The sequence below is a fragment of the Hordeum vulgare genome, chromosome 5H (assembly GCF_904849725.1).
Source record: "Hordeum vulgare subsp. vulgare chromosome 5H, MorexV3_pseudomolecules_assembly, whole genome shotgun sequence".
In the NCBI taxonomy this organism is placed as follows: domain Eukaryota; kingdom Viridiplantae; phylum Streptophyta; class Magnoliopsida; order Poales; family Poaceae; genus Hordeum; species Hordeum vulgare.
In genome coordinates this window covers 408,311,794-408,383,882 of record NC_058522.1, presented here as the reverse complement: position 1 = coordinate 408,383,882, position 72,089 = coordinate 408,311,794, and positions in this window count along the sequence as shown.

The window sequence follows — 72,089 nt, the reverse complement described above, 5'->3', positions numbered from 1 at the left end:
TTATAAAGCATGTGTACACTTATAAACACATTAGTTACTTAACCTATAAGTCTTCAAACCACAAAAATCACTAAGGGCGCTAGATGCACTTACACCACTCCAACACTAGAGCTGCGGAGGAGGTCGTCTTATCCTTCCATCACCTTGGCCATGTTTAAAGAATAAAGGAAATCATATAATTCATAGAGACATTTGTGATTATTACTATTTTGATTGAAATGTCGGCTTACCCACCATTAGTGGTGAAGTCGCCATTGGCACCTGAAGCACCAGATGAAGGCGATGACGTTGTAGGAAACAGGTCTAAAGGGCTATGGGGAGCTCTCGTTTGCCCACACAAAGGGCAGGAACCAAAAGGGGCTAGTATTTTCTCATCGGTGAGCCTGGCATGGAGACGACTCGAAAGAGATCCCTTCGTGGAAATCCTTTGAGTCGAAACTCCGGGTTTTCCTTTTAATGCCCTCGGTGTGATGTAGTATCTTCAAAGATAAGTGGGGATCCAAGTAAGCGGATGCATGTGAAAATGGTACATTTCAAACATCAAGCCGGGTCCTCCTCATGTCCAGAGTCTCACAATTGGCTCAATAGATTGATAAAAAAGGATAACTTTTAGGTGGTTGTACTACCTACAATCATTTCATCTTATGTTCTCCACTAGATATGAACTTTAGAGTGATTTTGTATCGCACGTTAAGGGATGATCATATGATTCTATTATGTTAGCATTCTAGTATGAACCCTAGGCCTTATTCCCAAACATTGCAGTACCGTTTATGCTCACTTTTACTACTTGTTTTCTTACTGTTTTTTTATTTTTTTAGATTACAAAAACTTATATCTACTATCCATAGTGCACTTGTATCACCATTTCATCATCGAACTAGTGCACCTATATAGTTTACCATTATATTGGGCGTGTTGGGGACACAGGAGATTTCTTGTATTTGATTGTAGCGTTGTTTTGGAGGGACCATCTTCATCCTATACTTCTCATAGATTGATAAACCTTAGGCCATCCACTTGAGGGAAAATTGCTGCTGCCCTACAAAACTCTGTACTTGGAGGCCCAACAAAACCTACAAATATAATGTTGTGTAGTAGACATCTGACCACTATGATCCTTGCCCGAAGATCCATCTTCATGACCATACTAGACACCTATTCCTCCACCAAATTTCGTTTGCCGCAAAGCAAGTCTCCTCAACCATGCCCACCATATGGTGCGGGTCTCTTTGCCCCCGCAGTCACAATTGTCTCGTCCTCACCTCCATCCTTTGTGTCTCCAATCCCAACTAAGAGCATCTACAGCTGGACTTGCAAATCGAACTCTTCAAACGCCCGCGGACGTGCCCGCGCGCGTCCGCGGACACTGACCGGGCATTCCCTAAATTTGTGCCTCCACACCCGCGTATCTCATATCCGGCATCCTATATCCATACAAATCCATGCAACCTAGTACGTAGATCACTCATAGATCAAAATTGACAGGAAACGAACATACAAACTGATACCACATGGGCAGAATTCACATAAACATCATCAAAAGGGCATAATTCACACAGTTCAATGACCCCACACATTCTAATTGCATACTAATACTAGATTATGTAAGAGGAGTGGACGGGCTTCACCACTTCATCGCTGGTCCTTTGCCCTTCTGGTAGCCGCCAATGCTATATTCGTTTGCAACAGTAGGTGGGTCGACGTCGAAGCCGTCGGAGTTAGCCCCTTTGGAGCAGGAGTAAACGAAAATGATGGTGTAACATTGGCAGCATCGGACGATGCGGTCTTACTTGCGCTTGAGCTTGGCCACCCTTGCCCCCTCCGCCGCCTCTCGCTCGGACTGCTCAATGCCGAGTCAGAGATGTTTAGCGCTGATCCTGTGGAGTCGTCGGGCGTCCGTCTCCGCCGTGGATAGTGACCGACGGTGCACCCACCGGAGAAGACACTCCTCGTCGGGAACCGGCATCACGCGGTAGTGGGGGCTTATTGTGAAGTCTCGTCGGACCCCCACCCTCACCCTTGCCCTCTGCCTCTTGCATCAGGCGGCGCGTGGCTCCGACTCCGAAATCTGCATCCGTGGTGCCGGTGGAGCGGGCACTAGAACCCGCCCACGCGGAGCAATGACCGGAGGTGGAGGAGGTCGTCGAGCGGGCGGAGTAGGTTGTGCACGCCTCGCAGATCCGCACAGGGAGGGAAGGGCTGGCGTCCGTGTTTTACCGACGGGCTATATGAGACGTCGCACCAGAGCCGGAGTTGCCGCCTGTATCAACCTGCGAGCGCTCGAGCGTGATATGGAGAGCTAACTCCTCCTCGTCTTCGGAGCTGCCATCGAAGTGGCTGCCGGTGCTGGACATGCTAGCCGGCACTACAAATTGGATGGATTGGGGAAGGGGGACGGGAAGTCGGGGAGCGAAACGGAGCGAAGTAAATTGAGCTATGGTATGCTTCGGTGGGGGTTTTGTGGGGTCGGGGTGAGCCAATGGTGGGCTGGGCTGACGTAACGAACGTGCTCGGACTGTCTCATATCCGCCTGTATTTGGATTGGATATGAGGGATGCAGCTCAGCCTAGACGTTTGCTCGCGGTTTGAAAGCTCCAGTTAGGTTTTTTGTTTTGACCGGTTAGTGACCGGACGACCTGCCATGATGTTTGAGATGGATACGAGAAGTCTGATTGTAAATGCTCTAAAACTGTAGACTCTGGCTCCTCCAACCACAAATCCCCAAGCAGAGTTTGCACCGAACCGAGCGGCATAGGCATCTTGTGGCGAGAGGCTACCAACACATCCATTAGCATTGTCGCTTGGCGATTTTCTTCCATTTTTAGCATCAGCTCAGTACCTCATGGATGCAAGAATTGCGTACTTGAACAAGAGTAATACAGTAGTAAATTGTTTTCTTTAGTGGAAAAGGTAAAACCTTTAGGATATCAGTAAAGCCTAGTCTGACTACTAACTGGTCGGTTAGATTTGGGTTCCACGTAATCTCCAGCAAGAAAGGGAAACACGGTAAACATGCGGAGCGAATCTGTGCATCCGTTAGCCGTTACGCCATGGAAAGGTACTAGAATATATGGTCTGGTTGGCGAAGGGAACCTGATGCAGCAGGATCCATCTTCTTCTCTCTCGGATGCGTGAGATCAAATCTCTTGGAAGAGTGAGGCGCCAGTCGGCAGCCGGCCGGTCCTTCCCCGCCCCGGAAAGAGATACGACGAGACGAACATAGTAGCTTCCACGACGAAGTCGAAGCGGAGTTGGTAGGCGCGCGCGCATGGCGCATCCGCACGTGATTAGGTGCCGAAAAGGGGCCAAGCAACTATACGTTGAGCGGCACGGCGCATGTTCCCTCCTGAGTTGTGCGTAGGACCCCGGCCGCGCGCGGGCCCGACGGTGGCGACGGCGAACCTGCGCACGCCGCACGGGACGAAACAGGGGCCGGTCGCCACACAAACCGCGAGCGCCGCCCAGCAAAACTAGCCGCCGTCGGCCGCCGCCGGCGGCTAACACCGGTATACACGTAGACCGACCACTGCTGGCGCGCACGTTCGACGATGATACATGCATGATTATACCTTAATCCTGTCGACTCTTGGTCCTGCCATCGGCCGTCAATCTTTACTCCACTCACTCGGAATTTACAATTTAGTAGTAGTAGCACTATTGCTATTGCGTCCGTTCTTGCATGCATGGGGCATGGCGGCGCCGTACGTATGGCCTGCCTACGTAGCCGATCGATCGACAGGTTACGCGCCTTTGTTCACGTGCCCGCAGCGTACGTCCATGCACATCGATCAATCGCGATATCAATCCATACGTGGTGGAATATGCGCCAACGAACGGTTGGGGTGAGTTGTCCAAGAACGAGAATTAATCCACAAGGATAGAAAGGATAGACAGTGATATCGCATGGACATGCACGCGCAGCACCACGCGTGTATGCTGATGGAAGAACCTTGTAGCTATTATATATGCATACGTGCACGGCATATATCGTGGAGTTTGATAGATTGTGCCAGGACCTATGCTCTGGTGCAGCCGGCCTGGAGCGCTCGACGGGTGGAGAATATGTTCGCCGGGTAGCTACCTAGGTCTCCATCTCCCGGCCCCTAGCTGGCTGGCTCTTCGTCGCGGCTTGAGTTGCGATCGATGATCATCGTACCGGTTGATCATGACCCAGAAAAATCTTCTTGTTGGTACCCAATAATTGGAAGCCAGTACTGAATTGAAATGGCGCTAGCTAGCTCACAACTTGTTCGTGGAAAGATACGTAGTGTGGTATTATTAGCTCATATTCGACGGTTTAGCTTTGGACAGATTCAAAGTAACTTTGGGCCAAGTGGAACACGCGCCCTCACAAAAGTTGCCCCATCGTGTAGATCAGGTACTATATTGAACTGCATCACAGATTTGATAGTTTTGCTTTGGACAGATTCCAAGCAAATTTCAGCAAAATGGGGCACTGTGTAGTAGTACCATAGCTTGCCTCCAATTAGTTTCTTCCGTAGAAGAAAAAATTGCAAGGAAAGCACACACTTGCACTCGTCGGAAGTCTACGATAGAGATGGAACAAAACGGAAAAAGAAAGCGGCCATATCAACCTTTCAGTAGCTTGTACTAATCGAATGATTCCTCGTGCACATACACACGCAGCATAGATCCATTGATGAGCGGTTGATCGGTGCGGTGTAGTACATGTTTGACATGACTCGAGCGGACAAGAAAATGCACGGGCGACACTTGTTAACATATGATTAAGTGGCACTGTAGGGAACAGTGGTAGTCCATTCTCCACGGAGTTGTCCTCGGTCCAATCATTTTTGTGTGCGCCGCAGGCATAATCTCTGTGTCTGTGTGTATAGCCTCACACGTGTTGCGTGTGCGTCGACTCGTATTGCTGCGTGCTGTTTACTGTGGCCGCGCTTGCCGTGCTAACGATCCCTGTACTTCTTCCTTTTTGTTGTGTTGCAACTTGGCTAGTTTAACCATGCCATGCGTGGGCGATCCTGCGTGCGCGTAAACAATTGTCTTAGTGGAAGGCGGTCTTAAATAAGAGATCACATGTAGGCATGCGAGATCTGGTTGATTGATTCTAACTGCATATGGGTGCAGTGCATATATATTATGGTTGTTAATACATAGATGGCCCGGTGGTGTTGGTGGTTAAATAATACTAAGATGTACTATGTCGATAGGCGATCAACAGACAGATCGGCGTGGGTGACAGGCGGACCGACACCGGAGGCAGGCAGATCGTTGTGCAGCAGTCGCGACCATCCAACGCCGGCGCCGGGCGACCGGCATCGCGTCGTGCATGCATGGCGCGAGCTAGCAAAGACCGGCCGGCGCACATGCATCCGTCCGGCGGGAGCGGGACCAACTCCTTGGTCCTGCTTTAAGTTTACGCCTTCAATTAACGAACGTAGTGGTAGCTACACGTACTACGTACTACGGGCGGGGCGACACACCGCCGCGGCGGTGCCCGGCCGGGGCGGCAGCACAGCAGGACCGCTGCTGCTGCGAATTACTGGCGCATGCACGACACGCATGTGCGCGCGTACTTCCACCACCACCACCGGCGACCGGTCTCGCTCTCGCGTGTGCGTGGCCTTCAGAAGTTCAGATCGATTTGGGCATGCAGTTGCGCGGTCGTACGTACGTACGTACGTACGTGTTGCTTGCTTGCCGTGTCATGCATGACGACTCGCCGTGGATGGAAATGAATGCGGCTCAGCGCACAAGTACGGCGCCGCCCGCCGCTCCGCTCCTGTAAGAGTGAGAGATGTACGTATGCTGCATCACTTGTCCGATAGACGACGATTGACAACTCTTCGGTAGCGACCAGTGGGCTCTGGGCTGTGGGCGCCATTCGATCTCACCAACCGGCGGGGCCTCGTCCGACGCGGCCGGGTCTCCCGCTGACACCACGCCGACCTGGCATCCTAGTCAGTACTCACGTTTACCGGATCGACTAGCTTAAAGTATTAGTACTAAACCGAGGGTGAACAGGTATATATACCGGAGATCTTTGTGGTTTGCATCCGATCCATGCCGATACGTCTTCGTGATGATTAATCAGCAAATCTGCCTGTTTCAAGAAAAGTAGTACGACAATCCTAAGGATATCCGAGCTTGCTAGCCCGAAATGATTGCTCTGCCTTTGTGCTAGCTAGCTCGTGATTTAGCAATGGATCTTAAGATTGTTTAACTTGAATAATTTTGTTCGTTCACTTGATGTTGAAATATTCTTCAAGATTGCCACTTTTTGTAAGAGAAAATAGTGAGGTACTCCCTCCATTTCCAAATATCGTATAAATCTTTTAAAATATTTCACTATAAAATACTTCCTCCGTTTTAAAATAAGTGTCTTAAGCTTAATATAATTTTATACTAGAGTTGGTACGAAGTTAAGACAATTATTTTGTGACGAAGGAAGTATATATAGAAAGCACAATGAATGAATCAGTATTCTAAATATGTCTATATACTTTTTAATTAAATCTCTAAAGAAACTTATATAAGACCGAGTGAGAAAAGCAGACGTGCAACTTGTGCCATATATTTACTCCGGCAATTCATCCACTGGCAAAGTCGCAAGAGTCCAATGGTACTACTGCGTCCTAGAAATCCTGGTCTCTCGTTCAACACCTGTATTCCTTCGACTAGCAGCGAGATATACCCTAAAACTAACCAGAGAATCATATCTTACCCACCGTTAACACCGTTAAAGCTTGTTACAGAACACTCATGTTTTCGTATCATATGCGCTAGGGAATATGGAACTTTGGCATCCACTGCTATGTTGTTCTGAAGTCTCAACTAGTATCATTATTATTAGGCTTCATTACACAAAGCCAAAACAGACCAAGGAACTATAGGAAAAGGTTGGTAACGTAGGGCTGGAGTCAAGTGGTGATGACCCTCACGTTCTTACAATGCATGTTTATTTCTTTTTCCAAGAAACTGTCGATCTATTCATATTCAATCATAATAGTATAACGAGCAAGGTAGACACCCCCTGCGTCATCTCCTCTCACGCGACTCGGGGGGTATCCCTTGCCCCCACCACCACCCTCCCCACCCCCTCCCTTCCCTCCGCCACCGCCAGAGGTGTCCTCCGGCTCGCGCGCGCGACATCGATGAAGGTGGCGGCGAGGATCCGGCGGCTCCACCTTGACCGGAGGGCCTCGGCAGCCTGGGCGGCGGCCCAGGGGTTGCATGCAGTGTGGCCCTGGCGGCGGGGCGCGCTCGCAGGTGCTGGTGAGCCGTCTCTCCCCCTGGTCGTGTGGGCGACGGGGCGATGGCGGGCGTCGGTTGCCAGCGCGGCAGGGTTTTCCGCAAGCATGTCGCTGTTCATGTGAAGCTGCTCCTTCCTCTCGCCCCGATCTACTCCTTTCCTTGCCAGATCCGGTCACTCGCGGCGCTAGCCGCTGACCCCGGGTGTTGGTTGCAGGATGCTCGTTGGGTGGGGTGGATGTCAGGGAAACCCTTGGTCGGCCCGGCGACCACATCAAAGTCGAGGCCTTGGGCGCCGATCTCCTCCTTGGAGGTTCTCGTGAGGATCCACTCCCTCTCATCCCCTCCCCTACATTGTGGTGAAAGACAAGGTCCCCTGCTTCGGGCGGTGATGTCACATATGTGTTGTGTTCCTTCTTGGAGGCCCCGTCCGGGGATCGCAGGGGTGGCGTGTGAGCGGTAGTGGGTGTGGAGGCGGCGGGCACCTGCAAGGTCTTTCTCTCCGGCACCTCTTCATTGGCTACAAGTATGGCGGGTCCCTGCCATGGTCGTCAGAGGACCGATGCCGTCATGTCTGGGCGAGAAAGGATCAGGTTCCCCTCTGCGGCGATCGTAGTATGCCAATTTGGTGGGAGCAAGGTGCTCAGACGAGTCCTTCTTCTGGCCCTTTGTTTGGTGCTATTTCTTCGTACATGTCCTTGCTTCCGTGAGTTCCGCCAACTGCTCTCGTCCGACGGTGTGGTTGTGCCGGAGGCGACGATGGTGTTCTTGAGTACCGCGGTCTGGGCTTGATGATGATGTTCCAGTTTCTTCTCATTGGCAACTTGGGTGCCATCTATCTGGGTTCTAGGGTGAACAATATGTCGTGTGCCGGTGTGGCACCCTCCGAACTAGGGTGAGAGGGTAGGGACCTTCTGCAGTGACGGATTCAAATGATGTTTATATCCATGTCTGATCATTTGAGGGCGGTTGCGACATCTATTCAAGTGTTGCGGTGCATTCCTTAGTAGCCCTTAGTCCGTCTTGCAGGTGTAGGTTGTACCTTAGGGCGATGTCCGTGGCATCGTGATGCTTTTAGATCACTATGCCGTGGCCTTCGAGCTGTCTCATTTGTGCACCTTGTATATGTGGTTTGTTGTTTTTTCCTACTTTTTCTTGTTTCATGCTTGTAATGTGTTGGCAGTTGTAATCCTGGCCAGTTGATGGTTTTGTTTATTCAAAGTCGGGCTCGTCGCGAGCCTTCGTTCCAAAATAGCATAAAGAGCATAAAAATATGTAAACAAATTACATCTAGATTAGTAGGCCACTTACCAACAATTATAAGCACTGAAGCAAAGGCGAGCCGCCCTCATCGCCCCTCCACCGAAGCGAGACAAAACTTATTGTAATAAACAATCGAGAAGTCGCTGTGATAAGTACACATAGGACTAGCGCATCAAAATAGAACGGTCTGAGATGAAGAGACATGTAGATCAGAAGGATCCAACCTAAAGACACACGAACATGGACGAACAAAGACCAGGTCCGAGTAGATCCTCCACACCCCCTCCGACAATGCTAAACACATCACCAGAACAAGGGCTAGGCGGGAGAACCTTATTCCACTTTCACAGAACCAACATCGTCTCATCTTCCTAAGAAGGACCCAAACCCTAACAAAACCGAAAAAATATCTAAAAATGGAGCCCTCCGCCGATAAGGGCCAGGATCCACAATGCCCCCATTGTTGGTGTTGTGGACCACGGGTTACTTACCATGTCGACTCTTGGCTAGGTGGGCCAGACCGAGGACCCCCTTTTGTTGGTCCCGTCCCGGTCCACTTACGGCAACCCATGACGCATTCAAGAAAGATTACCCAAGACTTGGCATACAAGAAGAGGACTTCTTTCCATGGAAGTAGCCGACTAGGACTCATGTTATCTTAGACCTTTGGTATATTATATAAAGTGATGCATGGCTAGTCGATTGATCACTAAAATCTTACATAATAATCTTGTGGTAGATACATGTACTCTCTATTATATCTCAATACAACAAAACACAAGCGATATGTAGGATATTATAGCTTTAGGAGACCCCGAATCTGGGTAAAGTCCTCGTGTCCTTGTTACCATTATTCCAAGATGCCTAGCTTACGATTCCAACTCGAGATCTCTCAAATTTGGCTCCGACAATGGTGGACCATACAAGACCATCTAGGTGTAGTCGCGGTGCGATGGGCATCTTTATCAACATCAACTTTGATCTCAACTGAGCTTAGGGGCCCAACATCAATAATGCCCTTGCACGTGCATGCAAAATTTTATGGGTAGCGGAATCATTTTGGACCTCCCCGCCTCCTCGAGCATCTCTTTGATGATTCTTTCATATGGATTGTGTGGAATTGAGTCCACAACAACCCAGTAAAATCTCATCACGATCTGATGGAGGGATCTTCGGGAATCACTGATACACCCATCACAAGCCATCTAAGTCGCTCTCATGCTTAATTTTTTTAATTCCTCGGTGTCTAGCTCGGCTAGGCATTATATTTGTATAGAAAAAAATATTGTTCTAAAACACTTCCTTTTCCCAAGTCAACTTGAGGCTCTTAAAATTATATGTGCCCATTTCTAAAGCGTTTTCTCCCCGGTTGGTTGCAATCCTTTTCTACTACTTCTTTGTCCCGAGTTCACGGTCAAATAGCCATATTGCCGGACTTATTTATATGTTGCTCATGTTTAGTTCATCTAAATTAGCGTGTGAAGCACTTCGCCTTCATGATGAGGAAGTTGAAGCCGAAGGCTAGCCCACATGAAGACTAGAGATCACATGTAATGTTAAAGCACGACGGAAGCACAAACTAATTTTAAGGCCAGTTTTGGTTTGGCACCAGAAAACTTGATTTAAGGCCTTGTACAATGCAAGATGCTTAGGGGGTTCTTAGAGAAATAAACTAGGCATTACTTAAGCACTAGTGCTTACTTATGCAGGATAGACGCTTGATTAGACACCCCTCCTATAGAGATAAGCATTGGTTCTATAGAAAAATGGGTTTATTTTATTAAGCACACCCACAAGTATAGGGGATCACAACGCACACCAAAACCTCGCCCTCTCCAAAACCGCCACACCACCACCAACCAGGTGCTTCATCACTAGATTTGGCGTCAAAGCAATGCTTCCAACGAAGTAATGACACCACGGGTGCCACTTGCATACGATTTTCACCAGGAGGCAAGTACGTGGAGCAAGGACAGGTGTCGGATCCCCTTGATGGCGCCTCCAACAAGGAAAATCACACCCGAGGAGATCATTCGCCATCAGTTTAGACCGAAGTTGAGCATGGCTTTCGTTGGGGAACCGAGCACCTATGCCGGGGACGATGTCTCCAACACACCATCACATGGCCGGAGCAACACATGCCACTTGGTGTACCTCATAGAACTAGCCGGAGCACCACGAGTGGTGCCGCGCCATAGCAACCCGAAGGCCCTACCAAGACCATGCCAGCACAGACCGTAATCCCGATGTGGAATCATAACCCACAAGTATAGAGGATCAATTGTAGCCTTTCTCGATAAGTAAGAGTGTCGAACCCAACGAGGAGCTAAAGGTAGGAAAAATATTCCCTCAAGTTCTATCGACCACCGATACAACTCTACGCACACTTTACGTTCGCTTTACCTAGAACAAGTATGAAACTAGAAGTACTTTGTAGGAGTGATAGGAAAGGCTTGCAAGAAAGAAAGAACACGTAAATAAAACTAGGGGCTGGTTAGATAAAGAAACAACTACGAGTGTCTAACGAGTGTGGAAAAGTGGTGGTAGGAGTTGCGGAATTGTCCCTAAGCAATTGACTACGTTACTAGATCGATAGCAAGTACCATGTGGGAGAGGCCTCTGCTAGCATGTCATCCCTTACTTGGAATTCTATGCACTTATGATTGGAACTATTAGCAAGCGTCCGCAACTACTAACGTTCATTAAGGTAAAACCCAACCATAAAAATAAGATATATTGGTTCCCCTTCAATCCCATATGCATCAATTTCTATGCTAGGTTTGAAGCTTCTGTCACTCTAGCCTGCCAATACATAGTCCTACCAACATACAACTAACCCTATGATGTGATCCACGCGCGCGATCATATGATGGGCACCAAAGGACAGCAACATAACCACAAGCAAATTAAACCAATCATAGCAATTCATCAATCACCGATAGGACAACGATAATCTACTCAGACATCATAGGATAGCAACACATCATTGGATAATAATATGTATCATAAAGCACCATGTTCAACTAGAGGGTACAGCGGTTGCGGGAGAGTGAACCGCTGAATATAGATGGGGGAAGATGATGGAGATGTTGGTGAAGATGACAGAGGTGTTGGTGTAGATCGCCGTCACACAATGATGTCCCGGGCGACGTTCCGGCGCCGCCGGGAGAGAGGGGGAGAGAGCCCCCCTCCTTCTTCTTCTTCCTTGACCTCCTCCCTAGATGGGAGAAGGGTTTCCCCTCTGGTCCATGGTCTCCATGGCGGTGGAGGGGCGAGAGCCCCTCCGAGATTGGATATCTCTCTATGTGTCCTTCTGTTTCTGCGCTCCCAGATTCTGCGTTTCACCGTTTCTTAAATTCCCGGAGATCCGTAACTCCAATTGGGCTGAAATTTTAACAGGATTTTCTTCCGGATATTATCTTTCTTGCGGCGAAATAAGGGCACGAACCGCCTTAAGGAGTGGCCACAAGCCTGCCAGCCGCGGGCCCACCCCTGGCCGCGACTGGTGGGCTTGTGGGCACTCCGTGCACCGTCTCGCGTTGATTCTTCTTTCCAAAAATCATAAATGTTCCAAAAAAACCATAAATTTTTATTGCGTTTGGACTTCGTTTGGTATGGATATTCTGCGAAACAAAAAACATGCAACAAACAGGAACTGGCACTGGGCACTGGATCAATATGTTAGTCCCAAAAATAGTATAAAAAGTTGCCAAAAGTATATGAAAGCTGTAGGATATTGGCATGAAACAATCAAAAATTATAGATACGACGGAGACGTATCATGGAACCACCACGCAACCATTGGAAACCAGTCGCCGGTCGAACCACTTCCACGCCCTAGCCGCCAGGCGAGCAGATCTGGCCGCACCAAGTTAGGGGCCGCCCACCGGGTGGAGCCCGTGTTCTCCCACAGCCTCCGGCAACGGCGATGCGCGCGGCCGCACCTTCTCTAAGCCCGCATGCCGAACGGGCCGTGCCGAGCAGCTCCATCGCATGCTCCACCCGCGCCCGATGCGCACCACGACGCGATCTTGTCGTGCCCGCTGCGCACCACCACACGTAACTCGTTGTGACCGCTGCACACCACCACACATAACTCATCGCACCAATCACACGGGCTCGCTACGTACTCCACGCCTCTCCTAGGCTAACTCCCCCGCCGGCCCCCGCGTGCAGCTTAGACCTTGCGAGAGGGTAAAAACGAAAGGACCCGATGCCGCTGCTGCTGCGTGGTTTTTGCCCGGCGCCGGGTGCCGACGGCGACGGGGGGAGGAGGAGATCTGGCAGGGAGGTCTCGTGGTGGCTAGGGTTCTGCCCGAGTCGTACGTGCAGGGGGGTATTATTTTCTCACGAGAAAGGCCACGATATTAGTGGAACAATTCCCGCGCCTTAGTCTATTGTGAGGTGGAGAAGGAAGACGTCATGGATGGTTTCGACTGGTATGTGCAAACGTTGGCATTTATTTTGGCTTGGCGATTGTTGGGTTACGTAGCATAAATTCAAAAATTTCCTACGCATATTCAGATCTTCCAATGGAGAGACCAACAACGAGAGAGGGGTAAGAGCATATTCATACCTTTGAAGATCGCTAAGAGGAAGCGTTACTAGAACGCGGTTGACGGAGTCGTACTCGCGGCGATTCCGATCTAGTGCCGAACCACGGCACCTCCGCGTTCAACACACGTGCAGCCCGGTGACGTCTCCTGCTCCTTGATCCAGCAAGGAGGAGGGAGAGGTTGGGGAAGAACTCCAGCAGCACGACGACGTGGTGTCGATGGAGAGACGAGGTCTCCCGGCAGGGCTTCGCCAAGCATCGGCACAGAGGAGGAGGAAGAAGGGCACGACTGCGACAAGAGAGAGGGAAAAGTCTGTCTCACAATGGCCAAAAGTGCCCACTATATATAGGAGAAGGGGAGAGGGGGTGCCACCCCTAGGGTTCCCACCCTAGGTGGTGCGGCAGCCCCCCCATATGGGAGGTGCGGCGGCCAGGAGGGGAGGAGGGGTGGTGCGCACCCCCTCGTGGGCCTTAGGCCCACCTGGCTTAGGGTTTGCCCCCCCCTTCCCTCTCCCTTGCGAATTGGGCTGAGTGGGGAGGCGCACCAGCCCACCTAGGGGCTGGTTCCCTCCCCCCACTTGGCCCATCTTACTCCCGGGGTCGTTGCCCCCCTTCAGTGGACCCCCGGGGCCACCTTCGGTGGTCCCGGTGGTCCCGGTACGTTACCGGTGATGCCCGAAACACTTCCGGTGTCCGAAACCATACGTCCTATATATCAATCTTTACCTCCGGACCATTCCGGAGCTCCTCGTGACATCCGGGACTCCGAACAACTTTCGGTAACCTCGTATAACAATTCCCTATAACCCTAGCATCATCGAACCTTAAGTGTGTAGACCCTACGGATCGGGAGACAGGCAGACATGACCGAGACACCTCTCCGGCCAATAACCATCAGCGGGGTCTGGATACCCATGGTGGCTCCCACTTGCTCCACAATGATCTCATCGGATGAACCACGATGTCAAGGATTCAATCAATCCCGTATACAATTCCCTTTGTCTGTCGGTATAGAACTTGCCTGAGATTCGATCGTCGGTATACCTATACCTTGTTCAATCTCGTTATCGGTAAGTCTCTTTACTCATTCCGTAGCACGTTATCGTGTGACTAACTCCTTAATCACATTGAGCTCATGATGATGTTCTATCGAGTGGGCCCATAGATACCTCTCCGTTACACGGAGTGACAAATCCCGATCTCGATTCGTACCAACCCAACAGATACTTTCTGAGGTACCCGTAGTGCACCTTTATAGTCACCCAGTTACGTTGTGACGTTTGATACACCCAAAGCACTCCTACGGTATCCGAGAGTTGCACAATCTCACGGTCGAAGGAAAAGACACTTGACATTAGAAAAGCTTTAGCATACGAACAATACGATCTAGTGCTATGCTTAGGATTGGGTCTTGTCCATCACATCATTCTCCCAATGATGTGATCCCGTTATCAATGACATCTAATGCCCATGATCAGGAAACCATGATCATCTATTGACTAACGAGCTAGCCAACTAGAGGCTTGCTAGGGACACATTGTGATCTATTTATTCACACATGTATTACTGTTTCCTGCTAATACAATTATAGCATGAACAATAGACGATTATCATGAACAAGGAAATATGATAATAACCATTTTATTATTGCCTCTAGGGCATATTTCCAACAGTATCCCGCTTGCACTAGAGTCAATAATCTAGTTACATTGTGATGTATCGAACACCCATAGCATTATGGTGTTGATCATGTTTTGCTCGTGGAAGAGGTTTAGTCAATGGGTTTGCAATATTCAGATCCGTGTGTACTTTAAAAATATCTATCACTCCACTCTGGACATGGTCCTGGATGGAGTTGTAGCGGCATTTGATGTGCTTCGTCTTCTGGTGAAACCTGGGCTCCTTGGCTATGGCAATGGCCCTAGTGTTATCACAGAAGAGTGTCATTGGACCCGACGCGCTTGGAACCACTCCAAGGTCGGTGATGAGCTCCTTCATCCAAGTTCCTTCATGAGCCGCTTCTGAAGCAGCTATGTACTCCGCTTCACATGTAGATGCTGCCACGACTTCTTGCTTGTTGCTGCACCAGCTCACTGCCCCACCATTCAACACATATACGTATCCGGTCTGTGACTTAGAGTCATCCGGATCTGTGTCAAAGCTAGCGTCGACGTAACCCTTTACGACGAGCTCTTCGTCACCTCCATAAACGAGAAACATTTCCTTAGTCCTTTTCACGTACTTAAGGATATTCTTGACCGCTGTCCAGTGTTCCATAGTGGGATCACTTTGGTACCTTCCTACCAAACTTATGGCAAGGTATATATCAGGTCTAGTACACAGCATGGCATACATTACAGAGCCCACGACTGATGCGTAGGGGACAAAACTCATCTTCTCTCTATCTGCTGCCGTGGTCGGCGACTGAGTCTTACTCAATCTCATACCTTGCAAAACTGGCAAGAACCCTTTCTTTGAGTTTTCCATATTGAACTTCTTCAATATCTTGTCAAGGTATGTACTTTGCGAAAGACCTATGAGGCGTCTTGATCTATCTCTATAGATCTTGATGCCTAATATGTATGCAGCTTCTCCAAGGTCCTTCATTGAAAAACTCTTGTTCAAATAGGCCTTTATGCTCTCCAACATCTCTATATTATTCCCCATCAATAATATGTCATCCACATACAATATGAGGAAATCTACAGAGCTCACACTCACTTTCTTGTACAGACATGCTTCTCCGTAAACCTGTATCAACCCAAACGCTTTAATCACCTCATTAAAGCGAATGTTCTAACTCCGAGATGCTTGCACCAGCCCATAGATGGAGCGCTGGAGCTTGCACACTTTGTTAGCACCCTTAGGGTCGACAAAACCTTCTGGTTGCATCATATACAACCCTTCCTTAAGGTTCCCGTTAAGGAACGCTATTTTGACGTCCATTTGCCAAATTTCATAATCATAAAAGGCGGCAATTGCTAACATGATTCGGACTGATTTCAGCTTCGCTACGGGAGAGAAAGTCTCTTCGTGGTCAACTCCTTGAATTTGTCGAAAACCCTTTGCGACAAGTCGAGCTTTATAAGAAGTTACATTACCGTTTGCATCAGTCTTCTTCTTGAAGATCCATTTATTTTCTATGGCTCGCCGGTCAACGGGCAAGTCCACCAAAGTCCATACTTTGTTCTCATACATGGATCCTATCTCCGATTTCATAGCTTCAAGCCATTTGTTGGAATCCGGGCCCGCCATCGCTTCTTCATAATTTGAAGGTTCACCGTTGTCTAACAACATGATTTCCATCGTAGGGTTGCTGTACCACTCTGGTGCGGAGCGTGCCCTTGTGGACCTTCGCGGTTCAGCAATAACTTGATCCGAAGCTTCATGATCATCAGCATTAACTTCCTCTTCAGTTGGTGTAGGCGCCATAGGAACAACTTCCCGCGTTGCGCTACTATCCTGTTCGAGAGGGGGTGTAATTACCTCATCAAGTTCTACCTTCCTCCCACTTACTTCTTTTGAGAGAAACTCTTTCTCTAGAAAGGATCCATTCTTGGCAACAAAGGTTTTACCTTCGGATCTAAGATAGAAGGTATACCCAATAGTTTCCTTAGGGTATCCTATGAATACGCATTTCTCCGCTTTGGGTTCGAGCTTTTCTGGTTGAAGTTTCTTCACATAAGCATCGCAGCCCCAAACTTTAAGAAACGACAACCTAGGTTTCTTGCCAAACCATAGTTCATACGATGTTGTCTCAACGGATTTAGACGGTGCCCTATTTAAAGTGAATGCTGCAGTTTCTAATGCGTATCCCCAAAATGATAGCGGTAAGTCGGTAAGAGACATCCTAAATCGTACCATATCTAATAAAGTGCGATTACGACGTTCAGACACTCCGTTGCGTTGCGGTGTGCCAGGCGGCGTTAGTTGTGAAACGATTCCACACTTCCTTAGGTGTGTGCCAAACTCGTGAGTTAAATATTATCCTCCATGATCAGATCGCAGACATTTAATTTTTCTATCACGTTGATTCTCAACCTCACTCTGAAATTCCTTGAACTTTTCAAACGTCTCAGATTTGTGCTTCATCAAGTAGATATACCCATACCTACTCAAATCATCGGTGAGAGTGAGAACATAACGATAGCCACCGCGAGCTTCAACGTTCATTGGACCACACACATCAGTATGTATTATTTCTAATAAGTCCGTTTCTCTCTCCATTATTCCTGAGAATGGAGTCTTAGTCACCTTGCCCATGAGGCACGGTTCGCATGTGTCAAATGATTCAAAATCAAGAGACTCTAATAGTCCATCAGTATGGAGCTTCTTCATGCACTTAACGCCGATATGACCAAGGCGGCAGTGCCACAAGTATGTGGGACTATCATTATCAAATTTACATCTTTTGGTACTCACACTATGAGTATGCGTAACATCACGATCGAGATTCATCAAGAATAAACCATTCACCAGCGGAGCATGACCATAAAACATATCACTCATATAAATAGAACAACCATTATTATCTGACTTAAATGAGTAGCCGTCTCGCATTAAACAAGACCCTGATACAATATTCATGCTCAAACCTGGTAATAAATAACAATTATTAAGGTTTAAAACTAATCCCGACGGTAGATGTAGAGGTAGCGTGCCGATGGTGATCACATCGACCTTGGAACCATTCCCGACGTGCATCGTCACCTCGTCCTTGGCTAGTCTCCGCTTATTTCGCAATTTGTGCTTTGAGTTGCAAATGTGAGCAACAGCACCGGTATCAAATACCCAGGAGCTACTACGAGTGCTGGTAAGGTACACATCAATAACATGTATATCACATATACCTTTAACGTTGCCGGCCTTCTTGTCCGCTAAGTATTTGGGGCAGTTCCGCTTCCAATGACCTTTTCCCTTGCAATAGAAGCACTCAGTCTCAGGCTTGGGTCCATTCTTTTTCTTCTTCCCGGCATCTGGCTTACCAGGCGCGGCAACATCTTTGCCGTCTTTCTTGAAGTTCTTCTTACCCTTGCCCTTCTTGAAACTAGTGGTCTTGTTGACCATCAACACTTGATGCTCTTTCTTGATTTCTACTTCTGCAGACTTGAGCATCGAGTACAACTCGGGAATGGTCTTTCCATCCCTTGCATGTTGTAGTTAAGCACAAAGACTTTGTAGCTTGGTGGGAGAGACTGGAGGATTCTGTCAATTATAGCATCATCCAGAAGTTTGACTCCAAGTGAAGTCAGACGACCGTGTAACCCAGACATTTTGAGTATGTGCTCACTGACAGAACTGTTCTCCTCCCTCTTATAGCTAAAGAACTTGTCGGAGACTTCATATCTCTCGACACGGGCATGAGCTTGAAAAACTAGCTTCAGCTCTTGGAATATCTCATATGCTCTGTGTTGCTCAAAACGCCTTTGGAGCCCCGTTTCTAAACTGTATAACATGCCACACCTAACCAGAGAGTAGTCATCACTCCGCGTTTGCCAGACGTTCAGAATGTCCTGGGCTGCTGCGGGAGCGGGAGGGTCACCTAGCGGCGCATCAAGGACATAAGCCTTTTTAGTTGCTTCAAGGATGAGCTTCAAGTTGCGAACCCAGTCCGCATAGTTGCTACCATCATCTTTCAGCTTTTTTTCTCTAGGAATGCGTTGAAATTGAGGTTGACGTTGGCCATCTACAAAATTTATAAAGACAACTTTTAGACTAAGTTCATGACAATTAAGTTCATCTAATCAAATTAAGTATGAACTCCCACTTAAATCGACATCCCTCTAGTCATCTAAGTGATACATGATCCATGTTGACTAACTCGTGTCCGATCATCACGTGAGACGGACTAGTCACCATGGTGAGCAACTTCATGCTAATCGTATTCAACCATACGACTCATGTTCGACCTTTCGGTCTCTTGTATTCGAGGGCATGTCTGTACATGCTAAGCTCGTCGAGTCAACCTAGGTGTTTCGCGTGTGTAAATCTGGCTTACACCCGTTGTATGCGAATGTTAGAATCTATCACACCCGATCATCACGTGGTGCTTCGAGACAACGATCCTTCGCAACGGTGCACATATAGGGGAATACGTTCTCGAAATTTTAAGAGGGATCCTCTTATTATGCTACCGTCGTTCTAAGCAATAAGATGTAAAACATGATAAACATCACAATGCAATCATATAGTGACATGATATGGCCATTATCATCTTTGCTCTTTCGATCTCCATCTTCAGGCATCGCATGATCATCATTGTCACCGGTGTGACACCATGATCTCCATCATCATGATCTCCATCATTGTGTCTCCGTGAAGTTGTCACGCCAACTACTACTATCACTACTACTATAGCTAACCGTTAGCAATGAAGTAAAAGTAGTAAGCACATGGCGTTGCATCTCATACAATAATTAAGACAACTCCTATGGCTCCTGCCGGTTGTCATACTCATCGACATGCAAGTCGTGAAACCTATTACAATAACATGATCATCTCATACATCATACATGCAACATCACAACTTTGGCCATATCACATCACATGTCAAACCCTGCAAAAACAAGTTAGACGTCCTCTAATTATTGTTGCAAGTTTTACATGGCTAATTTGGGTTTCTAGCAAGAACGCCTTCTTACCTACGTGACAGCCACAACGATGATATGCCAAAGCTATTTACCCTTCATAAGGACCCTTTTCATCAAATCCAATCCGACTAGAGTAGGAGAGACAAACACCCGCTAGCCACCTTTATGCACGGTGTGCATGTCTGTCGGTGGAACCAGTCTCACGTAAGCGTACGTGTAAAGTCGGTCCGGGCCGCTTCATCCCACAATACCGCCGGAAAAGAATAAGACTAGTAGCGGCAAGAAAATTGAAAAATCATCGCCCACAACTTTTGTGTTCTACTAGTGCATAGAATCTATGCATAGAAAACCTGGCTCTGATACCACTGTTGGGTTATGTAGCATAAATTCAAAAAAATTCCTACGCATATTCAGATCTTCCTATGGAGAGACCAGCAACGAGAGAGGGGTAAGAGCATCTTCATACCTTTGAAGATCGCTAAGCAGAAGCGTTACTAGAACGCGGTTGATGGAGTCGTACTCGCGGCGATTCAGATCGCGGTGTGATTCCAATCTTGTGCCGAACCACGGCACCTCCGCGTTCAACATACGTGCAGCCCGGTGACGTCTCCCGCACCTTGATCCAGCAAGGAGGAGGGAGAGGTTGGGGAAGAACTCCAGCAGCACGACGGCGTGGTGTCAATGGAGAGACGAGGTCTCCCGGCAGGGCTTCACCAAGCACCGGCTGAGAGGAGGAGGAAGAAGGGCAGGGCTGCGCCGAGAGAGAGGGAAAAGTCTGTCTCACAATGGCCAAAAGTGCCCACTATATATAGGGGAAGGGGAGAGGGGGTGCCACCCCTAGGGTTCCCACCCTAGGCGATGCGGCATCCCCCCCCCCCAGATGGGAGGTGCGGCGGCCAGGAGGGGAGGAGGGGTGGTGCGCACCCCCTGGTGGGCCTTAGGCCCACCTAGCTTAGGGTTTGCCCCACTTCCCTCTCCCTTGCGCATTGGGCTGAGTGGGGAGGCGCACCAGCCCACCTAGGGGCTGGTTCCCTCCCCCACTTGGCCCATCTTACCTCCTAGGGTCGTTGCCCCTCTTCGGTGGACCCCCGGGGCCACCTCCGGTGGTCCCGGTGGTCCCGGTACGTTACCGGTGATGCTCGAAACACTTCGGTGTCTGAAACCATCCGTCATGTATATCAATGTTTACCTCTGGACCATTTCGGAGCTCCTCATGACATTCGGGATCTCATCCGGGACTCCGAACAACTTTCGGTAACCTCGTATAACAATTCCCTATAACCCTAGCGTCATCGAACCTTAAGTGTGTAGACCCTACGGGTTCGGGAGACAGGCAGACATGACCGAGACACCTCTCCGGCCAATAACCATCAGCGGGGTCTGGATACCCACGGTGGCTCCCACTTGCTCCACGATGATCTCATCGGATGAACCACGATGTCAAGGATTCAATCAATCCCGTATACAATTCCCTTTGTTTGTCGGTATAGAACTTGCCCGAGATTCGATCATCGGTATACCTATACCTTGTTCAATCTCGTTACCGGTAAGTCTCTTTACTCGTTCCGTAGAACGTCATCGTGTGACTAACTCCTTAGTCACATTGAGCTCATGATGATGTTCTACCGAGTGGGCCTAGAGATACCTCTCCGTTACATGGAGTGACAAATCCTGATCTCGATTTGTACCAACCCAATAGATACTTTCGGAGGTACCCGTAGTGCACCTTTATAGTCACCCAGTTACGTTGTGACGTTTGATACACCCAAAGCACTCCTACGGTATCCGGGAGTTGCACAATCTAACGGTCGGAGGAAAAGACACTTGACATTAGAAAAGCTTTAGCATACGAACAATACGATCTAGTGCTATGCTTAGGATTGGGTCTTGTCCATCACATCATTCTCCCAATGATGTGATCCCGTTATCAATGACATCTAATGCCCATGATCAGGAAACCATGATCATCTATTGACTAACGAGCTAGCCAACTAGAGGCTTGCTAGGGACACATTGTGATCTATTTATTCACACATGTATTAATGTTTCCTGTTAATACAATTATAGCATGAACAATAGACGATTATCATGAACAAGGAAATATGATAATAACCATTTTATTATTGCCTCTAGGGCATATTTCCAACAATGATATGGCCTGCTGTGTATAAGTTGCGCTGAGAGCAAGTACAATAAAGCTGAGTCAAATCGCTATAAGAAATAAAGTAGTATAATTTTGCTTAGTTTGAGGAAAGAGAAGAGGGGAGAGAAGGTAAGTGGGCTCTTAGTTAAGAGCGAGCTCTAGCACATGGTCCTAGGCACTTTGTGGGAGTGAAAGGTGGACCATATAGTAAAAAAAAGTAGTACTAATCAACTATCGTACATGTTAGGTTGTAGATGATAGGTCAATGCCTTATAGCGAGCAGTTGGCTATACTATTAACCATGCTCTTACTAAGTTAAAGTTCTTGTGGCCCCAAAGACACACATAATGGCGACAGGCAAGTTGCATCTCTCCGTTAGCATCCATAGATGCGAGATGGGCGTTGGAGCTTTAAATGACACATTGATGGGCCATTTGCACTGTTCAAAATTAGAGCGGGGAGCAAAATACGCTCGGGAATACCTCTCCTCTAAGGCATCCCGAGGAGAACTGATGGTCAGGATTTCGAGATGACCTGGACCCGAGACCCAAAACATATTTCCCTGTTCTATACTAGCTACAACTCTTAATACTCTGCACGCAGATGTCCGAGGTGTGTTTGGTTTCATTCCCTACCTAGCATGGATGTTCCCACCTAAGACATGGTCAGTGTAAACATGCTGAGTAGATGCATTTGCTATTGTTTGGTAGTAATGTATGTGTTGATACATGCTGAGGTGAGACTTTGTTTGGTAGGCTGCACCTGAACATACATGTTGGACTAAGACTATGTTTGGTAGCCTGTATGGCTGTTTTTGAGGTATGATGTCAAATTTAGTTTTTTATGGCATTCACAATAACTAAACACTAATTCAACACCCCATTGATAATGCGAGTAATAAAGCATAACCGTTCCAACACAATCTGAGCAATGATAAATTATTTCTATGATATATATTTATGAAAAAAATAATTAACACATGATGGAGCGATAATAAATCATCTTTGGGACATGACTCTACAATATAATAAGACATAAAACTAGAATTTATAGCAGTTAGATTCATATTACATAGGCTCATTCGAAATTCAAGTTATAATAGGCATTACAAAAGGGATAGTCCCAACAAGTAACATCTAACATCAACTCCTCAAAGAAGACCAGGATTGGTTTTCAAGATATGCTTGAACGCTGCTTGACGGACCTCATCATTTATCTTCAAGAAGTTAAGGCCTTTTGCCTTGTGTTCTGTGAGATAATCTAAAACATCCAAGCGCTCATTCTGGTCAAACTTAAGGTCCATGACAGCCTTATACAAGTCAGGGTGTGTTTCAGCATGACAAGTGTTGTTGATGGCACTTGAAATCTCACGCGTATCATCAGTCATGTTGCTACACTGGACTGAGTCTTCCTCAGTCAAAACAGATGTCATGTTTCTCTTCTTAGTTGAAGTAGGTGGAGGATCCTGAGTGGCACTAGCAGTAGGAAGTATAAAGTTAGACCCACTAGGAACATGTTCAAATTCCTCATCGGTTGTTCCTTGTCCCTCCATGACTTTGGATTTGTATTTGGCTTCCACAACAATAGGTTTTCCGAGTGGGACACCAGAGGCCGTTGTATAAACCCCCGTGGCAAGCTTATTAGCAAAGCAAAGTTGTATGTAGTTGTAGTGCTCAAGTGGTGTATTGAAAAGTTCATCATCTGTTGGATGATCCTGTATTTCTGCAATAAAAAATTATCATTTCACCTATAAATCACCATGACTTTGGCATAGAGATCTCATTTCAACATTGTTTCAGCAATATGCATACCTGGGTGTGGCCCAAATAATGTTGTTGTTCTAGCATTATCACCTTCTTGTCATCATCCCGAAGAGCCCCACTTGAACTTTGCAAATAAAAATTATTGTCCACCTATTCCGCCACTTGCGAATATGATTGAACACTTGGGTCATAGAGACATCATACCCAACAAAAGTAGATATCTGCTTTGCAACTTTCAGTTTATCGCCCTCTTTGAATCCTTTGTCAGTCTTGGCACCTTTTGCCGCCTCCTACGCAAGACCTTTCATCATCATGGCCGACATAGGTGGAGTCCAATTCATGAGCTTGGATGCCTTCTTGGGCTGAGTACCAACATTCGGAATCTCCTACACCTCATCATCCATCTACAACATAGACATTCCAGCACTTAGAAACATATTTCAGCACTCAAATATTGTATTTCATCACTAAAATACCTTATTACAACAACTCAAACGTATATTTCAACACTTAAATACTGTATTTCAGAACATAAATACCTTATTGCAGCAACTCAAAAGTATATTTCAGCACTCAAATATTGTATTTCAACACATAAATAGCTTATTCCAGCAACTCAAAACTGTATTTCAACACTTAAATTGTGTATTTCAGCACATAAATATTGTATTCCAACAACTCAAAAGTATATTTCAGCACATAAATAGAGTATTTCAGCACATAAAACATTACAACAATTGTTTTGCAACACCAAATCACATGATACATCAAATGTTAGCTTGGCCTCTATTCGCCCACATCATTTCAGCAAATCCATCTCTCTTATTAGCCCAAGAATTATTGTCATGGACAACATGATTTGGATCTTCATCGTTGGTCTCCGGATCCCATGTTTCATCGGGTGGGAAATATTCATCCTCCCCATATTGAAGCACCCAATTGTGAAGAATTGCACAAGCTAGCACAACTTTTACTTGGGTCTTGTATGAATGGAATGGCTTATTGTAGACAAACTTCCGACGGTTTTTGTATCGGCAAAAGCCCTTTCAAGCATTGTCCTCAACGAAGAGTGTCTTAAGTTGAACAACTCTTTAGCATTTTGAGGATGGTTCCCTCGACCATACTCTTTCAAGTGGTATCTTGTGCCAAGGTATGGTGGAAGGAACCCCGGCCTCACAGCATATGCCACATCAACAAGGAAGAATTTTCCTATGAAATAAGAACTATTAGCTACGGGTAGAAATATTCATATATGTAGGTAGTAGGTTCTTATTTATTACCTGTAGGAACTTTCAACCCATTATCCCTCTCCAATGCATTTGCAGGTATAAGGGCATGATGGGCTGACCCCTCCCAACCCACAAGTACATAGGTAAACTTTAAATAAGAGTCTACCGCGGCCATGACATTTTGGGTAATCCCCACTTTTCAACATCTAAAGACAACTGAGATCCTTTTTGGGACTCTAGCAAGCACATGAGTCCCATCAATTGCTCCAACACAATCCTAATTAATAAAGACAAATAGCTGTTATTCGTAGGTCCCATTGATTGTTTGTCTTTATTTGAAATAAATTTACCTTGAAATATGGATGGAAGCGGGTGCTTTGTTGTAGGATGTCATTGGTTGGAGGGAGGCTGAATCATCTCATCTCTCAACTCCCAAACAGCATAAAGCACTGCCTTAAAATACCTACTAATGACTTTGATATATCTTCTAAATATGGGTTGTAATGTCCTATACCTTTGGTTATGGCCCACTACTAGAAGAAACATGGCTACTTGTTCCTCAATGAAAGTGTGGATGCTATCCAACAACAATTTTCTCTCTCTAAACAAAGCACATAAACAGAAGAAAGGAGCTTTTCTCATTCTTAGCTAATTTGAGCAATTTATGTCGCTAGAGTGATATATGTATCTCAAATTTGATTCTCTAGATATGGCACGATCGGCCATGCTGCCCACGGTTATCCTCGGTATTTGTTCCCTAGCTCTAAACATAACACTACTAGAAAAAAGCCTATAGCTAATATGGACATTAATGGCGCACCATGCATGTGGTGCGCCACTCCTATATAGCAGTGGCGTATCACATACTAGTGCGCCATTAGTGTCCATATTACTAATGGCGCACCATGTGTCTGGTGCGCCATTACTATCTTTGACCTGCCCCCCCATCCTTTCCTACACTTACCAGTGGTGCATCATGGGAAGTGCGCCATTACTAGTTTTAACTAGTCATGGCGCACCACGTCCATGGTGCGCCACTACTAATATTTTTTTTCAGTTTTTTTTAAACTACTAATGGCGCATTCTTACCAGGTGCGCCATTGGTAACCCTGGTTACCAATGGCGCATTCTTATGTGGGTGCGCCATTGATAACCAGAAGTGAAAAAAAACTCCTGCTCCCCTCCCCTCGTGGCTCTCCCTCCCGATCCAAATCCAGAAACTCCCGCTCTCGTGGCTCTCCTCCCTCCGCCCGCCCCTCCCACCGCACGTGCTGTCGCCGGCTGGCCCTCCGGCCGCCTCCCCCACCGCACCTGTCGCCGCCGGCTGACCCCCCTGCTCCCCCCTCACCGTTGTGCCACCGTCCGCCTCGCACCACGCCCTCCCCGCTCCATGCCTCTCCCTACCGCCTCCAGGAACCCCCGATGATGGGAGACGACAAGGGCGCTGCCGCCTCCCCCTTCGCCTCCGTTGCGCTCCCCTCCTTCGGCTGCGAGGTTCACCCCGAGGTTCGCCCCCTCCCCCCCCCCCGCATTTTTGAACATAGATTGAACATAGATTGAGTGCTGTAATGTAGCGACCCGACTCAAAACGAGTCAAGCCTCTGTGTATCTGTGCCATCCTTGGATCAGTATGCTGGCACACACAGTACATCAATGTATATATCAAAGTGCAATCACATGTAAATAGCGTAAAACTGATATATACCTTAAATATCTCAGCGGAAGCAGTCAAGGGAGTGGAGTCCCAATAAACACCAACGGAAAATTGAGTGTAGACCGTAACCCTGAATCGTACTCTTACTCGTCGAAGAAAATATCTGCAACATGAGACATTGCAGCCGTGTAGGTCAGCATATTGAATATGCCGGCAAGTCACATGAGAGAGGGGTGAAAAGTAATCATCTATACTATATGCATATATGGCAGGTGGGGCTATAAGTTTTTAGCGAAAAGCAAGTTTTCTCCTACATCAAGAGAGGCTTAAAAGCAAAATGTTACTACGTTGTTTGTTGTTAACGAGATGGTTCCGCCAACCAATTCTCGTACCCATGTTGTCAATAATTCCCACATCAATATTATTATTTGTGTTGAGAATTTCAGATAACTTCAGTTCCTTTGGCTCAAGTTGTCCATGACCGTGGACACGGCTAATCGATTAGGTTTGAGTACTCTGCAGAGTTTTGCACACGTTCCCCACAAGATTTGATCGCCTCCGAGTATGTCCTCGCACTTCAGGGTGTTTGAAGACCGGATGATCAAAACATGGTCTTTCAACGGGTCCCTCTGAATCCCTATCGGTGCCCATCCATTCCTACCGTTCGTCTACATCTGCTAGCACCGCTTGTCCAGAGTCGCCGCGTTGTCCAACCAAGCCAGAGCCCATAATGACTTGTGGATGTGCAGGTAAGCCTTGGGTCTTGAAAATATCCGTCCGTCTCTTTGAGCCTGGGTGAAGCTTTCCGCAGGATGTCATGGCCGTCCCCAGCATCCCGGGTCATCCACTGGGTTCTCCAGGGAGCCGATCAACCGTCCTTCACCCAGAGTTGCATTGCATCCGAGGTCTTGAAAATCTTGTCTTAACCGGTCTTGATTATTAATCAACCTCGCATCACTCGTGTTATGCACTCAACCGAAATCCCGTCTACTCAAGCATACCAATATGAAATTTGTCGTCCCGGGGCCAAGCATCGGGGTTGTTGTGTGCCTACCACATGATACTACAATCTATACTAAAATTTCCAAGTACCTAAGCAGCATGCAATTGGGCATAGGATGGTAGAACTACGATACATAAAACATCGGTGATAGTATGATCAAAGTGACTTGCCTGGTGATGTTGACGAAGAAGAATTTCTCGAGAAATAACTTGATATACTACTCGTCACTCTCCGATGAAATCTATATAACAAACATATCATTCACATAAGCACTCATACTAGCAATCATTCTAGCAATCAAAACAAAAGAGAGAGCGAATAGGAATCCGAAGGAAACTTCAAATAAGACTAGAGAGTCCTCTACTACATCAAACACTAAATTATTTTTTTCCAACAGAAAATAATAACAAGGAACTAAGATATAAATCTAACTAAGATAAAATAAAGTATTTTTCACAAAACTTTTTGAAAGTATTCCCAAACGGGATTTGAAACAGTGTTGAAACCAATAGCAAGTTACTAAGGAACTAGAATTGATTTCATGAAAACAAATAAAAATAAAATAAAAACTTGTTGCAAAACTAGTGTTTAACTAACGGAAGCAAAACAATAACCTTTCTGAAATAATAGAGAAAATATTTTAAAACAAAAATAGAAAAGGAATTAGCCGAAATCCTAAAAGAGGTGAAACAGAAATTGTTTCACATGAAACAGTGAGCTAAAATACTCAAACAAATCTGAACTATTTACCACTGTTAAATAAGATCACTAGTGATCAGTACCAAAAGGAATCAAATTAAAAGCTATTTTTAAACTCCTGGAATAGGCAAAACAAGGTTTAAACTAAATCTGATCTAACTCAAATTTGAACATTTCAAACATAGACAAATTATATGTTTTTACAAACTACAGGAAATTTGTGGGCTACTGGAAAAAGAATCAACTCCATTGGAGTTGTGGATCAAAAGTTATGGGCAGAACAAGATTGAAACTTTGCTGTTTTTGAAACTAGACAGAAAAAAAAGAACTAATTTGCTAGCAGACAGGGGCTACACGTGGCGCGCTGTGGGGGTGTAAGTTGGTAACGTTAGGAGCAAACGGCCGAAGCCTAACAAAAACTTGCTGGCTAATAGTTAAGTGGAATAAAACCCGAGTGGTTTTTGTTTAAAAACCGAAAGGGTAAGTTACTCTAATCTACACCGTTGAAAGTAGATCTAAGGGTAAAACTAAAAAAACAAAACAAGTAAAAAAAAGGAAAGAGGGGCCTTACCGTGATGGAAGTTGCTCCCGTGCTGGAGCCTTCTCCGGCGAGGGTGGGGGTGGCCGGCGAGGGTGGGGAAGGGCCGGTGGAGGAGGGGATCCGGCGGAGGAGGGTTGGGGTGGGGCTCCTCGGGGAAGGCGAGGGGGAGGTGGAGACCTGCAGGGGGGGTGCTGACGGGAGGAAGTTTCTGGCTGTTCCTGCTCGTTGGTTCCAGGGAGGGGGCGAGGCTTGCAGGGCGACGGGGTGGGGTGGGGCGGCGGTGGAGGAGGGGCCGAAGGGAGGGGTGGTGCGGCAGGGGTGCCAAGGGGGCGAGGAGGAGTGCAGGGGCGATGTGGAGGTGCACGGTGAGTTCTCTGGTGACCGACGGGGTGATGGTGGCACGCGAGCTAGAGGCGAGGAGAGGGGGTTCTCTCGGGAAAAATGGAGAGAGGAGATGATGAGGGTTTTATAGGCGGCCTCGGATGTGGTCCGGAAGGAAAGAAGAGGGAGATTGGGAAGGAGGGAATTCCTTCCTTCATGGATGGAAAGCTTGATGTGACGTGAAGAAGAAGAGAGGTAGGAGAAGATCTCCTGTTGGGCCAAAAATAGGAAAGGTCTTAATGGGCCAGCAGGTCTTTCCAAAATAAAGGGATCCCTTTCCTATTTTTAAAACTAGGAAACTAAAACGATAAAAGGGAATTCAAATCAAAACGGAATAAAGAGTTTCTATATACTTAAATTATCAGGAAAAAAAAATATAAATGATGGGCATTTTTCCACGGCAAAAATAAAAACTTCAGAAAAAATTATTTTCACAAAATTGCCTAAAAGGTTTATTTTCTTTTGCAAATAATTTTCAAAAGACCCTCTAAGTTTTAGGGTTCAAATAACTTTCAAAATGCCCGTGGGTTTGAGGGTCATGTTCCTCCTCTCTAGAATGTATTTCCCGGCATTTCTTGCACGAAGAAAACAAATGGAAATGCAAAAGAATTCAAATGCAAATATCTCCGTTCAAATTATTTATAGTTGAAGAAGTCATGTCATCTTCTCTCTTTGCTTTTAAAAGATTGAATTTGAATTCACCGGAGATGGGGGAAAGTCATTTTATTCCCTCTCATTCAAAAGTTTCGAAAAGTTTCAAATTTCACACAAGTTTCAATCACTTAGGCAACCAACAAACAATCTTATATTAATTATATTAACATTCCAAAATTTATAATTTTGGGATGTTACAAACTACCACACTTAAAATGAATCTCGTCCTCGAGATTCGAAGAGGCTAGAAAGAAAGGTTAGGGTTTGGGGGTCTTCTAACAATTCCAATCTCCGGCAAGGTGGGATGCTACCACACTTAAAATGAGAGATACTGGTCCCTCAAAATGCTTTAATGATTCCTCTGGGGTTTTGGCAACTGACATCGCACAGTCTTCATATTAAATCCTTTGGTGATGCTCTCCCGTTGATATAAGCTTCTTTCGTCACTGGGTCTTCTTAACTGACAGTCTCGTGGTCAATTCTAAATAACATATCGATGGTTATCATGGTGGTCTACCATTCGTGGTTATCCTGCAGAGAGAGGGGTCTTGGTTTCATTCTCACCGTCAAATTTCCTACGCGTGACAACAAGTGCCATGTACATGGGCTTTTTTATACCACTCTAAGTCTTAAACAAAAGCTTCAAAGAACGTCGTCTCTCACTATGGGTAAGTCTCTCAGATTTACCATTCCGAATAGCAAGATAAATGATAAGAGTAAGTCGTCATGGTGATCAATCCATTCTGCACCCAATCATTTCTCTGTATAAGGTTTAGCGAATTTCGCATTCTAACACTTGGGCACCCTCACAAGCGTTGCAGAATTTCTCTTGTCCACGAACGGAGTTCGGATAATCCATTGGTTCTGCAAGCTCAACAAAACATCTATCGTATCTTCACAACTCTCTGGCTTTCATATATTCCTAAGAAAATGTTTGCTGATCCATCATAGCTTCTTCCATAAATCATATCCATTTCATAATCAATCCTTTATTACATCCTTAATTTATCCTCAAAAACTCCAATTCAAAAGTACTCTATTACAAATGCTGCCATCCACATTGTTCGGTATGGTCGAGCATTTCTGCCAACTTTATTCATCTATCTCTCTTGGAGGTACTTTAGTTCCACTCGAACTTTCCGAGGTGCTCCTTGAAATCATCCATCTTTTGCTTCATCATGGTGGTCATGAGCTTTATCTCCATCATCTCCGCACGTACTTCACTCAGGTATTCCTGGTACATTCCTACTCAGTGGATCCTGTGGGTTTACCGATTACTACCACACTTAAATGAATTATACTCATGCCTGCATAGACCATATTTTCTCATACCCTCATAATTGTTCAGAGAGCTTTGCTCGTAGAGAAACAACGCATACATTTTCAACATAGGCAATCATGAGACAATAAATTCCATTAATTCATGATGTTATTACAATCTCAGGGACTTCTGTTACAAAAAAATTCACTCCATGATATTATGAAAAACAAGAGTGCTTCAGATTACACTTATTGCCATGGTCAAAACTTAACTACTCCATTCTAGCTTTCTTCCTTTGTGGACAATCGCTGGCAAAATGTCCTGCTTCCTTGCAACGAAAGCAAATGAGTTCTGACAAGTCTCGAGGCTTCTTAGCTTTTGCTTTTGCTCCTTGGATTTCCGGCTTCCTTCCTGAGCACATGTATTTGTGGTGGCCAAATTCCATACACTTGTAACATCTGACATGACTCAGGTCTATATCTGCAGAGATTGGGCTCTTCCGAGGGTACTTTTTCTTCTTTCCGGACTCCTTTATTTTGGCCAGTTCTTCTATTTCAAATGGATCAAACTCCACTTTTTCTGTCGGGAAGTTTCCCAGATACTCTTGGCTTCTCTTCATGCAATCCTGTGAATAATGTCCTTCTTCTCCACATGAGTAGCATGCATTGGAAAAAAAATCTGGTCAGACCTTGTCCATCAGGGTCTTCAATATTTTCGTTCATCACCGGTTCTTCTAGAATCTTCTTCTTGAGTGTTTCCTTCATTGCTTCTTTCTGCTGCTGGACAACTTGTTCTACCTTGGGGTAAATGTGACATTGAGCTGGGTAGTGGTTGGTTCCCTCACAAAGGAAACAAGTCACCTGACTACTTGGGCACTCCTCAGCTGGGTGATTTTCTTCACAATGAGTGCATCCATCCTTGTGTTCCTCCTGGGTGTGTCCTATTTCTCCACAGATCTTGGATGCACAAGTATTCTTCTTCGGATTATCATAGCACTTCTGAATGAGGCGGGATCTTAACAGAGTCTTCTTGAATTCTTCCCAACTTTCTGCTCCACTAAATCCTTGTATGGCATGGTGCATTTTCCACCAGATAGCAACACTTTGGGTAAAGTACTGGAGAGCGTGTTCCACTTCATACTTCCTTGAGATCAAGTTGCTCCCGAAGTGGTTCTCCATGTTCTGAATCCATATCTCCGCTTCCAGCTGGGTCATTGGTCCAGAGACTACAAGTCCAGCTTCATACTCCATCTGGTAGGGTTGAGGTTTTGGGGATGAGACGGTTAAGAGAGGGAGGAAGATACACACAATACAAACAATATTTTTGAGAATAGATTTTAGTTGTGGCCGTCGGAAAACACACACCAATGACGGCTCACAAATCATCGTATCTAACGTGGGTATATAACAGGGGTTTGGACTTCTAATGGTCATATAAATATTCGAACGCTTCAGGGTCTTCGAATTCTTCGGGTCTTGAGAGTCTTCAATTGGTGTAGCTTCAATTGCATGATGAAATCCTCTTTACTTTGAAGTAGAACTCCGTTGATTCTTCATGAGGTCAAAGGGGTAAGGGTATTGTCTAACTATTTGAGGTGAGAGGGAACATTCGATGAAATCAGAAGAGATGAGAAGTAAAAGGTGTTGTTGAAAATAAAAATTTTGAGAGATCCTTTCCTAAGAAATTTCCAGTTTCTAGGGTCACGTCCTACAGTCAACATGTGTTCTGATACCATTTCTGTAGCGACCCGACTCAAAACAAGTCAAGCCTCTGTGTATGTGTGCCATCCCTGGATCAGTATGCTCGCACACACAGTACATCAATGTATATATTAAAGTGCAATCACATGTAAATAGCGTAAAACTGATATATACCTTAAATATATCAGCGGAACCAGTCAAGGGAGTGGAGTCCCAATAAACACCAACGGCAAGTTGAGTGTAGACCGTAACCCTGAATCGTACTCTTACTCGTCGAAGAAAATATCTGCAACATGAGACGTTGCAGCCGTGTAGGTCAGCATATTGAATATGCCGGCAAGTCACATGAGAGAGGGGTGAAAAGTAATCATCTATACTATATGCATATATGGCAGGTGGGGCTATAAGTTTTTAGCGAAAAGCAAGTTTTCTCCTACATCAAGAGAGGCTTAAAAGCAAAATGTTACTACGTTGTTTGTTGCTAACGAGATGGTTCCGCCAACCAATTCTCGTACCCATGTTGTCAATAATTCCCACATCAATATTATTATTTGTGTTGAGAATTTCAGATAACTTCAGTTCCTTTGGCTCAAGTTGTCCATGACCGTGGACACGGCTAATCGATTAGGTTTGAGTACTCTGCAGAGTTTTGCACACGTTCCCCACAAGATTTGATCGCCTCCGAGTATGTCCTCGCACTTCAGGGTGTTTGAAGACCGGATGATCAAAACATGGTCTTTCAACGGGTCCCTCTGAATCCCTGTCGGTGCCCATCCATTCCTACCGTTCGTCTACATCTGCTAGCACCGCCTGTCCAGAGTCACCGCGTTGTCCAACCAAGCCAGAGCCCCTAATGACTTGTGGCTGTGCAGGTAAGCCTTGGGTCTTGAAAATATCCGTCCGTTTCTTTGAGCCTGGGTGAAGCTTTCCGCAGGATGTCATGGCCGTCCCCAGCATCCTGGGTCATCCACTGGGTTCTCCAGGGAGCCGATCAACCGTCCTTCACCCAGAGTTGCATTGCGTCCGAGGTCTTGAAAATCTTGTCTTAACCGGTCTTGATTATTAATCAACCTCGCATCACTCGTGTTATGCACTCAACCGAAATCCCGTCTACTCAAGCATAGCAATATGAAATTTGTCGTCCCGGGGCCAAGCATCGGGGTTGTTGTGTGCCTACCACATGATACTACAATCTATACTAAAATTTCCAAGTACCTAAGCAGCATGCAATTGGGCATAGGATGGTAGAACTACGATACATAAAACATAGGTGATAGTATGATCAAAGTGACTTGCCTGGTGATGTTGACGAAGAAGAATTTCTCGAGAAATAACTTGATAGACTACTCGTCACTCTCTGATGAAATCTATATAACAAACATATCATTCACATAAGCACTCATACTAGCAATCATTCTAGCAATCAAAACAAAAGAGAGAGCGAATAGGAATCTGAAGGAAACTTCAAATAAGACTAGAGAGTCCTCTACTACATCAAACACTAAATTATTTTTGTCCAACATAAAATAATAACAAGGAACTAAGATATAAATCTAAATAAGATAAAATAAAGTATTTTTCACAAAACTTTTTGAAAGTATTCCCAAATGGGATTTGAAATAGTGGAGAAACCAATAGCAAGTTACTAAGGAACTAGAATTGATTTCATGAAAACAAATAAAAATAAAATAAAAACTTGTTGCAAAACTACTGTTTAACTAACAGAAACAAAACAATAACCTTTCTGAAATAATAAAGAAAATATTTTAAAACAAAAATAGAAAAGGAATTAGCCGAAATCCTAAAAGAGGTGAAACAGAAATTGTTTCACATGAAACAGTGAGCTAAAATACTCAAACAAATCTGAAATTTTTACCACTGATAAATAAGATCACTAGTGATCAGTACCAAAAGGAATCAAATTAAAAGCTATTTTTAAACTCCTGGAATAGGCAACACAAGTTTTAAACTAAATCTCATCTAACTCAAATTTGAAAATTTCAAAAATAGACAAATTATATGTTTTTTAAAAACTACAGGCAATTTGTGAGCTACTGGAAAAAGAATCAACTCCATTGGAGTTGTGGACCAAAAGTTTTGGGCAGAACAAGATTGAAACTTTGCTATTTTTGAAACTAGACAGAAAAAAAAGAACTAATTTGCTAGCAGACAGGGGCTACACGTGGTGCGCTGTGAGAGGTTGTGGGGGTGTAAGTTGGTAACGTTAGGAGCAAACGGCCGAAGCCTAACAAAAACTTGCTGGCTAATAGTTAAGTGGAATAAAACCCGAGCGGTTTTTGTTTAAAAACCGAAAGGGTAAGTTACTCTAATCTACACCGTTGAAAATAGATCTAAGGGTAAAACTAAAAAAAAGAAAACAAGTAAAAAAAAGAAAGGAAAGAGGGGCCTTACCGTGATGGAAGTTGCTCCCGTGGTGGGCCTTCTCCGGCGAGGGTGGGGTGGCCGGCGAGGGTGGGGAAGGGCCGGTGGAGGAGGGGATCCGGCGGAGGAGGGTTGGGGTGGGGCTCCTGGGGGGAAGGCGAGGGGGAGGTGGAGACCTGCAGGGGGGGTGCCGACGGGAGGAAGTTTCTGGCTGCTCCTGCTCGCTGGTTCCAGGGAGGGGGCGAGGCTTGCAGGGCGACGGGGTGGGGTGGGGCGGCGGTGGAGGAGGGGCCAAAGGGAGGGGTGGTGCGGCAGGGGTGCCAAGGGGGCGAGGAGGAGTGCAGGGGCGATGTGGAGGTGCACGGTGAGTTCTCTGGTGACCGACGGGGTGATGGTGGCGCGCGAGCTAGAGGCGAGGAGAGGGGGTTCTCTCGGGAAAAATGGAGAGAGGAGATGGTGAGGGTTTTATAGGCGGCCTCGGATGGCGTCCGGAAGGAAAGAAGAGGGAGATCGGGAAGGAGGGAATTCCTTCCTCCATGGATGGAAAGCTTGTTGTGACGTGAAGAAGAAGAGAGGTAGGAGAAGATCTCCTGTTGGGCCAAAAATAGGAAAGGTCTTAATGGGCGAGCAGGTCTTTCCAAAATAAAGGGATTCCTTTCCTATTTTTAAAACTAGGAAACTAAAAAGATAAAAGGGAATTAAAATCAAAACGGAATAAAGAGTTTCTATATACTAAAATTATAAAAAAAAAAATATAAATGATGGGCATTTTTCCACGGCAAAAATAAAAACTTCAGAAAAAATTATTTTCACAAAATTGCCTAAAAGGTTTATTTTCTTTTGCAAATAATCTTCAAAAGACCCTCTAAGTTTTAGGGCTCAAATAACTTTCAAAATGCCCGTGGGTTTGAGGGTCATGTTCCTCCTCTCTAGAATGTATTTCCCGGCATTTCTTGCACGAAGAAAACAAATGGAAATGCAAAAGAATTCAAATGCAAATATCTCCATTCAAATTATTTATAGTTGAAGAAGTCATGTCATCTTCTCTCTTTGCTTTTAAAAGATTGAATTTGAATTCACCGGAGATGGGGAAAGTCATTTTATTCCCTCTCATTCAAAAGTTTCGAAAAGTTTCAAATTTCACACAAGTTTCAATCACTCAGGCAACCAACAAACAATCTTATATTAATTATATTAACATTCCAAAATTTATAATTTTGGGATGTTACATGTAAACTGGGGCATATAATTTGAACTGCATAAAATTAAGTGTTGTAAACAAAACCTTTGGAGATGAGGCTGGAAAAGAAATTTTTCATCATCTCAACTTCCCAATCAGTTGTAGAGACAAAAGAGAAATTTTTCATCATCATCATCATCCCAAGTAGTTTATTCTCATAGATTAATTTAGCAATCCTGGATGTGAGGGGTTTAGTTTTTGGACTAGAATTCAGATTGGGAGATGCCGCTGGGGTTGCGACCGCCTTGCTCTTGCTTCGACAGTGACAAGAATAATAATAATCAGCTGGCCGCTGGATAGATGATATACTTGGTAAATACAACCTTAGGCCGTGCCTCAGTCAACCTTAGGCCGCGCCGAAAAAAGATGTGTGTGTGCGTGTCTGTTTGTAAATATGTACCGTCAAAAGAATGTGGTTTGTTTTGTTAACATGTTACCTGTAGTGTCTTTTTGGTCGTAGAAGGATGATCACCAGTTGTTGATGTTGGTATAGGTCTCTTGTTATGTCATATTGACTCAGTTTTTGGGTTCAAGATATGTAGCCTTTGTCAGTTAAATGCAAGTATTGCAACAGTCATTGTTTTTAATGTGATGATTCTAGTTATGCTGTTTGGCTGCCTTAAGATGAACCTTGCTATCTTGAACTGATGATTATATTTGGTGTGTTTTAGTGTTTTTGAACAATGATTGTATTTGGTGTGCTTTAAGATGAACCTTGCTATTTTGATGCTATTTGAAGCTATTTGAAGTGACATGATTATATTTGAACTGCATCAGAATAGCTTCAAATAGCAAAAACACACCAAACATCAGTTTAAAACAGCATAACTAGAAGCTATTTGAAATGACATGATTATATTTGGTGTGCTTTAGTGTTTTTGAACTGATGATTCTAGTTATGCTGTTTGGTTGCCTTAAGATGAACCTTGCTAATGGCTTCATGGGTCACGACCATCTATAGTTGCTGAGTCGATTGTTTGAACTACTGGGTTTCTAACTTTGAATAGTATACTCGCTCTATTTTAAAATTAGTGTTGTGGTTTTAGTTCAAATTTGAACTAAGATAATGAAACTTATAATTTAAACTAAAACCATGACACTTTAGTTTGAAGCATGGTTACCAGGCAAAAGACAGTTAAGATGTAGGTGAATCGTTTCATCTTTGTTACTCATGTGCCGATGATATCCATCCCTGCCAAATTGTGAAATAAGCAAGGAATATAATGTTACCTGAATTCTCAATTATTATTTGGTTGATGTAGATAACTAAGTAGCTGCTGTTGTCAAGTTTGAATGGTTGCAGCACGCTCGCAGCTGCATGTGCCTTTTGATACTTCATCCAATCCTTCATGATATGAAACAAATGCATTTTCTGGTTGATGTAGATAACTAAGTAGCTGATGTTGTTAACTTGTGATGGTGTTGTTTAATCCTCACATTCCCCTCCTATGATATGATGTTTGCCAATTATTATCCGAACCAATTATTATCTGACAAAGATGAAAGTAGAATGCTGATGTTCTTTATTCTTGTTCATTCATGCTTTTTGTTTTTGATACTTCCCTTGCACTGAAAGAGTGCTCTTCATGTTTGGTAGCTTTGCTTGTTTTGCCGGAATGTTGATTCATTTCCGTTCCGGCAAATTTCAGGCGCTCCATATGTCCACTTTTTAGTAAATGTCATGCCCAAATTTTCTTTGTTTTAGGAATTGTCGTCTGACGACGAATACGTTATGTGCGAATACTGCCAAGACAAGCGCGGTCTTTGCGACAAGCCTTTCCTAGTTGATGATAGGCGCTTCAACATCATGCTGGATGGGGACTTCGAAGTGGATACAGTAAGTCACAACGACAAGTCTTTTTTCGTAATTAAGCATAACTTCTTTTGCTTCAACTTATAATTTCTATTTTTTACTATTCTACTAGCGTATCCCGTGCCATGCAAGACATTATGTGTTGGATAAGATTGGTTTTAGTAGTGAAGAAACTATGGAGGTAAAGATAGTTCACTTGAGGACCGAGCATGGTTATACTTTTGCCATAAAATTGTACAATGCATACACCTACTCCTTTTTTGAATGCAAAACTTGGGTAGCACTATGCAAGGCTTATGCATTTGAGCCTAATATGCTTATCACCTTTGATATTCGTCCGATAGATGAAATTGAAGGTAATATCGACATCTGGGTCGATGTGCAGACGCCTCCAGTTCTACCATTATGTGAGTTTCTCAACCACATTTATTAAGTAATTTATATTGTTTATTTAAAAATAGTTGATAACTTATTTCCATTGACAGCTTATTTTCATTCTTCAAAAAATTTACGGAAAATGGTAGACAGAAACTATTACTACAATGATGAAGCAGAATTAACTTGTCAGAAGATACATCGTCTTGTCCATTTTATCATTGATCTTGAGAAGTACAATACCAATCAGCAAACTTCCCCACATTATGGTCAATATGTGCCACTAGTGCACGTGGTGAACTACGGTAACATGCATGGAGATTGCATGGTAAGATTTTCTACTATTACGACATCCATGCATCTTTTGCATAAATTCTTGTAAAACTAAACTACATTGCTAGCTACAAAGCTAATACTATGTTTTTCAACAGAAAATCCCGGAAGATTGTGTGCCTCATCTGATGTTACCAAGAGGTCGCGTTGATGTTATGATGATACGACCAGCGTGACCAGGTCAGCCTAGGTATGTGATGTACTCCTGTCCATACCGGATTTCTAAAACCGATGAAGTCATGACAATCAAAGATTGGAAAAATGTATGGTCTATCCTAGAGAGCTACTTGGAAGCAACATTGTGCGTAGGCCAAGAATTGGAGACAAGATGATCTCCATTCTCCATAATGGAGAGTCAGGGCCTATCTTGTTTTTTGATATTCTACCTAAGCAGAGGAGTAGGTCCTAGGTACAATGTGATGATGTGCTACAATGTAATGATGTGCTACAATGCGTTAATGTGATGATGTGCTACAATGTATTAAATAGTATTGGTGGTAATGACTATGATGATTATTAGCTATTTCCGAGATGATGTCATGATGTGCTACGATGTGTTAGAATTGACGATGATGATGATGATGTGCTACAATGTATTTTGTAACCTGTGCACCATCTAAAAGTGCACGGGTTACAATGATGATGATGATGACGATGATGTGCTACAATGTGCTAAAAAAATAATCCTAATATTCATAGTAGCGGCGCACCATCTAAAAGTGCGCCATTAGTAAACCCACAGCAGTGGCGCACTTCTGGGCCTACTAATGGCGCACCTGGTGGTGCACCACTTTTATGTATATTAACAGTGGCGCACCAGGGGTGCGTCATTACTATTTATTAGTAGTGGCGTGATAATAGTGGCACACCTATAGTGTGCCATTAATAGGTAAAATAGGTGCGCCACTAATAGCCTTTTTTCTAATAGTGTAAACATCATGTAAGCATACAATCCAGCTACTAGACCGGCTCCTCTCACAATTAATTGCCTTCGCTTTCTTGCCAATTCATCCACCTATAACAATACAAACAAACCCTTACTCGGCATAACACGCAAAAAACAACATCCTCTAGCACCAAAGTAATGCAAAAAACAGGAAACTTAATACTAATTTTACACACTCTAGCAAGAGGAGGGTTGTGGGGGGAGGAATATGGCATACATATCTGCTGGTTGATGAATGAACAGAGGAGATGAGAGGGAGGGAGACCGATGGCAGAGCTACCTCGGGTACAGCCGTCGACGAGCAGGGAGGCGGCACGACCGATGGCGAGCAGGGAGGCGGCGCGGCCGGGGGCGAGCATGGAGGCGGCGGCCGGGGGCGAGCAGGGAGGCGGCGGCCGGAGGCGAGCAAGGCGGCGATGCGGCCAGGGGCGAGCAGGGGAGGAGGCGGCCGGGGCGAGCGGAGTGGCAAAGCATCGCGGGAGCCTGGCGTCACGGGAGCACACAGAGCAACAAGAGGTTGGGTTTAGGTTTTGTGAGGGATTGGAGAGGTCGTTCAGGCCTGGTGGGTCGAGGAGGGAACAGGTTGGATGGGCCTCAAGAGTCATGATAAGCAGCGAACGGCTGATCGTTCGTTTACTCGGGAGCCATGCTACGGATCCTTTTACATCATATGAACCATGCTGAATAGAGCTCATACACCTTACCAGATAGACAAAAATAGGTTGAAAAGGGAATTGCTGCCTTCATGCATCCTTCGTACATATTACCAAACACATCCGAAGTGGAGTGGAGTAATCCAGACGATTTCGACTTCTGATAGCAATGGATATGACACATGAAAGATGTCGAAAAATAAACTTCTTAGTGGAACTAGCTTGCTGCCTTGACATAATAAACATTATCACTGGACGAATGGAGCCACAAGCCTACAAATCCTAGGGTATATCCCTTTTCATCTAGAACAACAGATAATGAAAATAACATATAGATTTGCATGCCAAGTGCACTTGTGCTATAACTAGCCCAAGCAGCTAAGCTAGATCTTGGCATCTACAAAAGGGCGTCTCTGGTGCAGTCTTAAACAAATGAACAGATAATTAATCGAATATATATATATATATATATATATACCTTCCGTACCTAAATATAAGTTTTTTAAGATATTTCACTAGATGTCTACATACGAAGCAAAATGAATGGATCTATACTCTAAAGTATGTCTATATATATCTGTATGTAGTTCATTAGTTGAACATCTAAAAAGACTTATATTAGGAACGGAGAGAGTATATAACAAGGGCTCAAACTACTTAGTATCACGATTGAGCGCACAAACGAAATGATGGGCAAGACCTGCGACTGCCCAAGCCTAAGTGGGCTCTCTTGGAGAACAGAAAATCAGTACGAGGCCTCCTCTTCCTACTGATTAAACATTAGGATCAGCTTGTGCATACGCGGAGAACTCCACTTGTTGCACCGTGCACGTACCACTCCAGTGTAAAATGTTTGACCTGTTTTGTCCTGCTGTAGGGAGGTGATCTGCAGCGTTGATGCAGAGACCGAGATTAATAAAACTTCCATTTCCTAAAGAAAGTTGAGAGGTGATGCTATTGATGGGCTCGGGGCCTCACTTTTAAATCAGTAGTGATCGAGTTTACTAACAAAGGCTACCTGATCTACCTTAAAACCCAACCCTTTCTATCTTCTGCAATCCTTTCGGGAGCTGTAGCTACGCAAGTGGATGATAAAGCTAATGCAATGTCCTTTCATAAAGAGGAGATCAGGCCATCAGCTAAGCTTATCAAGTTATCTTGTGGTGTGGGCGTCGGTAATCCACGGGCCGGTGTAGGAGCATCTCCAACAGCCGCGCAAAAAGGCACGCGCGCGGTAAACATTCATTTTAGCGTGCGGGGGACAGAATGGCGCGCTCCAGCGGCGGCGGGAAAACCGCGCGCGAGGGAACTGCTTGCGCGCGCAAAAAGGCGGCAGCTCGCGCGTCATTTTTGCGGCGCCGCGTCCCGCGCGCTTATAAAAGCGCAGCGCGCTGCCGCTCCCTCGCGACACCGCTCCGCTCTCTCTCTCTCTCCCGGCGCCGGCGCCGCGAGGAGCGGTTGGAGAGGCGTCGGCGGAAGGCATTGGCGAGTGCACAGGCCGACATCGTCAATGCAGGCGGGAGGTCCTTCACTGAAGAAGATGAGCGTTGGTTGGACATCTGGCTGTCAACCTCTGACGACACCAACGACGATGATGATGGTGCAGATGATTGGAACGACTGGGATTAGTTTTATGTTTTCAAACTATCTAGCACCGAACTATCTATCTATGTTTTCGAACTACCTATCTAGTTGCAATCTATGTAAAATAACTTTGTATCCTTTTTATTTTAATGCAATCTATTTATTAAAAAATGGTGTGCGCGCGCTGTATTTTTGGGCACTACAGGAACGGCGCGCGCTGCATTATAGCGCGGCTGTTAAAGCCAGGGCCTATCCCCACGCTAAACCAGCCGAAGCGCACGCGGCAAACGCATTTTTTAAACGCGGCACGTAGCGCAGCTGTTGGAGATGCTTTGAGTCTTAGGAACGGCGGGCTGGTTTACGTTCGATTCAAGAACAAGTAGTGTACTACGGAAAGTCAATTCGGCTCCAGGAACATATGCTCCTCGGGGATGATTGTTTTGCATACATAGATTTGTACTAGAAGAAAAAATTATCATTATTATAGATGAGAATAATAATATTAACTGATAAATAGATGGCACCTAGATCCGTAAGCAATGTTGTGGAGCCCTCGAGCCGGTTGACGTGAGGTTTGGCGTGGCTGATGTAGCGTGTTGCCACGTGTGCGGTGAAACCCACGCGGTTCGGTTGGACGTTAGTGCGAGCTCCGACGTGTTGACATAGACCGGACAGATGGGCTACGGAAAACTCGCTCATGTCCACCGGATAGCCTGGTGTAGACAAGCGTTGGTGCGGCCTTTAGTTTATTGATGTAGACCAAACCACAGGAACAACGAACTGCGTGTGTGTGCCACACAACATCGTCCATGTGAAAGCTAGCGCGACTGATACGTCTCCAACGTATCTATATTATTTTATCATTTCATGCTATTATATTCACAATCTTGTATGCTTTAAACATCATTTTATATCATTTTTTGAAACTACCATATTAACTTAGTGTCAAGTGTCAGTTGTTCTTTTATGCTTGATTTTTTGCTTTTATAGAAAAAAGTGTACCCGGGAAATTTCAGGAAGATGCCAGAAGCCTCACGAGAAGATGACAAGGCAGCAAGATGCGCCTTGCCCTTTTATGGGCCCCTTGTTGCTCCGTTTGCCCAATTGTCTTTCCTAAAAATTCACATATATCCAAAAACCCAAGAGGAGCACTCGAAACAATTCTTTCGCATGCCACAAACCTCTGTTCTACCGCGATTTCGTTTGATGGCTTTCTAGGTACTCTCCAGGAGGGGGAATCCATCATATGGAGTCCGTCTTCATTAACCTTGCCTTCCCAATGATGCGTGATTAGTTTCCACAAGATCTCAAGGTTCGTAGTAGCAGCTCTCTCTCTCTCTACCTCTCTCTCTCTCTCTCTCTCTCTCTCTTAGTCTCTCACTCTCTCTCCACCTCTCTCCTCTCTCTCTATGATCTTCAGTACAATGATCTCTTCGGTGACCTATTCATAATTTTTGCGACGTGTATGTTGGGATCCGATGAATTATGAGTTTATGATCAAATTGTTAACTAAAAGTAATTGAGTCTTTTCTATGACTTTATAGCTATGTACGATTTCCGATCTATGAGTTTTCTTTGACCAAGTTAATGATTAGATGTTTAGAAAAAGTGATGCATAGTAATAGGTTCAACCTTGCGGTATCATCCTCTATAACAGGAGGAGTAGCGAGACACGTATTCGTATAGTTGTTAATAAGGATAAAACGACGGGGTTTGAACATATTATCTCGTCTTACTTTGTCTATATTATGCCATCATGTTCTAAGCATTGCTTTTTGTATTATGAACTTAATTCCATAGATACATGATGTATAGTGTAGATGCAGAATCGTTTCGGTCTAATCGTCACGGACATATTGCCTATATATTGATCATGACATGAATATTGTGGTAATCATTTGCTATTCTATCAATTGTCTAGCAGTAATTTGTCTACCCACCTTATAATGCCAATGAGAGAGATGCCTCTAGTGAAAGCTATGCTCCCCCGGGTTGACTCACTTTGTATATTTACTAGAACTCTAAAAGTATACTCATAATTAATCATTGCAGTTAATGAGTATAAGGGGATTGACAATCCTTTATCCATACTGCGTGCAAGTATTTATTTGTGTGTGTGCGAGTATCGTGGATCATTCGTTTGTGTGATCTTCTATTGGTTCAATAAATCTTGGTTCTTAAGTAGGGTAAATACTTTCGGCTACTATATTACATCATCCTTTCTCTTCGAAAAAAAAATTCTAACACCATCACAAGTAGCAGCTACCTCTAGTTTCTTGATGTAGAGCAAACCACCGGGACGACGGACTATGCGTCTTTGTTCTACACAACGTCGTATGGGCAAAAGGTGGCAGGGCCTCCGGTAGGGGCGGCCATTTTTTTGGTGACAACCGTGAGCTAATTGACCTTAGTGCACTCTTTGGGCTCGTCCTCGAGTTTGAATGGTCAGACCATTCCAAATTTTTCAAGGGTTATTAAAAATACCAATCTGCATGGGAACAACAGTTGGATCTTACAAAGGATGTCGGAGTTGGCCGCTGACACGTTCTTCCAAGCTTGTGTGGATTTTCTGTCCAGGTTCGTTAGGGCATTAGTATCACAGATATTGTCGAAGACTCGCATATTGGATCAAACTGAAATTTTACAGGGTTGTTGTCGACTTAATTTGGCACAATCCGTCTCGAGGAATCATCAAAATGATGCCCGAGAAGGTGGCAACAATGAAATGGGTATGTTGCGTAGAAAATTCGGCACGTCACACACATGCTATGTCGATGTTGAGCCATCGACCTTCATGGTCGATCCTCCATGGACCATGTTGAATTAAAGTTGATGTTGATGAAGCATCCCATCTGAACATAGAATACATGTTAAATATTTTTTAAGAGACGTTGAAACCAACTTTTGAATGTTACAATTTTTTTAATACATTAATTGAAACTTTTATAAATATTTTGAAATACTTGTGTAACTTATATTGAAATGCAGGAATTTATATATAAATGTACTGAGTGTTTTTTAGTGATATGAGAAGTTTATATTGAATTATATTAACAATTTTTATATTGTATAAAGGTTTTGTCGAATGTTATGTAAAATTTTGAAACTTGCGAATATTTTTTAAATGTTATATACATTTCTCTTAAATGGTACAAACATTTTCTAAAACCTAAACTTTTTTTGAACTAAATGTTATGTTTAAAACATGTGATTAACCCATCACATGTGTATTTAGTATTTTTCATAATTTAAAATGGAACACAAATATGTGTAACATCAGCATGATGAAAACACATGGTTACTAGGCCAGCTCACTACCGGTGCGAGCTTGACTTCCATATCATGACATACAAGACATAGACTTGCCCACCTACAACTTACTAGGGAAACATACAGTTTTCAAGCCGTCGAGGTAGAGTGTGGCCTGGCCCGTAAAATTTAAGAAACATCATCTTTACTACAAAACGGATCTGGCACTTGAGGCGTAGCGACACCTCGGACTTATATGGTATGGTCGACATGAGTCATTGCGAATGCGCACCCTCCCATCCCGTGGCGTGTTAGTTTGGCCGGCCCATTTGCGGGCCTAGACGGTCCCTTATTTTTTTTCCATCTTTACTTTCCCTTTTTTGATTTCCTGTTTTTATTTTATTCAATCTTAAAAATAATCTGGATTACAAAAATGTTATAAAATTTCGAAAAATGTAAATTGTCAAAAAATGTTCTTGAATTTTAAGAAGTTCACTATTTGAAAAGGGGTGAACATTTTTTTATTTTAATGAACAAAGTATTATTTAGAAAATTAATTTTATGATCATTTTTTAATAATGATGAACATTGTTTTGTATTTAATGATTCTTTTTTGAGTTTGATAAACATTCTTGGAATTTATAAGTAAAATTTGTATTCAAGAATATTTGTTTAAAAACTAGAAGAAGTTTTTTGAATTCAGTGAATTTTTTTTGAATTTGGTAAAGAACGTTGAAATAAATCAACCAATTCCGGGTTTGTGAACATTTTTTAACTCAATGAACAAGATTTTATATTTTGATGAACATTTGTTCAATCTGATGAACAAAAAATAACTTAGATCAATTTTCTAAATTGTTGAACATTGTTTTTACATTGATGACCATTTTTTAATTTGATGAGAACAACAATGTTTGCAAATTTGGAAAGGAAAATCGTTTTTATAAAAACAAAGTAAATAAGAAAAAAGAGGAACGAGATGGATGAAGAAAAAACACAAAAAGGAAAAAGGAAAATACCCGAAAAATGGGCTGGATCATACGAACGCCTAGCGTGCGAGGGACTGCATGTAAGGTCACCCGCGGCCGACCACAAGTGGGCACTACAAATAGGATGCCTCGCGACGCCTATAGCGCCCACAAGTGGGGAGCTCGTAGCCGGTGCCCATGCACCCTGCCAATTGGGCCGGCTCAGTTTCAGAGTTGAATTTTCTATAAAAAAAAAACTGAACACAAAAAGTTCATAAAAGCAAAAAATGTCTTATAAATTTGAAAAGAAATTTCACGAATTTGAAAATTTTCACCATGGTCTAAACAAAACGTTCACAATTTTTTAAAATGTTCATGGATATTGAAAATTACTTCAAGAATTTGGAAAAAGTTAATCAAATTTGAAAAAGTTCACATATTACGAAAAAAAGGTCATTAATTTTGAAAATAAAAGAATCTATCAATTTTGGAAAAAGGTTAAATGACTTTAACAAAAAAGTTCATCAAGTTTGAAAAATAATTCATCAATTTAGAAAAAAGTTTCATATATTTGATAGTAATATTCGTCAATATTGAAAAAAGTTCAAATAATTTTTATTAAACTTCATTGGATCTGTAAAAAGTTCATCGTGTTTGGAAAAAAAATCTTAAATTTGAGTACAAATTTTGTGGAATCTGAAAAAAGGTCATTGAATTGATTTTTTCGACCAAATTTGAAAAAGTCCATCAATTTTTAAAAAAATGTGACAAAAAATCATCGAATGAGTAAGAAGAAAAAATAAAAATAAAACAGAAAAAGAAGAAAATGAAATGGAAAAAATGAAAAACAGAAGAAACGAAAGAAAAGATGACAAGTTAAAAAAATGATGGAAGTAAGCGCATCAGGTGTCCTTGGCGGCTGGTTACCACGGCTCGACCTGGTTGAAGAGATTCCGCGTTCGAATCCCATCTCTAGCAGCGGGCTTTCTGCAATTTAAATACACGCGACGGACGAAACAAATCGAGCCCAGCAAAGACGGCTGCAGCCATCTGTTTGCAAAAAGTTCATGTACTGTGGCGTCAAATAGGATTTTCCCCACAACTGAGCCTACCAACTTTGGGCAGCTCGCAATGTGCATTTATTTCCTGTATTGATTTTTTTTCATTTACTTAGTGTTGCTTTATTGTTTGATTTTCATTTTCCTTTCATTTTTTCTGTTCTTTCATGCTTGTTTTGGTTGTCTTTTTTAGTTCTTTATTTTCCTTTTTCTATTTCTTATATTAGTACAGGCTGAACAATTTTTAATACACGATGAATTTTTCTTTGAATAATCACTAATGTTTTCTACACACAGCGATCATCATTCAAATACACATTGAATTTTTCTAGTATATGATAAATATTTATATTTTATACGATCAACATTTTTTAATATATGGTGAACTTTTATGTAATATACACTGAAGTTCCTAGAAGTGCACACCCAAAATCTTTTTTACGTCCCTTTAAATAGTTTTTATTGAATCTCTTTAAAAAGTCTAACAGTCGGCTTGGTGAAGAAAAAAGATAAACAAATCAAAGAGAAAAGGGAAAGCATACCTTGCAAACTACTCCCTTTGTTCCTAAATGTAAGTTTTTTAGAATTCTTACTAGGAAACTATAGACGGATGTATATGGACATACATTAGAGTGTAGATTCATTCATTTTGCTCCGTATATAGTCTTTTAATGGAACCTTTAAAACAATTATATTTAGGAACGGAGGGAGTAGGTGCACGAAAGTATAGTGAGGGTATTAATAGCTTGGTTCTCGCGTGCCCTCATGGACAAAATCACTAATTGAAGAGCATAGCTTTTAAAGATCGCTCCCACCTTCCCAAGTTGCAACAAATGACGCACTGCATGCTATCACTTTCGTAACCTAGGAGTTTTTTTTTCGTAGATCCTTATTTTTAAAACGTTTTATTTCCTAAACTATGCCTCCAAATCTCGAACCGTTTTCACTGAGTTTTTTTCGTAGATCCTTATTTTTAAAACGTTTTATTTCCTAAACTATGCCTTCAAATTTCGAACCGTTTTCACCATTGAATTCCTCGCGTCGATATCTTCAAAACTAAATCCCATGTTGATAGGTTTTGATGATTTTTTTCATGAAAAAACCGACCAAAAAATCATGCCTCTCGCGATAGAAAAAAGAACAACAAAAACATGTTTTTTCGCATTATTTTCCTTTTGACCAAGGAAGGCAAAATTGTGCCTCTCATGGGAAAAAATACATGTTTTTTCCTTTACGAGAGGCTCGGACGTGCCTCTCGCGAAGATAAAACCATGCCTCTTGCGAAAGCAAAATCGGGCCTCTTGCCAAAGCAAAATTGTGCCTTTCGTGAAAGCAAAACCGTGTCTTTCGAAAAAAATAGAAACTCGTTTTTTGTTTTCGAGAGGCACGGGCGTGCCCTCGCGAAGGCAAAACTGTGCCTGTCGCGGAAGCAAAGTCATGGCTCTCGCAAAAAAAACGGAAAACACATTATTTTGCACAATAATAATTGATAGTTTTTCGTCAAAAAGCTAAGAAAGACCGGTGGAAAATCAAAACACCAAAAAAATAAAAAGAAAAGCTATTGAAAAAGCCGAAAACATGTGCAGTAAAATAAAAACGTAATTTGGAGAAAGCACTTAAAACGGGATACGTGACGGTGGCTGAGAATGCACCAAGTGGCGACGCGTGAAAGTGCTCGTTGGGTTCCCAAAAAAGTTTGATAACTAGCTGCTCTCTCTACTGAATGACAACGGGCGTCCAATAGGGCATAGTGCAGGCCGGACCTCATGGCATGTTAATTCTCTCGCCCGCGACAAAGAACGCGATGACGGCTCGCATGCAGTGACTTCGGATCTAGGCTTGTACGCGTTGCTTTCAGTATAAACATTTTTAATTATTTGAAATGAACATATTTTTGAAACACATGAAGGTTTTTTATAATGTCATTATTCTTTTCTCAATTGTACAAAACATTATTCTAAGATAATGTGGAATCCCTTTTAAAATGGTGTAAATATTTGTGAACATTTTTTGGGAAAATGGAAACATTTCTTTACTATCACAAACATGCTTGTTGAATGTTATCAACACTTTTTAAAGTTGCGAGAACATTATTCTTGCACTGAACCTACAATATTTTTATTATGGTGAATTATTTTGAAGTATAATTAAAATAATTCTTTCTCTCTCTATATATATATGTATATATATATATAACACCCTTTAAGACCTTATTCTACTGACACCTAAGTTATTCTGCTAACACCTTCACCTACTGGTGTAGCTAAAAATTAACCACCACATCCTACCCCGCCACCTATCCCACTCCTTCCTTCTACCCGCAACCACCCCCACTACGTATCTCTGTTGGAAATATGCCCTAGAGGCAATAATAAAGTGGTTATTACTATATTTCCTAGTTCATGATAATTGTCTATTATTCATGCTATAATTGTATGAACCGAAAACCGTAATACATGTGTGAATACATAGAACACAACATGTCCCTAGTGAGCCTCTAGTTGGCTAGCTCGTTGATCAATAGATGATCATGGAGATTGGATGTCATTGATAATGGGATCACATCATTAGGAGAAATGATGTGATGGACAAGACCCAATCCTAAGCATAGCACTAGATCATATTGTTCGTCTGCTAAAGATTTTCTAATGTCAAGTATCATTTCCTTAGACCATGAGATTGTGCAACTCCCGGATACTGTAGGAGCGTTTTGGGTGTATCGAACGTCACAATGTAACTGGTGATTATAAAGGTGCACTACAGGTATCTCCGAAAGTATCAGTTGGTTTGGCACGAATCGAGACTCGGATTTGTCACTCCTCCTCTTAGCCGCCGCTCCTCCCATCTGGGGCAGCAGCCGCACCACCTAGGGAAACCCTAGGGGTGGCGCACCCTCCTCCCTCTCCTCCTATATAAACCCAAGGGGTTTAGGGATGCAAACACACAACTTCTTCCTCCCTCGACGCAACCCTACCTCTCCTCCTCGTTGTCCTCCGTAGCGCTTAGCGAAGCCCTGCCGGAGTACCACAGAGCTCCACCGTCACCACGCCGTCGTGTTGCCGGAGCTCACCCTCAACCTCTCCTCTCTCCTTGCTGGATCAAGGCGTACGAGACGTCACTGGGCTGCTCGTGTGTTGAACACGGAGGCACCGTTTTTCGGCGCTTAGATAGGAATCTTCGGCGATCTGAATCGCTGTGACTGTGAGTACGACTCCATCAACCGCGTTCTAGTAACGCTTCTGCTTAGCGATCTTCAAAGATATGAAGATGCTCTATACCCCCTTGCTCGTTGCTGGTTTCTCCTAGATAGATCCCTGTGCCACGTAGGATTTTTTTTGAATTACTACTACGTTCCCCTACAACCCCACGATATGGCCTCGACCCACCACCACCCTTTCCACCTTCTCTTTCCCCTACCTATCCTAATCCATCTCGCCCAACCCTGACCGGCGCCATCCACGTCCACATCAATCTGCGTCACGCCGCCCAGCTCCGGTCACGACATCCGGCGGCAAAGACCCGATCCAGTCCACCTTCACTCCACTCGCTACCATATCCCCCGTGTTCGTGCCTCGCTCCCCACCCTCCCGACCACGAGCCGCCCAATCTCCCCATCTTCTCCGGCGAGGGTCGCCCACCCGAGCAACTGCCCGACCTACCGATCCAATCCCACGCCCACCTGCCACCTCCAGATCCCACGCCATAGTCACCCCTAGATCCCCGCCGCTCCTGCCTCTACCTTACCCACGCCTACATCCGGGTAGCCCCCCGCCCCCGTCCCTCCTCACCACAGCAACACCGCAACACATCTAGTCTCTGGCGACCAACTAATTCGGACAACGCGTCTCAACCCCGCATGTAGTTCGCCGATGGGCAACGGCTCCCGCATGCAATTCACCGGCATTCAATGGCCCCCGTGTGCAGTTCTTCGGCATGCAGCAGGCCCCGTGTGCAGTTCTCCGGCGGGCATCGGTCCTTATGCTCACAGTCTCCAGTCCCCGTCGCCCCACCTCCAACGTCGGGAGGTGCGTTGGGGGCGGTAGCCATCCCAGATCTGTCCTCGGGAGCCGCCTTCGTGCGCGCCCGCGATGAGACAATGCCGCCCGCCAGCTTCCCATCTAGCCTGGCTAGAAGCCCCTCCCAGCGCCACCTTCCTCTCCCATCTCGACCATCGCAAGCCAGCACCGCCCAGCCATCTTCCTCTCCGTGTGGCAAGGGGTCGCTGCCGAGATGCTGGCCTCGTGGCTCCACTAGATCGTGCCTCCCTCTCACCGATGCACTCCGATGACCACCGCAACGATACCTTGAAGTTCGTCGTAACCCATGTGAAAAGCCCTCTTTGTCGACCTTCACTTTCTCATATACCGGCAAGGTCCCAGCCACGTATGGCATGCAGTACAAATGATGACACCATGCAGTTCGCTGTCCGAATTCGTCTAGGTTTGTTGTTGTTTAGAAGCATTTTGTAGTGTTTTTAGGAGAAAATGATGTGCCATTTGGATGCATTCCAATTCAGATTCTACCGGCCATGTCGCGTCCGCTTCAGCTGCCCCTCCTTACGTTGTAGTCCAAGCACCCCAAACTTTAAGTACGTTGCCGCTGGGCATGCGATGTTGTTCGTCATGAGTGGTCCTTCTGTAACAGTGGTTTTTTTATTCTTGTGGTTCGAGTACAGGGCATTCACAATAATGGGATCCAACGACGTGATGGACTATTACTATGGTAATGCAGCTCGCATTTTGTGTGTGCGTGTGCATTTTTTTGTTCTTTCAGTTTTGCGGAGTGAGGCAATAAAGTTAAATTGCGGGTGTGCTGTAGTGAAGTTCGGATGGGTCGCCCCCGAAAAGTGCTATCTTTTGAGGACATATATATATGCAGGTGTGTATGAGAAGTGTTTAGTAGGCAGTTCACTATTTTTATTTCGTGCTGCTCACTTCAATTTGTGTCCTTTACAAAAATGTTGAGAAAAAAATATTATTCGGTGGTTCACTTAGTTTCTGCTAGTAGTTAACTTACTTCAACTATCGCAAAAAAAGAATAATGCAGTACACTTGGCTCGTCACTATAATCTCGAACTTATTAATAAAGAAGGAAAAACAACAAAAAAAAACTATGCAGATCACTTGGTCCGCTCAAGCTATCCAAAAAGGCATGTTACATCAAAAAATTAGGAGAACAACGAAAAAGTAATGTGGTTCACTTTGAGAGCGTTTGCACCTCACTTTTGATAATGTTGTGGTCCACTTATGTTGAATGTAAATTGTAAAAAACAAAAAATAGGAAAACGATAAAAAATGGTTCGCTTTTTGTAGTGTTGCGGTTAATTTAGACCAAATGTGAAGTGCCAAAAGAATACTAGGAAATTTTCACATGTTTTTTTAGAAAAAGAACAAAATAAAACCATGCAGTCCACTTACTCGTTTGATGCAGTACGATTTTCCACATTTATGAAGTGCACTTATCCTCGATATGAAGTGCGGTCCACTTCCTCGCTTGCGAAATTTTACGTGTGACAAAAATAAAATCATGAAGTTCGCTTGTTCATCTGATGCAGTGCGGTTTTTTGTACGGTGCAGTGTGTTCTTCTGCATGGTGCAGTTGTTCGTCGATTTTGGTGTCGCGGAAAACAGAGTGACGCATTTGAGGAAAATCAAAACTGATATTAATCCGTAAGGAATTAGAGAGTATGTTCTACATGAAAATGTTGCATCTCGTCAATATCTTTCGAACACCGTATCATCTCCATCATTTCGACGAAATGTTTTTTTATTTATGAAAAAACGCTCTCTACCACTTGTAGGCACCCACATCGTTTTCAAAAATTCTTTAAAACAGCGAGGAATCTCAACAAGTGACCAACATATGAAAGTTGCACCTATTCCACAACTTTTCAATGCCGTATCATACGCCTCGTTCCATTGAACGGTTTAAAACTGCAGCGAAAAATGTACCAAAAAATTGAAAATTTGAAAAACAAAATTCCCCTTTTTAGTAAATTTGAAATTACTCTTAAACCACAAGGAATTAGAGAATGAAATATATATGAAAATTTAATGCCTCGACGATACCTTTCGAACACCATATTGTGTGCTTCATTCCGACGAGCGGTTAAGAAAAAACGCGAAAATACGCTCGCTCCCACCCGTCATCCGTCCATTGTTTTTGAAACTTCTCCTAAATCGCGAGGAATATCGAAAAGTGTTCAAGATGGCGAAGTTTGGAATTTTCTATAACAATCGAACAATATATTATATGCCTTTTTCGACAAACGGTTTAAAAACTGAAGCCAAAAGGATGTAAAAAAACGCGTGCAATTTTTTCTCGTGACATTGCAATGTTCGTTTGATAGGTATAGAGTGCATTACCATTGAGCGTGCAGTTGAGAAGTGTTACCAGGATAGCTATTCTGTTAATATTAGAAGAATAGATCGGATATATATATATATATATATATATATATATATATATATATATATATATATATATATATATATATATATATAGAGAGAGAGAGAGAGAGAGAGAGAGAGAGAGTCTATTCGTCACTAGTGTGCAAAATAAGTTATTCTTCACCGAGATAATCTTATGATCATTTCATAAATAAATTACATTCGAAATACCAATAGTTACATTTATATTGATTCATGACGTAAAATTCGATGTAAAAAATATAAAAGTATGAGTTATAGGACTAGAAAATCGCATTTCATGTATATTTTATATTATGTTTTTAGGTTTGTAATTTTACGTGACAAAAAATATTTTTTATGATGACTATATATTTTTTACGGTCTTTTTTACGTATAAAATAGGAAAAAGTTTATGAAACATAAAATTACGGTGCATTGACGTGAAAATAGAGGGGGGTGAGGAATAACTATTTTTCACCCATGGTGATGAATACTCAACCACGATGCAAAATAAGTTATTCTTTACCCAGGTAATCTTAAGACCATTTCTTAAATAAATTACATTTGAAATACTGATAGTTACATTAATATTGATACATTTCTTAAAATTTGATGTAAAAAAATAAAAATATGTGTCACAGGACCAGAAAAATTGCATTTCATATATGTTTTATGTTTGTAATTTTATGTGACATAAAATATATTTTATGATGACTATATATTTTCTTACGGTCTCTTTTCACGTACGAAATAAAAAAATAAAAAATTACGGTGTATTAAAAATAGGGGATGCGAAGAATAACTATATACTAGTATGTATGCACGTGCAATGCACATCTTAACAATATTATCTTTATGGTTTTTGTAAAAGAAAAAAATGGGTATACAACACTTTACAATGAAATGTACGCATGCATAAATTATGTAGTAGAAACTTGGTATATGATGCAACTCCCCTGGCCTAGTGACACCTAGAAATTTCCAGAAAAAAGGCACATGTGTGTGATGGACCCCATAAATTGTTTACTTATGTTTTTTTCCTTCCTCCTCCTAGACCAGACCATGTATTTGTGGACTCTGGTATTTAGGTCTCAGCCTGACAATGCAAAATAACAGAGAAGGCAGGAGTTGTGAAGCGATGGTTCGAGAACCCAGCAGAAGTAGCTGCGTGTTACTATTCACTTCGAATCCTTCAAGCCTTAACCGTTAGATAATGGAAACCAATGGCTAGGATTGATGCTGTACTTACAATTCAAAACTCGTACACTATGTAGTGTGTGTGTATATATATATATATTCGTCACCCCCTGTATTTGAACATCAATAAATTTTAATTTTATGTTCTGTAAATTTGGTCTTATTCCATACGTAAAAAGAGAATGTAAGAAAGTACATAATTACCGTAAAAATAATTTATGTTACGTACAATTACAAACATAAAAGATAGTGTAAAATATATATACACTAGTAGGAAAAATCTTATATGTAGGAGCCTAGCAGTAGTGCTGGAAAGTAGCACGCATTGCTGCTACTTAGCAGTAGCGCTGGAAATAGGACGCGCTACTGCTAACTACCGTAGTAGTAGCGCGGGATGCATTTCCAGCGCTACTGCTAAACGGGGCCCAACGAGACCACCCACAATATCTGTAGTAGTAACGCTGGACTGTAAAAAGCGCTACTTCTAAGTTTCATAGCACTAGCACCTCCCTGGAACCAGCGCTACTGCTAAAAGGGGCCCAACGAGGCCACTGACAGCAGCTGTAGTAGCAGCGTTGGATGGGGAAAAGCGCTACTGCTTAGTGCAATAGCAGTAGCGTTCCTCTAGAACTAGCGTTACTACTACACGTGGGTGTGGGCAACTTCATTTACACCCCCACACACCCCTCTCCCCCTTCCCCCCTTTCCCCTCCTTTCTCCTTTCCTCCTCCATTGTTACTTCTCCACCATTCTTGCCCTTCTTCTCTCTTTCTTCTACCTATCACCCACCCACACACCCTCTCCCCCTTCCTCCCCCATTTGCCGTATCCCCTCCTTTCTCCTTTCCTCCACCATTGTTGCCCTTTCATCCACACATGCCCCCTCTCCCCTTCCCCCCTTGCCCTATCCCCTCCCCCCCTTTGCCCTATCCCCTCCTTTTCCTTTCCTCTCTCTAAGTTCTCCACCATTGTTACTTCTCCATTATTTAGCCGTGCACAATCTGTCTCGGGATATATATAGGTGAGAAAAAGTTGTGCATTTCAATAATGGGAATATGTGTGTTTGCGATATGAAGGGATATTGTGTGAGTGACATGACCCGTGAGATGCTTATGTTTTTCTGAAATGTCGATTTATTTCCGTTTCGGGGAATTACGAGCAAACTTCATATGTCCTATTTTTAGGCAAGGTCATGCCAACATTTTCTATGCATGCATTTTGTTTATGACCCTTTTGCTTGTTATACCTTGCAATCATGAAGGTGAGTGGTAGGAAGGTGGAGCGATACTTGCAATCGGCGGTGATGGACATGTATGCAAATAAACGGACTGGGATTAGATGTCCGTGTACAAAATGCAAAGAAGGAGTAATTTTCACCCTTTTGATGGTGGCAGTTTGAAGGCCCAATTGCTGATCAATGCTTTCATGGATGGCTATACTCCTTGGATAAGTGAAGATAATGATGAGGACGTCCACATGGCAGGGAATAACGACATGGGTCTAGACGAAGATATGACCGATTGACACGAAGACGATGTCACCGGACATGGCGGCGGTGAAGAGTCCCAACACGGTGGCGGGGACGAGTCCGGACACGACGGCAGGGAAGAGTCCGTACATGGCGTCGGAGAAGATTCTGGACACGCTGAAGAAGCAGAGTCCAGACATGGCGGAGAAGAGTCGATGGGCACGCCGCAGACTTCGACGCTACTAAGTTCAGTCGTGTAGGACCCTCATGTTCAAGACCACCTTCGCAAGAGTACGAATAGCAACACAGTTGATTATAGAGAGGAGGACAAGCTAGCGCAACTTGAAGTAGACTCGAAGACTCCATTATATGACGGTTGCGATCTCGAGGTTACCCGCTTGAGTTTCTCGCTCGAACTTCTAAAGACGAAGGCCAAAAACAAATGGACAAACAAAAGACTCGATGAGCACTTGAAGTATCTACAAAATAAAGTTCTTCCCACAGGGAACCTGTGTCCTACTAGTGTCGATGAGGCCAAGAAAATCGTTTGCCCTCTGGATCTGCTGCACATTGGAAACCACGCATGCACCAATGATTGCATCATTTATCGGGGAGAGCACGCGGAAAAAACCAGGTGTCTAGTGTGTAATGCTTCTCGATACAAGAAGGCATGAAATAAAGCTCCTCAAAAAGTTGTATGGTACTTTCCGATCAGTCCTTGTTTGCAGAGTATTTCGTAGATCCTAAGGAAGCAAAGCTCATGCGCTAGCACACGGAGAGAAAGAAGCCTGATGATGGAGATGATCCGAAGCTGAGACACCTCGCACATGGTAGCTAGTGGAGAGCACTCAATGCTGAATATCAATTTTTTTTGGAGAAGATGCAAGGAACATCATGCTTGGTGCGTGTACCGATGGCATGAATCCGTTTGGAAACCAGAGCACCAACCACAACACATGGCCCATCTTTGTATGGATGTACAACCTCCCCCCATGGAAGTGCATGAAGACAAAGTACATAAACATGAGCATGCTGATTCAAGGGCCGAAACAATCGGGAAATAATATTAACCTATATATGGGGCTTCTGAAAGAGGAGCTAGACACGTTATGGAAATCGCAGGTCAAGACATGGGATGCCAGCACAAGAGATTATTTCTATATGAGACCTGCGCTGATGACGAGGGTGCATGACTATCTCGGTTACGGGTACACCTTAGACCAGGTTTGCCACGTATACAACGGATGCACGAGGTGCATGGATGATACAACGTCTCAGCAGCTTACGTCAACGAGAGATGGCGGGTCTGGGAAAATCTTGTGCATGGGGCATCGTAGATGGCTCGAAAAGGATGACTCATGGAGAAAACGTGGAGATCTATTCAATGGTTTGGATGAGCATCGAGGACCTCCACGTAAGAGGAGCACTGCCGAAATCAACGAGGTGTTGAATAACTGGCAACAGTGCCCCGCGCCGGGAAAGATGGAAAAGGCGTCGGATCCGTTGCTGAAGGTATGGAAAATGAGGTCTATTTTCTGGGACTTGGAGTACTGGCCCAATCACGACACACCTGAAGGAATGTCCTCGAGAGCTTGCTTGGCACACTGATGAACGTGCCGGAGAAGACCAAGGACGGGCCGAAGGCAAGGAAATACTTGGAGGATTTGGAGATCAGGGGGGATCTCCACATGCCCCTTAAAAAGTCGACGGAGGAGACGGAGACGGAGACGGCGACGGGGCCAAGGGGAAGAAAAGTCAACAAGAAGGAGCAAAATTGTTGCCCCCTTCTTGCTTCACCTTAAGTCCGAAGGAGATCAATCAATTCATCAAGTGCCTTACGGGAATCAAATTCAGTCCCGGTTACTGTGGAAAGATAAGCAGATTTCTAGACACCAAGAAGAAAAGGTTCAGCGGGATGAAGTCGCATGACTGTCACGTGATGATGACGCAGATACTCCCGGTTGCCATTAGAGGGATAATGGGCAAGCACGCCCGTGAGACACTTACTGGTCTCTGCAACTTCTTCGACGTTATCTCTCAAAAGTCCATCAGTGTGAAGCAGCTCCGAAGGCTACAGGAAGAGATCGTTGTCATACTATGGGAGCTTGATATGTACTTCCCACCCGCATTATTTGACATCATGGTGCATCTGCGTGTCCACATCATGGACGACATCATCGACATTGGGTCGACATCCCTTAACAACATGATGCCGTTGGAGAGGATGAATGGGTGATCAAAGGATTCATTCGTAACATGGCCCGTCCCGAGGGGAGCATCGTCTAGGGGTATCTGACCCAAGAGTGCATCTCCTTTTGCGAGAATTATATGGGCAAAGAAGACCCCGTTGTTGGTTTTCCCATTAACAAGCACCATGGGAGGCTCGGAAGAGAAGGTCACAACAACGGCCAGAGGGAGTTGCATGTGGACTACTCGGATCGACGGGACGACTTTGACAGGGCTAACTTAGTAGTGCTACAACACCTAGATGTGGTAGATGATTATGTAACCCTGCACCGTGTGATCACGGGATGTGCAAGACGAACAATGAAGTTACTATAGAGCACAACGCCACTTTCTTGCGTTGGTTCAAAGAGCAGGTTCGTGCTAATCCCCCCGAAGAGGGCAGTGCAGACGAGTTTCTCATACACGTCTTAGCACAGGGCCCCGCGGCCAAACTCGTGTCCTATGAGGCATACGATATCAATGGGTACACGTTCTACACGGAGGCCAAAGACATGGACAGTGATTACTAGAATTCAGGGGTGACGACTGAATACGTGACCAACTCCAACGACACAACTCAAAGATTCTACGGAAGGGTCAAAGAGATCTGGGAGCTTAACTATGCTGGAAAGCATAATGCGGCGATGTTCCGTGTCAGGTGGGCTAAGGCCTTCGTAAGAGAAAACAAGTATTTCACTACCATGTCTATACCCGATGCAAAGAGCGCTACCGTCAATGTTAACATCATCGCCAAAACTGAGACTTGGATACACGCTAAGCACGTGACACAATGCTTATTCATAACTGACCCGACCAATCCCAGCCGTGTTGTCGTGAGGAGAGGTAAAAGGAACATTGTCGGAATGGATGGAGTCGCCAATGAGGAAGACTACGACCAATACAGCAACCTGATGAGGGAAGATGACGATGACGATGAAGCATATATGAAAAGAAGAATCAAGACTACATTACCTAAGAAAGATCGTACTCCATGGTGCCGGAAAAGAACAATCAAGGCAACGAAAAAGAAAGGGAAGAAGCTCAACGTGAAACGTCTTTGATGCAGTTGAGAAAGAATCATTTATATATATGTACGTATTTTGTGTATGCAACAACACATGGTTCCGGTAATATTCGCGTAGTGTGGGAGGGAGTGAAAGGCCGTTGGGAGAAAAAAAAACAAAAAAGGGAGAAAGCAATACAAAAGAAAAATAAAATTAAATAGAAAAGGAAAGGAAAATAATAAAAAGGAAAGAAAGGTAATAAAAATAAAATAATAAATAAAAATAATTAAAAGAAATTAATAAAGAAAAGTAATAAAGAAAATAAAGTTAGCAGTAGCGCTGGATTGGCTCCAGCACTACTGCTAAGTTAGCAGTAGCGCCGGTCTTGTCCAGCGCTACTGCTATATAACCTAGGTCGTTTAGCAGTAGCACTAGGTTAGCACTAGCACTACTGCTAACTTAGGAGTAGCGCTGGAACCAATCCAGCACTACTGCTACCCCTGGTTAACCCGACCCAAAATCCCCTAACCCCCTGTCCCTTCACTGCTTCCCCCTCCCCCTCTCCCACGCGCGCTCCAGTCCCCGTCCTCATCGTTGCGACCCCGACGCCGTGCTGCTTCCCTCTCTACCGCCGACCCCTCCAACCGCCGTAGGGCCACCTCCATGCGCCGCCGCCCCCTCCAAGCACCGTCGGGCCCCCTTCCACAACCTCTTCCGCCCGCTGGTACATCGCCTCCCTCCGTCGACCGTCCCCTTCGTTGTCCCGTCGCCGGTACATCGCCTCCCTCCGTCGAGCAGCCGCTCCCACTCAGAAACGCTGCGAACCGGTTCATAGGCAGGTAGCCACCATCCATTTCGACCCCCTCCCCTCCTCTAGCATCCTGTGCCTATTCATTTTTGTGTACTTGGATCCTGGATTGATACATTCGGTGTATTGTGATGATAATGATTGTAGGGGAATTGTCTCGGCTAGTGCGTCGTTGTCGTGTTTCGCTTACTTGGATCTTGGAATCCAGTTCCTTGTCGCCTGGTTCTGCCAACCGGCTCTGACATATTCATCATTGGACATAGTTTCTCGACGTGGGTTGGATATTGGTTGATGGGTCACTTAATAATCATCACCGTGTCACATGCCTTGTGACTGTCTGCCTCATTTGTGCCGATTCGTGTGACCCTGCATGTCCTACCTTTTTTAACTCGTATGCAGTGGCGCGTAATTAATATGCACTCAACATTCCTTTTGAATATTGAAAGTAGAAACCAGAATTTGAATATTGAAAGTAGAAACCAGAACTTTTTTGTATGGACATTTATGCATCTTCATGAGAAGATTTTTTTGCGAAATTGTTTTTATAAGTAAAATGATTGCTGGTATTTCGTAATATTCTATGATTTACCCCATCTGTTGTACTTGTTCATTGTTGCTATATCCGAGTGGCCTATATTTTGCCGGAATGTTGATTCATTTCTGTTCCGGCAAATTTCACACACTCCATATGTCCACTTTTTAGCAAAGGTCATGCCAAAATTTTCCTTGAATTTCGGCATGACTAGTGCTAGAAACTAGGACATACGGAGTTCCGTGGAATTGGTGAAAATGGGAATGAAGAGGAGAAGTAGAGGAAAAATAGAAGGAGAGGAGAAGTAGAACAAAAAGAGGAGAAGTAGAAGAGCAAGGAGAGGAAGAAGAGGAGGAAGGGGAGAAAATTATTTTTTCAGGTTAATTCTGTTTATAAATGACATGAAGTATTAAAATAGGTCCCTTTTTATTATTCATGTTATTCGGACTAGAATTAAACTATTATATATAAATACTCGTAGGAAATTAATATGTCTAGCCACGACGAAGCTGGGGGTTCTGGTCGCGCTGGAGATGACCATTTTTAGGAAGCATATGAATATTTAAATTACCTGGACCAATGCAAGCCGGGGACGTAGGGTGATAGTGAGACCAATCCCGACACCAACGTTGGCACCGCCACCGACAGTGGCACCGGCACCAGCACCGACATCGCCCCAAGTCCGCGTCGATGCCGACTTAGTCGGTGAAGGACCAAAGACGAAGAGGGTAGGAAAACCAAATGAGCTCGACACCGGACAAATCATAGTCACGACGATGCACCTCACGAAATTAGAGCCAATGGAGCTGGAGAAAGTGCGTAAGTGCTACGGCAATCAACTAGGATGCATCCTTAAGCAAACCGCCAACATGAACGAGAAAAAGTTGAAGAAGATACCACATATGGAGCAAACGCTCCCAACGAAGTTGCACAACAGGTTCCTGTTCCCCGGCCGGGATGAAGAGGTAGAACTTCCGTGGAAAGACAAAAACATGACAAAGATAAACATCAAGGTAATGGTGACGTTCGCCAACGCCTTGTCCACCTAGAAAGTACGGGTGGAAAACACCATTCTGAAGAATGAACCGTGGTCCAAGATTCATGCTGAAAATTCATCAATAAGGAAGAGGACTTTGAAAAATTCAAAGAGACTTGTGCTACAGAAGAAGCCCAGCAAAAGTCGGAGAAAATGAAGGGGCTCCAAACCAGGAACATGCGTGCCCACCGCCTCGGAAGTCATGGTTACGAGGGGAAGAGGAGCACATGGGCCAAGGATGATGCCGAACGTGAAAGTCACGGAATTCCAGACCCCTTGGCGGATTTCACTAACCCAGTGGAGCGTGGCTGAATGAGGGCCAAACACAAGTGGTACCCCGTCAAGAAGATCTTTTACACGGACCCGAACACGAGGGAGTTCATGAGACTACTGGTAATTGTTGTATTACCACCTTATATTAATTTGTTTCTAATTAATTCGACAATAAGTTTTGTCACATTTGTAAACCATCCACATTCGTTCTGCAGAAAGAGCAGCACCAAAAGGCAGCCGAAAGCGACGAGTCGTCTCAGTCGTCGGCGAGGCCCAAGTGGGACAACCCGTTCAACCGGGCCCTGAACATACTGAAAAATGTCTCGGTGGACAAACCTCCATGGGGTGGACGTGTGCACGGCGTCGGAGATGGCGCCTCGTGGAAGAAATGCTACCACGAGAGGCTGGAGGAAAGAAAGAAGGGACGAGAGCATACTCAACTGACCATCGACGAGAAGGTCGCGCGGGCGGTCGATCAGACCAAAGAAGAGTTGACCAAGGTAGTCGACGATAAGGTCAATGCAGCTATGGCAGCTTCCTTAGGCCAATTGGTTCCTGCAGTTTTTGAGTATGTGAGGAGGAATCCAGAAGCACGGGCAGAAGACTTTCCACTACTCAACTTTGTCAGGAGCAATTCGGCAAACATCGCACCACCAACACCTAGCACCTGCTCACGCAACCGCAAATTCTCCCGTACCTGGTCTCGCTCCAGTTCATAGCAGCCCATCCTCCGTCTCTCGCATGCTCGGGAGGGCTTCGTCTTTGGCTGAGCTCGACTCCATCACGGTAATTATGCGTCATACACTTATCACAACCATATCTATATAGTCTTCCGTTTCAGTTGCATTCCGGATGTCTGACATCGTAGTCATGTCTTCGCAGGCCGACGAAACCCCGTGCACTCTACTGTACGATATCAATGGCCAGAAGGTGGACATGAGAAAGGCAACGATAATCAAGCCAAAGGACCGCATCCTCCAAAACAAACAGATGCCCCATGGTGTCTTCAAAGTTTGCGTGGCCAATGTCAAAGCGGGCTTCCAGGATTTGGCTCTTCTCGCACCAGCCGTTGATGACGAGACCCCTCAACTGATTGGCGCATGCAAGGACTGGTTCTTTCCTTGGCCGGAGACCCACCTTCGTGTCGAGGTGCCCGGTAGCACACCAACGACAACTCATCAACAAGGTATGAACACCACCCCACCTACCCAATTACATGCACCTGTCGTGGGGGGAGATAGCGGACGACGCGGTGAGGGAAAGCCTCCATTAGTGCGAGATGACATCGCCCCCGTCGAAGAAGCAAATGTTGACGATGTCAAGGAGGAGGATGATGACGAACCTAACCAGTATATCAATATCGGCTGTGACGATATGACTCAGACTATGAGCATGCAGATGACTTGATGATGCCTGATTTGCCAGAGCCGAAACGTCTCACGACTGATTGCAAAAAGTCTCTCTTCATGTGATCCTCGCAGGAGACGCCTCCAGATGCCGCCTCTACCCAGCGAGAACAACACAGGGGCCATCCACTGATAATTAGCCCGACGACGCTGGGGGATGTGGTTAGGGAAGGTATGGCGGGTTCACTACCGCCACTCGCCAAGAATCAAAAGAGGAGACTGGAAAAGAAAGGTTGTAAAGGCGCTAGAGCTGCTTCAAGCAGCCAGCCGCAGCTCAGGAGGTAGACATGATACCTGTCGAAGGTGCGGAGCGTTTCCATGTCGCCGGCCACCTGATCCTACCTCAGAAGCGGTAGAGAGCATAATGAACAATGATCTAAGGAGGCTTCATGATGATGTGTTGGCCATAGAGAAGAGACTTCTCAGCTTGGAAAAACCAGGATACCAGCTTTACCCGGTTCAGGTTTCGGGTGCGAGTGGATACGTCGACACATGGCCCGCGGACAAGTTCATCTTGCGATTTGACTACATCTATGACATGTTCCACATGAGATGCTAGATTTTCAGTTCATCCGCCTGTATGTGTTGTATCTCAACAACATCATCAGGCGCGAGAACATAGAATATATGTGCGTCGCGGACCCGTACTATATGCACGAGAGCTTCTTGGCAGAGTGCAAAGATCACCGGGACTCCGCGATATCATCCCACGTAAGTTATCCGCGGATATCCTTTCGTAAGTTTTGATAATTACTTTGCAAGCATGGATGCTAATTTGAGCTCTGCTTATTTTGTGCAGCGGGGGAGGGGGGCCTCCTCATCTGTCTGTACCCACAATACTCCTATGCTCTATACTTGGACTCATCGATGAACATCAAGAAGAAGGATTACACACACATAAAGAATGTTCTCGATCGTGCCATTTTCACCTACAACCTTACTGGTGAATATATCCAGGTAAAAAATATAGGAATAAAGCGCTAGCTTTCGGCCATAAGACCAACTTCTGGTGCATCCGGCAACCAAACGGTAGTAGGGTTGATGGATTCTACCTCATGCATCACATGATCGAGTTCAGAAGGGATAGACAATGCCTTCGCATGTCATCTAATTCTGGTGATGCCGAGATTCTCAGCTGCGCCACAAGCATAGGAAGCACACCGAATCATCGAATCCAAGCTGAGTTTTATCACATCCAGTGTGAACTTTCCCAGGTGATCATGAAGCAGGTCGTCGAACAAGGAGGGATGTTCTACCATGGGCCATTGAGGCGGGAGACTGTCTGGGATGTGCTTGTCGCTCAGGGTCTGGACATGAATCCTTTCAAGAAGCTCGGGTGCTTGATCCCTGAATACGAAGATTGGAACTTCGACATGGAATAGTGATTGACGATGACAATGTGTGTGTTCAATTATAATTAATACTACTAGTCTTTATATGAACTACGGTACATCGCTCAAGTTAATTAGTTTGTGTATGAGGAACTTTGTTATTTATATATGTTTACTACTTGTATTTCTCAAGTACATTATGTTGCATATTATATATCATTGAGTTAATCAACTTACGATGCAGGTACATAGATCAGAGATGGCGAAGGAGTGCTACGTCATATTCATTGGGAGAGTTTCATGTAACGCCCAAGATGCGATCCTATCCTTATTTTGGCACGAGGGCCTCGACAGGGATGTAAGCGCATCTTGTCGTTTCGCAAGAATGGATATCGTTACAAGTACATGTACTAAAAAGATGAGATATATGGGATTGGCTTACACTCGCCACAAGCTACATCAGAGTTACCTCAGTACAATACATAAACATCACGAAGAAGAGCAGGGTCCGACTACGGACGAAAACAAACGAGAAAAGAACGGCGTCCATCCTTGCTATCCCAAGCTGCCGGCCTGGAACCCATCCTAGATCGATGAAGAAGAAGAAGAAGAAACTCCAAATGAACAATCAACGCGCTCGCGTCTTAATATCATTTACCTGTACCTGCAACTGGTGTTGTAGTAATCTGTGAGCCACATGGGACTCAACAATCTCATTTCCAAAGGTATCAAGACTAGCAAAGCTTAATAGGTGAGGTATGGTTAAGTGGTGAGGCTGCAGCAAGTGACTAATAAATATATGAGGTGTCTAACTTACGAGTACAAGAATAAAGAGGGGGATGATCTACGCATAGCGGACGTGAACTACTGATGATCAAAAGAATGATCCTGAACACCTACTTACGTCAAACATAACCCCACCGTGTCCTCGATTGAAGAAGGAACTCACGAAAGAGACAATCACGGTTACGCACTCAGTTGGCATATTTTAATTAAATTAACTTCAAGTTATCTAGAACGAGTGTTAAACAAAGTTTCCACGTTGCCACATAACCGCGGGTACGGCTTTCCGAAAGATTTAACCCTGCATGGGTGCTCCAACTAGTCCATCAAAATTACCACAAGCCGCATGGAAATCCTCGATCACGAAACTCTCGATCTCGTCGGATTTCTTAGTGGAAAACCTCAACTCTGATATTACCGAAAGCTTCACCGGAATCCCGGTGCACAAGATATTTCGTAAAAGGTAAAACTAATCCAGCAAGGCCGCCCGACGTGTCGACGAACCCGATAGGAGCCGCGTATCTCATTTTCAGGACACGACGGATGGGTCACACTAGGAGAAACCAAAGCTCGGGTTGCCCCACGGTGGCCCCGTAGTCTGCTAGTTTGGACCAACACTCATGCAGAGCACTGGCCCTGGGGTTGATTAAATATCCTCGGGGTCCGGAAAGTCCCTATGCAATTTTATTAGGTTGTTAGGCAAATGTAAAACCAAAATTGGGCCTTGCCACACCAGTTTTAATCTAAAAAGAATTATCAAGGGGGTCCCCATAACAACCCCGATCGTGTTAGGAGCGCTCATTTATGGAACATAACAACGATAGCCGAAACTAAAGGGGCAAAGGTGGAACAAAACACCAGGCGAGAAAGGTCGAGCCTTCCACCTTTTTACCAAGTATATAGGTGCATTAAATTAAATATCAATTAATATGGTGATATAACAAGGAACCCATGTTATCACATGGAAGCAAGTGCACCTGCAACTAGCAACGCTAACACATGGTTAAGCAAGCGGTAACATAGCCAATCCGTTGTTTGCTAGGTTGTGAACAGGTTGAAGGTTATCATGGCAATGTTGAGAGGCTGATATTTAACAGGTGGTAGGCAGCGAGACATAGCGACAGAAACGATAATACTAGCATGGCAATGATAGTAATGGTATGTGCGTAAATGGTCATCTTGCCTGAGATCCCGCTTGGAAGAAGAACGACTCCGTTAAGCAGACGAACCGATGTAGTCGAACGGGTCCTCACTTTCCTTCACGCTTGCGGAACTCTATCGAGACGAAGGAAACCGGAAACAAGCATCAACACCGATATTCACCACGGCACATGCACGACAAGATGCAACACATATGATGCATGATCAGTTTCAAATATGCACGGCATGTCATGTCAATTCACAACACTCAAACACTACACATTAAGTGAAGTTCAATATGCAACGAGTTGCATATTGACGAAACTCCACATACGAATTATTTAGTTCTATCCCGATTAGCTACACGGCAATATTAATTGTAGTTAAACATGGCAAGAGGTGAAGCGTGATTAATCTACCTATCTAGGCATTTTAAATGAGGTCGGAAACGACTTATAGCATCTCCGAACCGACCTCATACATTAATTTATAATTCTGTTCAGATCTGAATTAACACGTTTAAATGTTTGTTAAACAGAAAAATAGATAGGTTCACGTGATTCTACACGTCGTTCCAATCAATTTACACATAGAGAACATCTCCAATGGAACTACAGTTCAAAAGATACGGACACCGCAAGATGTGATGGCATGAATGCAAATTGTGTGCAACGACAGTCACAAGCATTTCAAAACATACAACCAGCAAGATAATATGAAACTACACGAGATTCCAAGCAAGTTTCATATAGGACACGAACAAAACGGAGCAACGGTTCAACAACTACAAGCTACACAAGAAATAGTCATAATCTTCCAAAATCAGCCACATAGCGTTTTCTACACCCTCGAACAACAAGCTACACAAATCCAAAATGCTCAAACAAGGCATGAGACAGTAGAGGGGAAGATGCACTACAACATACTACTAATAACATCTAGCATGGAAGCATGTATCACTAGGAAAAGAACTCACAAAAGGGCATCTCACGCACAGTTTCAGACTTAGTGAAAATATCTGTTTATGACAGTGCAGTTTTCAATCTGAAGGCATATTGACAACAGAAAAACTATATGCTAAAGGGCACCAAATGGCATGAAAATTCACAGCATCCTAGAGAATCTTAAGGGCTACAACTAACTCCATTGCACCACCCTCAAAAGAGCTATAGATCACCAGATAAACTCATGGCAAGACAGCAACAAAATATAACAGATTTCGGACTTAGAAATATTTCAGCATCTCCAAATCGGCACTATTTTCTAGCATGTTGAGAGCAAGCAAACAATACCTAAATCTGGGTTTCTATTGCAACCAAAATTGCCAAAGGCTAGCCTACACATCCAAGGACATATATCTAGTTGACAACTCATTCATATCATGCATGGATTAACTCCCACAAAATAAACAAAAGGGCAACATGGTAAAATAGCACGTGCACTAACTTGCTCAAAAACTAAAACTAAATGCACAGTAAAATTCTATGGTTTTTTCTACCCCGAAAACATATATCACACGAGGGGTTGCAAAATAAAAATAACGCCACACGTATATGCGAGAATATTTCCTAAACACTACATGGCAAACTAGCAATGAAACCTACATGCCAAAATACAAGCAACTACTCTAAAATACATGGCAAAAGGTTCCTAAAATCATGAGCATTTCATCTACGGGGTTTGAGCAATCCGGACATGCACGAAAATAGCTACGAAATAATTAACATATTAGGATAGCACGCAACTCTAGATAAACAACGGGTCAAACCACTCTAAACATGCATGCAAGTTGCAAAATATCAATCTACGTGGAAGACTACACAAGTTACATATTTAAATCATTCCAATCCGATGCACGGAATAAAAGTTAGGGCGTTTTAATATTTAGCAAATTTCCTGAAATAAGAAATCCGGATAAATCTGAAATAATACTACTAGGCTGGAATCCCTAACTCGGCCGAAACAGTAGCGAGCGTAATTCTATGATGCGCATAGGGCGAAGGATAGAAGGGAGGAGCGGCTGGGTCACCTGATGGGCCAAGGCCAGGCGTGGGGCGCTGCTTGTTGGGCCTACGCGCCCGCGGCCCACGACGACGCGGTCAATGCGTCGCGGCCGCCAGATCGGATCGGGGCGTGCGGGGCCTGGAGGAGGCGTTGGGCCGGGACCTGTTGGCCCACGCGCACGACGGAGCGGTCAACGGGGCCGCTCCCCGATCTGGATCCCGACCTGGACCGGATCAGGCGAGACGACGGCGCCCGTGCGACGATGGCGGCTGCGGACGAGTCCGGGGCTGCGAGGAAGGCCGAGGGGCGGCGACCGGCGGAGCTGGCGGCGGCGGGGAACTGGGCGCACGCAGGCGAGGCGGTGGCGCGGGGAGAGGCAGCGGCGAGCTACAGGCGGCGGGGCGCCGACGCCAGAGAGGCGACGGGACAGCCGACGGGCCGGGAGGCACTCGATCCGGCCGGACCTTGCCGGTTCCAGGCCAGACGGTGGCGGCGCGATGAAGGTCAGCTCGGGCTGCTCGGGAGGCGTGGCACGCTGCCATGGGAGGGGAGCTCGAGGCTCTCCAGCGAGCACAACCCGGCGGCGACTGGATCTGGGCCCGGCGAGCCTCGGATGGGCTCGTGCGGGCCTGCGGCGGCTGGGGAGGAGAGAGGAGGGAGGTTGGTTGCGCTAGGGTTTGAGGGGTGGCGTGAAAAACGAGGGAGAGAGGGGGTTTGTGTCCAGATTAGGAAGGGGGAGCTGTTTAAATAGGGAAGGGGGGCTAGGTTTCGCAGTTTTTTGCGCCGGTTTCAACCATGCGATCGAAATCGAACGGTCTCGCATGCGGGGACGGCTAAGTGGTTGCGTAGAGTGGCTAGGCGGAGGTGAGAGGGAAAACAGGCGACCCGGCAACGAGATTTAAAACACCGAAACACGTCCGACGAATAACCGAAGACGATGCCTCTACGGTCGACCGTTCGGGTACCAGACGGACTCCGATTGCGACGAAAATTGGAAGGCGGCCTACCTACAACTAAATAAGAACGCACGCCAAGTTTTAACCCAATCAGAGAAAGTTTTAAACACACTTTTAAAAACAAGGATTTGACGATGTCGCGGGCGCGTGCGTGTGTGGTCGGGCTCAAGACGGTCATCGATGAACACGGGAAGAACCGACAACAAAATAAGAGATGCAGGTTTGAAAACTGGGAACAATGGGATGTCGATGCAATGCAGATGATGCGAATGATGCGATGATGATGCAACAAATAAAATAAACACACGGCAACCACGAACTAAAGGGGAATCTTCTGGAACGTCGGTCTCGGGCTGTCGCAACTCTCCTACACTACAAGAGGATCTCGACCCAAGATCCAAGAATGAAAGGGGAAGAGGAAGAGAGAGAGAAAGAGGTAAAACTTAGTCGCTTCTTTGACAAACGAGTGAAATCAATGAATCTTGAAGGTTACAAAGAGATGAAGAATGATATGAGAAACAAGCAAGAATTCACAGAAAAATTCGGCAGCACTTCGGTAGGACAAAGGGACAAAAATTCGATAAGATAGGAGAACTAGAAAAGATTCACAACAAACAACTAAATTGAACAAGGGAACAACATGATCTTGATAGAACAAGATGATAGATTGAGGATAGCAACAACACAAAGCCTCCATTAGAAAGAATAGAAACTAGCTCTTGGCAAGAAAGAACGAAGAAGAAAAAATAAGAAGTACTACCAGAAGAATCTTGAAGAACATCTTGAGAATGAGGGGATCTTGAACCGCCTAATAGAAAACTGAACAAGGCACCAGAATAATTGAGAGACGAACGAAGAGACAACAATTTAGAAGAATTTGAAAATGAAAGCTGAGAACGAATAAATCTTCTGAAATGATGGCCTTGGGAGGATCAAGAATGAAAACTCGGAAATGCACCGGATAGCAAGAAAGGGATTCTCATGATTGGGAACAATTCAAGATGATAGCACAAAGCTGAAATGATGAATCTCCAAGAGAATGGACCAAGATTTGAGAGAAACACTCCTTCAGTCTTCCAAGCTGAGAAAGATGAGGAGAACACCACCAAGAGTAACTGAGACACTCCGGAATAATGAAGAATGAAAGGTTGATCCAAAGAATGAATTAGTTGGAATAGATCTTGGAGAATGGATATGACTGACGGAAATCATTCTTACATCATAACTGAAGAGAATTAGAGAACTCCGGAAAGATTACAAGAGCCAGATAAGATCCTGGGAAAGAACCTGTGGGTTATGGGCCCACTCAAAGAAACCATCGTTAAAAGATTGAAAGAAAGATTGATTGCGTCGGTATAATGAAAACTTGATGAGGTGAGCACCTTGAAATAATTGAAAGAATAGAAAACAAGAAACTTCTGAGATATCTTCAACACTCCGGATAGAAAAGAGAGGAATGAACAACAAGATAGGCTGATAAGAATCTTCAACTTGGGAAAGAATTTAAAGGATGAAAATGATATGATGACACGGATGACTAAATTGAATTCATCGGAAAAGATAACAAGATTGAATAAGATGAACACGAAGCTCATGAGAATATTCACAATGAATCACCGGATAGGACACGGAAGAAAAGATAACGGCAGCAACACTAAAAAGGAAGGCACATGATGATGACAGAAACATTGAAGAAAAGGGTGGGAGGGCGGGGAAAAACAAAGACAACTTGGGACAGATGAGACAACTCCGGAAAGAAAAGAGAGATTGATCTTGCAACTATTGGAGAGGATAGAATTCACTTGCCGAGAACCACACCGGTTGGAAAGGAATTGACATGACGACTCTGGTTGAAAAGAATTGAAAAGACACTTGATTAAGCAAAAGGATTAGCATTCTCATAAAAATATGAGAACACCTTTTGGAACAGATATGAATTCACCACTTGACATCGAAGCAGCTCGAATTACCATACTCCAACAAAACAAAGGATGAGGCTTGCAAATTAGCCAGAACAAATTCATGAGAGAGATTCTGTGTGATATTTTCGTGGACAGAATCGCAAGGGCTCGATCCTTGCAGTAGCCATCACATACAAGGCAGTGCACGCGACATACGAAGCGTCCCCGAGTCGTAGCAAGCTACAAGGACTCTTTAAGACCCAACGAGAACCGCTGTAAGTCGAGCATGAACAAACGAATCCACTAGATGTCGAACCCCAACCTAACATCATGCATTTGTTGGAA